At 40.7% G+C, this 57,341-nt stretch overlaps 1 protein-coding gene across 1 annotated transcript; it reads left to right on the top strand.

Annotated features, from left to right (window-relative positions):
• Positions 1-12,813: 12,813 nt before the first annotated feature.
• MCM6 (minichromosome maintenance complex component 6) lies at positions 12,814-55,435 on the top strand. Its single transcript, XM_036742501.1, has 17 exons — positions 12,814-13,071; positions 15,197-15,343; positions 18,842-18,952; positions 21,224-21,473; positions 24,597-24,762; positions 25,217-25,362; positions 29,581-29,731; positions 35,741-35,882; positions 36,999-37,140; positions 38,890-38,997; positions 39,709-39,864; positions 40,509-40,637; positions 43,389-43,550; positions 45,977-46,112; positions 46,745-46,900; positions 49,468-49,607; positions 54,922-55,435. Exons 1-17 carry the CDS (start codon positions 12,965-12,967, stop codon positions 55,036-55,038), a joined length of 2,466 nt encoding a protein of 821 aa, XP_036598396.1. The 5' UTR covers positions 12,814-12,964; the 3' UTR covers positions 55,039-55,435.
• The last annotated feature ends 1,906 nt before the right edge of the window (positions 55,436-57,341 follow it).

Raw genomic sequence — 57,341 nt, forward strand, 5'->3', positions numbered from 1 at the left:
ACTTTTTGGTGTAGATAAATGGAGGATATGGTTCCCCTGGTAGCCTCCTCAGGTCTTTGCCTGGGCACACAATGACAAAAAAAAAAAATCCTCTCTGTGATGCATCTGAAACTGTTCTATCGGTTCCCAGGTAGGCCATTCTTCTCCCAAGTTATCTTGGGATAGAAAATATTAGAAGGAGTTGGGAGAGGGAATTCATTGTGGCTCTGAAGAGTCTATTGTCAGCCCAGCTTGGCACTAAGGTGGGCCTTGACTGAAGCGTACTCCTCAATTTTAGGCCTATCTGCTAGCGCTGTAGTTCATCCCAAGCCAGATCTTCCAGTCCCTCCACAAACTGGTCTCCTAGAGCTGAGCCAGTTTCACCAAATGTCCTAGACCAGCATCCAGAAGGTGCTGGTGTACAGTATTCCACAGTGCTGCTCCCTCCCCTTTTGGAGCTGGTATAGCTATTAAGTAGCAGTTTCAGCAGGAAGTTGGTGGCTATTGAAAATCTCCCATTTTTGCAGTAAGAAACTCTCAGAAATTTCTTACCTGTCAGGTAGGGTGTGGCTGAGTGGATATCAAAAAAATCTTCAGAGGCATGCTCAGAGAACTTCCAAAGTTCCAGTTGAGTGATAACCTTGGGGAAATTCCTAATCTGGCAGAATTTCTCAGAAAGCTGTTTATCCCCCTCACTGGGCATCTAATTAAACTCCCAAGTTAGGCAATAACTTTACGGATAAAAGCCACCTTGACCAAGCCATTAGGTGGTTGTAGTTATAGCCATGGGTAGTTTCTCCAACAGGGCTGTTGTTAGTCGTAGAGAGTAGACATTCTAGCCACCGTTTCTGAAGTTTATCGACCTCTTCAAAATGAAAAAAATAAAAGACCAAAGAGAAGAAGGCTGTGCTTTCCAGCACTCTAATGCATGCTTCTAGGAGCACCCTAGGCTGTGGACTGGCAAAGACAGAAGTTGAGCAGGGCTCCCGGGACTAATTAAGTTTTCCTTACTAGAGTTCCAAGTTTTGGAGGAAGAGCAGTACTGATTGCAGAGATGTAGTCCACATTTATATAGTATTTGTGCAGCTGTCTGTAATCATTCATTATCCCCCTCAAAAAAAACAAACAAAAAAAAAACCAACCCAACCTATCTACACCCTAGGCTAAAAAAGATTGTCAAGAAGCCTTTTCTTCTGGCAGGTGATTATCACTTAACAGAGGGTGGAGGATCTGTTTGTTAGGTACTGAGTTATCACAGTATTGCCACAAAGAAAACAGACCAGTAATTAAGTGTTTATGGAGTGGAAGTAGAAAGTTAGTGAATAAAATATGGGCATTATGGCCTCTCAGAGTCTATTCTTGAGAATGGAATACTACGAAAGGAATGGGAGGTAGCCACCCAGAGCTGACGTTTATAAAGCATTTACTAAAGGTGCTATTATATACTTGGGATACAGAGAAAAAAAGTGAAGCAGTCCCTTCCCCAAAGCTCAGGGTAAGTCTTAAGCTGTGGTAAGTAGGGACATCAGGTCCTAGGGTGAAGCAGTGGCTCTCAGCCCCTGCTTGTGGAGCTGAATAGAGGAGGGCCCTGAATCCTACGGCTGGTCCCAATAGAGCAAAAATCCACAACAAATTTCAAGAGATAAGATCCAGCTCCCAGTCTTCAAGGGCTCAGTAATGACCAGTAGGCAAGAAGCTGAACTAGACATGGTGGGTTCAAGCTGTCAGGAGCCTCACAAGGAAGGGCATTTTCATTTGAAGCCCAACAGTCCACAGATGACACTTACCCTGTAACTTCATCCAAAGTTGTGTGCATCCCCTCAATTGTTCATTCTCATTCCCGTTTGGAACTTCTTTTGTGTTTACTTATCTGTAAACAAGCATCATGCCCTTCAATAAACTATGAGCCCCTTGAGGATAAGGACTTTTTTCCTTCACTAAAAACAAGAATTCTTTTTTTTTAATCTTTGCACCAAAAGCATATAACAGAATGATTTGCATAGAGTAGCAGCTTTATATATGTTTGCTGAATTGAGTTGCCATCGCCACCTTTGATAAATCCATGGGTAAATCCATGGATAAATCCAATTTGACAAATGCCACCTTTGCAATCCACAGGGAATCACACAAGGATTAGAAAAGATCTTTGATTTAAGCGAGCCAACTATTCACATAGAGACAGTGTGTGTCAGGCTGAAGAAAGCATTCTAGAAATGTGGTTCTACTTGGAAGAAACAGTATTTAAATTAAAAGAGCAAACATGGTCTCCAACCCCCTCATTTAAATCTGTCCTGGTTATATAACTTAGCCCACTCTGTCTCAACTCTCTAGATAACTAGTTCCTCTTATCTGGCATCCATTTTTACAGATAAAATAGGTGAAAATTTGAAAAAGAGACTTTATATAACCTAGTTAGATGTTTGCTAAAATAATTAAGACTGCTTTTATGAAAATTTCTTAATCCATAGAAAGTAGTCATTTGTTCATTCAACATATATTTGATTGCTTCCTCTGTGCTATGTGCTGAAGAGGGGAAAGGAGACATGGAGAAAAATAAAAATATAGTTCCTTCCCTCCAGAAATATATAAACAAGTAGGGGAACTAATTATATTAATTATGACACAATTAACACAGTAGCAATAACATAATGAACTATAACACATGATAAATTTAAAGTGCTGTAGGCATGGTATACGTGGTAAGTGCAGACAGAGTAGAAAGGAGAGAGACCACACCTCTCTGGGATAGTCAGTGCAGGAAGTAGGATTTGAGCTAGACCTCGAAGTGGGGGGTGGGGGTGGAGTACCTTAAAGACCACTATAAGAAGGGAATATTAATCCATAGACAATAGGAATCTGAAGGATTTTGAGCAAGGAACGATAAGGTCAGAAGCGCTCTTTAAGAAAATCACTTTGGCAACTGTGTGGGGGATGAATTAGAGGGCTGAGAAAAATCAAAGCTGGGAAACCAATTAAGGGGGCAATTGTAGTGGTCCAGGTGAGACAGGTGATGAGGTCCTGAACTGTATGAACAGAGAGAAGAGGAATTATGGAGGCAGAGCTGACGTGTTTTAGCAACTGTTGTTCATGTGGGTTAAGGGAGAGTGAAGAGTCTAAAGATAACATGGAGTTTGTGAGAATATGAAAGCCTGGAAAGATGATGGTGTCCCTGACAGTGGGTTTGGTGGAAAAGGTAAAGTAATGAAATCATCAGTGTGATATTCCAGCTCTTAGCACAATGCTTGGCATATAGGAGGTGCTTAATAAATGCTTGTTAACTTGATTTGATGCAGCCCATAACCCATCCATGCCTGCTCATCCTGTGCAGTGAACTGTATTTCCCCCAAGATGAAAAAGAGGAAGGGCTCTTATTCACTGGTTTCTGCCCCCTTTCCTCAACCCCTCCCCCCCATCCAAAGCCTACTCTACAAGGACACCTGCTGTAGCCATGAGACCATCTAGGCCACAAGGGGTGGGGAATCTGCACCTTTGAGGCTTTCTAGGTCCTTGGGTGCAGCCTTTTGACTGGGAAGTTCAGATTCAGTCAAAAGGCTGCACTTGAGGACCTAGAGGGCCATACTGTGGCCTTGAGACCAAAGGTTCCCCACCCCTGGTTCCAGGGGCTAAGGTGGGAGCAGAATTTTTTGATTTGCACTTTTGTAGCTGATTGAGATCCTTGAAGGGTTGATGGGCTAGTGACTAGCATGGTGGGTAGGAGGTGGGGATTAGGATTTGTATAGCCAACTGAGGGGCTGAAGTCTGAGAATACTGGGGAGGAGTAGAAGGTATATGGGAGACAAACTCAATGGCTGGCTATTGAATTGAGGGTGGGATGCATTTGTCTTCCTGTCCTATAATTGATCGATTATACACTTCTTGGAGAGGAAGGGGGTCAGTCCACTTTTCTTTCCCCTCCTCAAGCCCTTCCTTGGAGACTACTGTGCTAAACAATTTTCTTTTCTTTTTTTGTTTTGTTTTGACAGGGCAATTGGGGTTAAGTGACTTGCCCAAGGTCACACAGCTAGTAAATGTGTCAAGTGTCTGAGGCCATATTTGAACTCAGGTCCTCCTGACTCTAAGGCCTGTGCTCTACTCACTGCGCCACCTAGCTGCCCCCGTCAAAACAATTTTCTAAGGCTTTATAAATGACAGAACAGTGGCAAATTTGGGTGGCTAAGAGGAATTTCCTCACTTGACTTCCTATAGGGAAGAAACTAGAAGCCCAGCTGTTCGGCAGTGTCAGGTAGTTGGGGCAGGGGGTGCTTTGTGAAAGCACATAGGTAAGTCCGTGGTGGGGGTGGGAGGGGCTTCAATGCATGGTTTTCTTGAGCACTTTCTGGCTGGTCACAATTTGCATCCTGTTTGCTCCATCTGCCTCATCAAAACAATACTGTAGAGGTAGTTTTGCATGGTGGATAGAGTATTGGTCATGTCCAGAGACAGACGTGAGTTAAAATCCCACCTCTGGTTCTTAGATTTACTAGCTGAGTGACGCTGGGCAAGTCTCTTCACCTCTGTGCCTCCAATAACTCCTACGACTTACTTAGTAAGTGTGCTTTAGTGGAGGACTTTCTCCAAACTGATTAAATAAAAGCTCCTTGGAATTCTTACTTACAAATTGTTAACTTTTCGGTGGGGGGAGGGGTCTGAGCTTCTAAATTTTTGTTGACTGAGAAAAATAAAATTTATATTAAAAAATTCAGGGAAAAGCCTTGTAATATCAGAGACAGTCTTTGGATAAAAGAAATCTCCCAGATTCCCCCCAGGTCAGAAATTCTTAATCTTTCTTTATGTTATATGAATGTCTGTGGCGATCCTATGAAACCTATGAACCGCTCCTTAGAATAATGCTTCTTATTGCATAAAATAAAGTACAAAATTTTTTTAAAGAACCCCTGGCCTTGTGTGGTGGGAATTGCCCAAGCATGTAATGGTGAGAATTGGCCAGGAAGCCTTCTGTGTGGGAGACACTCACCAGTTTGCTTCATCATCCACTCAATACCTATTCTACTATGTAACAACATCTACTATGACACCATTATAAGCAACATTGAACAAACAAAGCTAAGTTTTATATAACAGGCCTAGAGGATCCTGATTATGGGGCTTGCCTTGGCAAGGCAACCTGCTTAATTGTCAGTAGCAACTGTGTCTGTAGAAGGTTCTTGTCACCAGTTTGCCAAGATAAAGACTCACTGGGAGTTGATGTGGGAAGAAAGGGCCCTCTGTGATGAGAGTATTCATAAGGAGTTGTCCTTGATCCCTTTAAAGAAATTGTCCAAATCTAGAAAAATAATAAATGTTGTCTTTAAAGGACACCTGTGAAGGTTTATGTCATTGAGCGGGGACTTCAGCTAGGTCTGCTGAGAGGGTGTTTTAACTAACTACGTGAACCTAACTCCATCTTGGTTTTAAGTAATTACAGAACTGCTGTAGTTTGCAGAGCAAGCCCAATGCATAACAACGTATACCTGAAAAACACTGTTTATCCTTTTCCAACAGATATTTCTTTTCTGCAGTTAATTTCTCTATACAAGATATCACCTATATCCTGTTTGTGCAGATGTCTCATTAGCTGAAGTTAACAGTCTCTATCACACGTCATTTCTAGCTTTTTAAAAGCAGGTCTTAACTATAATTTTTTTTTCTAAATTCACAGGTATTACTGAACTTTTGTTAGTGGAGCCAATCAGAATAGAGTAAGCATTTCCTATGATCTTATTGCTTTTGATTATTTTCAAAGCTTTATAGCAAAATTTAATGGAGCTATATTCAGAAATATTTGAATGTATCTTCATTGCTTTGCAAGTAAAACCATCTGTTGACTAGTAATTATGTCTGAGTTTTTCTTTCAGGTACCACAACATACAGGCGGACATAGCTGGACACTGAGAATGAGAGATTTGAGAGGAGAATTTTCTCCCACAAAGATGGTGAGGTTGATGCACTGAAGTTGGGAAGTCTCACACATCAATAATAATTCATAGACCCTGAAAGGACAGGAAAGTAGAGTGGCCTGAAAGGACATCATCTCCAATGAAAGGTCGCTGAAGAGCAGCAGCCTTCCAGAATCAGCAGTTATTGATTCAAAATAGCAAGGAGAGAAGGAAAGTGAAACCAGCATTGTTGGGAAAACATTTCTTGACACCTAAAAAAAGTTTATTGCAAACTTTAATCTCAACAGATTCAGACAAGATAGGAATAAGATCCTGTATGATTCCATGTAAGCTGAACTATTAAAATATTTTTTAAAGATGATAACATCTTAAAAATCCTATATAAATGTTGGAAGTGGAAACACATAAAGAGAAAATAAAAGTGGAAATTTAAAAGCCATAAAAAAATCTGAATCTAGAGTATACAAAAATATGATGATTATGTAAACATGCCAAATTAAAAAAAATTTTAAATTAACACCAGTGGGATTACTATTGTTATGATTTTTACTGTTTTTAATAGAGATGACAGAACTTTTGTGATCAAGTCTAATTTGCAATTAGATATGAAAAGAGCTGAGTTCCTCACTTGACTTTTCTTCAGGGTAATTTTTAAAAAGTTATTTAAGAAAAAAATGTTTTTCAATCGATGTTTCAATTGTTCTTTGTTCTGAGAGAGCTCAGTGTCACAATGACTCCTGAATCATAGAATTGGATCAATGCCCTGCTTGTAAAGCAGAATCTGGGTCTTTTTGTGCCAAACCACAACAAAGTATAAGCCTACACAGCATCTTGGACAAATCTGGGGGTCCTGTTAGGGTTATAAGCTTTCCTTCAATACTGCTTCTCTAGTATTAGCGTTCCTCCTGGCTACTAATGAAGAATAAATGTCTGGCAACGTAATATGTAAATAGAGAGCTGTATTGTTGGCTTGCTCCTCAAAGAGCACTTATTCAAGCACCTGGCTACCCAGAGGATGTATTAGACTCTATGAAGACAATTAAATAGAGCTTGAAGAGAATTAAATAGAGCTGATCCCTGATCTACAGAAGTTGACAGTTTACTTATAGCCGAATGATGTAATGGGAAGAGCCAGTAGACCCGAGTTTCAGTGCTAGGGCCTTCCACTTGATAACTGGGTGACTTAATTTCTTGGAGGTTATTTACATTTGTATTTATTAATTTTACATTTATGCTGTATATATTTAATAGGTAATTGTCTCCTCCATTAGAATATAGAGGCAACTAGGGTGTGCAGTAGATAAAGCTCTGGGCCTTGGAGTCAAGACCTGAGTCCAAATCCTGCTTCAGACACTTATTAGCTGTATGACCCTGGGCAAGTCACTTAACCTCTGCCTCAGTGTCCTGATCTCATCTGTCAAATGGGGATAATAATAGTACCTGCCTCCTAGGGTTGTTATATGGATAAAATGAGATAATACTTACAAAGTGCTTTGCAAACCTTAAAGGGCTATATAAATTATATTTGTTGTTATTCATATAATCTCATTTCAAATGGGCTTTGTCCTTCCAGCCCTAGCACATAGTAGGTGTTTAATAAATTGGTATTGATTGATTGTTGATCGATTAGAGGTGATAAGGGCCTGGATTGGGATGATGAGGGATGTGAATGTAGAAATTATAAAATTTGACCATGGATTGGACCTGTGGGATTGGTAAATGAATTGAGCTGCAAGAGGGAGGAAAAGGCTATAAGCAGGAATCTGACACAAGTTTTCTGATAAGAAATGTTTGCAGACTTAATGTAATGACCAGTCATGACTTTAAAAGATGTCTTGGCAGAGAGGTGATGGACCATAGGTGTGGAGTGAGACATACATTTCCAGACCTGGCCATTGTTTTGATGTGTTACAAGGGAGGGTTTCTATTTGAAGAGTTGGCCAGTTGTTGAGTGGAGACAGTGATTTTGGAGGGGGAAAGTACAAAGACGGATCAATGAAACACTACCAAATAGACAAAGGATACAAAGTTAAACTTAACATGGTCATAAGGGGCAAAGATGGAAACAAAGAACCTTAAGGATCAGGTCCCTCAGGAGCCAATCAAAGAATTCCACACCTTAGAAGGGATTTGGACTCGTCTTTCAGGAGCTAAATAGCATAGAAAAGGCCCTTACAATCAGCCGCTGCAGAAAAACTGCCGCAATACCTTTGACCCCAGACACTCATTCTGCATAAGATCTAACGGCAGTCTGGGAAATGTGACTGGATGGGCTTTATAAATTACATTGGATCAGAACCAGTTAGAATTGTCAGAATAGAGGAAGTTGCACCTCAACCAACTTCTACCTGGGAGGCGACAAAGAGTCAGTCAATAAACATTTATTAAGCACTTAGTACAAGCCAGACATTGTGTTCAGTGCATAGGATGGTCCCAGCCTTCAAGGAGATCACTAATGGAGAAAGGCAATACATAAAAAGAAGCTGTAGGGTGGGGGTGTGGGGCAAGTGGAGATTTGGGGGAAGGGGGAATGCAAAGTCCTGTAGAGTGTAAAAAGCGAAGAGATAAATGTCCTGGGTGTCCTTGTTAATGGTGGAAGATCTGGGAAGAGCTCACCACTGCACACCCTCTTCAATCAGAGGGAAGATGGGGTCCAGAGGCAGGAGTATGGGGGGGGGGTGAGTAACGAACCTTTGAGCTGAAGCCCAGAGGAAGCAGAAAGGCAGGCTTGCCTTCGGAACCCTCTCATGTTGTGGTACGTAACCATGTCTCTCCACAGAGCTGGGCCTCAGTTATAACGATGAGTCAAGTCCTGACCAAGTCTCTCTGCCCTTTCTGAAAGAGCTCTGTAATACTCCGCTTGAAAAGAGCACAGTAATGCCCAGCCAAACATGAGACTGAAAGTGGTAGATTATAGCTGCCCATCGGAGAGGCAGCAGAGGGAGTTGTAATGTTAATTGGGGGGTAGTGTATAAGATCTTCCCTGACCTTTAATAGGCCTCATGTGGAGCCCATTAAGGGCAGCTTGCTCATAGGAAGCCTTGCACACCTTTTGCTAATAAGCTAATTAGGCAATGAGTCAGGTGGTGATGCCTTCTGGCTCTGAGCCTATTAGCTGAAAGAGTATATATTGTGAGAGGTGAGCTTTTGCTTTGGGGACTTGATTTTGAGAAAGATGTTGTGATTCCCTGGTTGAGACTCTGAGTGGCCGTGTGTTCAGAGCTCTCCAACTTCTTAGAGGTAAAGGCTTTTGATCCAGAGGTGTGTGTAATTGCTTTGATCCTGGCCGTACAGCCCTGTCTGCTGGTCTTTATTTCTCTTCTTTGTATTTCCTGTCTGTATTTTATGTGATTAAAAGGACTGTTGCAGCAGCTAGGTGGCCCAGTGAGTAGATCACCGGCCCTGGAGTCAGGAGGACCTAAGTTCAAATCCAGCCTCAGACACTCGACACACTTACTAGCTGTGTGACCTTGGACAAGTCACTTAACCCCAATTGCCCTACCTTTCCCCATTAAAAAAAAAAAGATTGTTGACTCCTGAAACAGCTGTCTTTCCTTAGTAAAGCAGATAAAAGAACTTGCACTCACAGCCATCCTGGGTATGCCAGTGTGGTCGTCATTACAGGAGTAGAAAAGATTCATTCATCTAGCAAACCTAGGTAACCCGTCTGGCTCCACCCAGCAGAACATAACCCAGCCAGGAGAGATGCTATACTCTTAAAGGACCAAGCTGAGACAGCGTGTGCTGTGAGGAAGTAGCCAGGCCTAGCCATAGAGTGACCTGTCTATGTTATCCTGCACCAATGCCCCACCCCACACTGAACATCAAGTTCCAGAGCCATGAGTTGCCTGGACTTCATGTGTTGCCTTTACATGTGTCTCACTACCATTATACTCCAAGTTTGTTCCCACTTCTTTCCACCACCACTGCTGGATTCTGTGTATACTTATGGAAGAGTGTGTCCCGGGTGAAGGGGAAAAGCGTATCTTTTCTAAGATCTCATTGAGATACTAGCCGATTGTTAATGGAAAGCACACTGGTTGGGGGATGATGAACTGCAGGGTTAGTTACCCCCAGGGTTACTCCTAGAATTCAAGGCAGAATTCACTACCCTGGGGGCCTCAACCTGTCAGTGCAAGTTGTGAAGGTGATCTCAGAGGGGATGCTACCCCAGAAGACAGTAGAAGGATATTCAGAGAGACACAGGGCAGTCTTGTTACTATGATGTTAAATTTAATATTACACTTAAAAAAAACATGAGAGAAAGGTACAATAAGGCAAAGATACAACCAGGAAGGTCATTCAGACACGATGACCTTCGGGCCATGGGGAGGAAGAAATATGAGGGTCAGTGATATTCAGTTGGAGAGCCCAGCCTTGAACTTGATATAACCTGGTTTTGCCAAACTTTCTACTTCTCCCTCTAGTCAACACGTAGAATCCTACATACCAGGGTAAGCAAGAGCCATGGATTTTATAGGGAAGACATGGCTGCTTGCTCAAACATGTCTTCTTGGTTTACTATCTTTGAAGTCACAGGCATGGAGATGCTAGGCATGGACTCCCTATGCTATAGAGTCCCCAGTTATTCAAGGATGAGGCATGGACTCTTTCAGAAAAGAGAGGGAGGGAGCAGAGGTGGACTACTGCCAGTAAACCCTCTGTGTCTGAGATAAGTCACCAAAACCACAGAAGACTACCCCCACCCCAAGTTGAAAAAAAAAAGTCTGTAACAAATATAGCTAATCAAAACTTTGGCCATTTCCAAAAACATGTATCTCCTTCTGTATCTTGGGACTATTGCCTCTCTGTATTCAGGTGGATAGCATGCTTTACTACTGATATTCTGGAATCATGGTCGGTCATTTCATTGATCACAGTTCTTAGTCTTTCAAAAATTAATTTTCTATCCCTTCCCAGGTCCTCCGTTTAAGGAGGGCACCCAGGCAAACCATCTCTTCATTTCTCACCAAGCTGCAATCTGGACTCCTCCATGATACTCCCAGATCTCGCACTTTCTTTTCCCTTTCCCCTTTTCAGCTTCCTTTAATGTGTTGTTTTCCCACATTAGAAAGTAATCTCTTTGAGGGCAGGGTCTGTCTTTCTTTTTGCCTGTATTTATATGCCCGGCACTTAAATGCATGTTGACAGTCTGATCATAAATTGTTCTCCTGGTTCTACTCGCTTAACTCTGTATCAATTCATACAAATCTTCCTGGGTTTCTCTAAAACCACCTCTTTCATCACTTAAAGTACAATAATATTCCATTACATTTATATGTCATAATTTGTATGCACCTCATTAGTTTCCAGTTCTTTGCCAGTACAAAAAGAACTACTATACATATTTTTTGTACATATGGATCCTTTTTTCTTTGTTCTCTTTGGGACATAGGCCTAGTAGTGGTGTCCCTAAGTTAAAGGATCTCCACAGTTTGGCAACTTGAGGGCATAGTTGTAAATTGTTTTCCACAATGGCCACACCAACTCAACTCTACTAACAGTGCAATATTTGCCCACAACAGCATTTATTATTTACTATTGCTTTGCACTGTTTATTCAAGGTGTATACAATGTATGAAACGATCCCTAATTGCAAGAAGCCTAAGTTCTAACAGGAGAGATGGGTACAAAAATCACTATACACAAAATAAATACAAAAAAGTACAAAATAGTTAAGTAAAAGTTCGTTTGGTAGGGATACCAGTAAATAGGGTCTGGGCAGGATGGAATCAGCTTTAAAGGAGAGAGAGTTGCTGAGTGGCGGTGGTAGAGGAAGGGTATAAAAGGGGGGCGGGGGAGAGTAATGAGAAGACCAGCTCATCCGTGAAGCCTTATGTTTTAGGAGTTAAGAGAAAAAAGGCACTGCCAAGAGATGCAGCATCTTTAAGAGATGGCTAGGGTTTTTTAGCAAGTCCCACGAAAGGCAAGGAACATGAAAAGAGATTAGGATCACAGATTTAGAGCTGGAAGGGGATGTCACAGGCCATCTAGTTCAACCCTCTCATTTTACATGTGAGAAAGCTGAGGCCAAGAAAGGTGCTATGAATTACTCAAAGTCACAGGTAGTAAGTGAAAGGAAACAGGATTTGAATCCAAAGCCCCTGGCTCCAAATCCTGGGATTTTTTCTACATTGTTACAATGTGAGAGAGTAATTCAGAAGGGAACACAGGGCAATTTGGTTATTTGCTTGTTAAATTTAATATACACTTTAAAAAGAACTATATAACCAAAACTCAGTTTCCTATATGCTTGTGATGACAAGGCTGATAATTAAATGAGAAAACGTTGGAGAACCACGAAGTACCATAAAAAATCCTTTACTATGACAGACTTCATCTTATGCCTTTATCTGTAACATATTTTACACCCACCTACCCACCCATTGGATTATAGGGTCTTTGAGAGTAGGAAAATCTTTTAAAATTCATTTTCGTACATCCAGTGCCTAGTGCAGTGTTTTACAAACATATGTCGAATTTTGTTCAGTGGCAGAATAATTTGAGTCTGTTAAATATATTTTAGGGGAGTAGCTCCCGACAGTGTAAAGGGAAATGGCCGGAGTCTCCTAGAGCCTGTGTTCAAATCCAACCCAAGACTGCAATCTCCTGCAAGTTTCTTAACCTCCCCGGGGCCTCAGTTTCCTGATCTGTAAAACGAGGGGGGATGCCCTAGATAGCCTTTGAGGTTCCTTCCTGGTTTAGATTTATGCTCAGTCTGTAAACACATGCAAATATTCCACTCTCAAATTCCGCCACTTCAGCAAAGAATACAGGCTCACGCAGCTTCTTAACTCAGAGAAAGTTTTGAGCCCTGGAGGCGTAGCGTAGAAGCTTCCCAGCCCGCAAGTATTTGGCGCGAAAAGCCTCCCTCGATGGGCGGGGCTCCGAAAGAGGCAACTTCTCATTGGCTAGGTTTGGCGCGAAAACCCCGGACTGCGGGCCCGCGATTGGCTCCGACAATCTCGTCGGGAGAGCCGGCGGGGAAGACGTCTTTTCTCTAGCTGCTCGGAGAAGTTGAGCGTGGCTGATTTGGGGAGGCTAGAGCACCGGCGGCCCAGACTTCCCGGGGCCGGACGCTAGCGGCCATGGATCTAGTGGCGGCGGCGGAGACCGGGGCGGGGACCCAGCACGTGGAGGTCCGCGATGAGGTGGCCGAGAAGTGCCAGAAGTTGTTCCTGGATTTCCTGGAAGAGTGAGTGGGGGGGGGGGGCGAGCGGAGGGGGAGGGGAGGGAGGTCTGGGGGAGGGGGCTTCCACCACCCCGCGGCGGTCTTTCTTCCCCGCCCTTCCGGTCCGGGCTCTCCTCCACCCCGCGGCTCGTGCCCCGGGGGTCGTGATCCTCCCCCTCCCCGCCCACCTGCTCCCCCCATCCCGCCCCCTACCCTAGGAGTCAGGGTGGTCTCCCCCCGTTCCAGGTTCTAGGTGCTCTCCCACTCCACTCCCCGGGGTCAGCGTGCTTCCCCGCCCCCCAACTCCCCGGGGTCAGCGTACTGGCCCACTCGATGCATGCCCACTCTCTCCTCCCCTACTTTGCCCCGTTGCACTTCCTCTTGTACCCCTCATGTACTCTGAGACTGGTTGGGAAGAAAGCGCTTCGTCCCCGGGAGTTTTTGCATCCTTGCTGCCCCCCTTCTCCGCCCCCTCCTCGTGCCCCCCTAGGCTGCTGGCTCTTCCGGCTGCCCGCTCCCCGCGCACTTTTCCGCCTTCCCTAGTGTCGGGTCCGGGCCTGGGTCCGCAGACCTAGCTAAGAGCCGGATGTCGGCGGGGCCTGGCCGTGTGGGGAAGACCCGTTCTGGAAGAGGTTTCCGGGTTTTTTTGTTTTTGTTTTCTTGTGTGTTGCCTTCGATACCACAGTGTGGCAGCTAGGTGGTGCAGTGGTACCTGGAGTCAGGAAACCAGCGTGCAGGTCCTAGCGAGGTGACCCTAGGCTAGTCACTGCCCCCCTGAGAATCCTCCTCGTCGAGCGGGGCTAACAATGGTACCTGCCTCCCCTGGTTACTGTAAGGATTAATTGAGAGAATATCGGTGAAGCATTTTGCAAACGTTAAAGTGCCTGAGGATGATGGTCTTGAGGGCAGGATCTCAGTTTTCTGCCTTTCTTTGTACCCCGCTCTTGACAGTCCCTGGTGACGTAGACTGTAAACTGCAGGGCTGGGATTTAAACCCAGGCCTTTTAAATACGAGTCAGGCCCTCTTCCCACCAGACCGTTTCCACCAAACTGAACCCAGTGACCCACCTAAGTCAGCATTCAAGGATTTGGCTGGCTGTGGGGCTCCTGATGGTCTTGGGAGCTTCTCAGCTGGATGTGCTGTAGAGTTGAGCCTTTTGTACTTGAACATTTTGCCTTAGTGTGTTTTTTTTTCTGAAAGTTATAATATATTAGCAGATGTTAATTTTTTAAAAAAAATTTTTTTAAATTTAAAATAAGAAAAAAAAACAATTTTTGTTCCTGATGCTCTTTCACTTTAGGCCTAGAGTTTCTTCCATAGGAACAGTCTCTTATAAAGAGAAGGCCATCTGTGCAGGAAAGAGCCCTGGTCTTGAAGTTAGAAGACTTGGGCCTGAGTCCCAGTTCTGCCTTACTATCTGTATGGTGGGTCTGTGTAAAATGGAAATGATACATATAAACCTGGGAAAGCCATTTATTGTGAACTGTGAAGCACCCACAAATGTGGGTTGCTATTGAGTCAACAGAGCCCATATGTTAAGTACAAATGATAGCTCCCTCAATTATTCAGTCAAATATATTTTGTTTTGTGGAACAGAACAAAAATACATAAATTAAAAAAAATTCTTGTAATCTTTCTGCTTTGTCTTATAAAACTGGCAAAATTTTATTCACCTTTGTGTAGGCATCTTGTGAATCTCCCATTTCCCTTCCCTACTAAAAGTTGTCAAGGGTGCTTTTGTTAGTGAGTATGTTTATTTTTTTCCGTAGTTGTAGGACCAGCATTTGAAATATCCTTTATATTTGTGTAAATCAGCTTAAGCCTCTTTGGAAAATTTGGGCTTCTGGGTTTTTTTCCTGACTTTAAGAAGAAGTCTTCCATCTTTGTATGGTAATGTCTGGTATCCAGATTTTTTTTCTGTCTCTTAGCCTTTTATCATCTGGCTTCTGAGCTTCAGCTTCTTCATCTTTAAAATGAGAATAATGCTCACACTATTTAAATTCCAGGACTTGTGAAGAAGGCATTTTCTACGCTTTTGGACACTACACGCACACGCCACAAACATTGTGTGTGCGTATATCGATGTTATTATTGACAGTGCTTCATGCCCTCTTGTTTCATTTCATCTGGTCTTGCTGTTTCTTGCAGATTCCAGAGCAGTGATGGAGAAGTGAAATACTTGCAGCTGGCAGAAGAGCTGATTCGTCCTGAGAGAAACACATTGGTTGTGAGTTTCTTGGACCTGGAGGAATTTAATCAGCAGCTTTCCACCACTATTCAAGAGGAGTTCTACAGGTATAACGTCCTATTAAAAAACCCAAAGAGTTTGATTGAGGACAGAAGCCAGAAAACCAGATAGTCTGTTAGGCTCATAGACGTATAGAACACCAGAACCAGATGGGACCTTTGAAGTCAGTCCACACTCTTCATTTTACAGAGAGATCTTGGTCAGGTGTTCTGTTAGCAAGGCACTTGTCAATGGAGACAGACCTCTCATGAGCCACTGAAAAGTAAGGAGACTCTAAGAGTACTGCACTGAAACAAACCTCTCACATCCGTATCCCCATGGGTTTTCTCATTCTCGTGAATTACTCTACCAAAGCTCCTGTCTTGTTTACAGTCATTCACATTTATATTATATAAGAGCATTTCTTTCATTTTGGGTATTGAACACTAATGTAATATTTACTTTGTCCCCAGAGGACAAGAACTGTGTGTGGGATGGTATCTAGGTGTTCTAGGTGGTCCTCAGGGTATCTCATCTGTCTACAGAATAAATCGGTTTAAAATGAACATCCAAGGCAACCTCGAAAGAGAAAAGAAGTCACAAAAGGGAAGAGAATGGGGGCTGCTATTGGTAATGGGAAAGCGGCCTGAATGTGTAGGCAGCTAGGAGGCGAGATGGATAATGTTGGAGTTAAGAAGATCTTAGTTCAGATTCTGCCTCAAAGCCTTGCTAGCCGTGTAGCCCTGGGCAATTCATTTAACCTTTAAGCCTCAGTTTCTTTATCTGTAAAATGGGGATAATAACGGCATCTACCTGTGAGGAAGCCAGGAGGCTGAGATGAGGATGGAGAGCATTCATTCCATTACAAGCACAGACTAATAATGGATAACCTATATGTAGCATCTACTGTGTGCCAAACACTCTGCTGAGTGCCTTACGATTATTATCTGCTACCATTTGGAAAACTTGAAATTATAAAAATGCTAGCTAAGTGGTCTAACCTGGGGTCCATGAACTTTTTTCCTTAATATTTCATAGCTACATATGTTTTTAATAAAACTATATTTCATTATAATTGGTTTCATTTGTAATTCTGTGTATTTTATTTTATGCATTTAAAAACACGGAGAAGTGGTCCATAGGCTTCACTGGAGTGCCAGAGTGGTCCGGGTCCATGACACACAGTGGTTAAGAAGCCTTGCCTAGGACTGGGTTACTTTCCCAGCCAGACTCTTAGGCCCTTATCCCACACCCACCTGAGTTGCATTAATTGGGGCTGCCAGTTGCACTGTCAGGAAATCAGTGCAAAATGTACATTTTAAAGCAATATAAAAGGATTAAAGGCAAGTGTGCTATAGCTGATAGGATATTGAACTTAGAGTCAGGAAGGCCTGAGTTCAAATCCCATTTCCAACACTTAGCAGCAGTGACCATGTGCGAGTCATGTCATCTCATCTGTAAAATGGGAATCCTGTCTGTAGTGTGTATCTTATGGGGCTGTTGTGAGGTTCAGATGAGATGGAGGAGTTTCACATTTGGAAAGAATTTCGTCACGACACAACGTACCTGACAAGTGGTTATCCAGCTCCTGTTTAAAAGATGCTGTGAGGGAGAACTAAGAGCCTCCCGAGGCAGTCCATTCATTTGTAGAGAGCTCTAGTTTTTCTTGACATCCAGCCCAGATTTGCCTTTTTGCTGCTTCTACCCATTGCTTCTAGTTCCTCCAGGAACCAGAAGCCTGATTCTTTCACATGACAGCCCTTCAAATACCTGAGAACCTCTTTCAGATTCCTCTTCCTAGTCTTCTCTGAAGAGAAGAATATTTCTAGGCCGAACCTCTCCGAGCCCTTCAGCTGCTCCTCACATAGCATTGCCTTGAGGCCCTTTGCCATCCTCGTTGCTCTCTAGCTTACCAGTCTCCCTCCTAAACTGTGGTGCCCAGACCCAAACGCTACATATCAGGAGTAGTTTGACCAGGGAAGGGTATGATCATTGTCACCTCTTTATTCCTGGAAACCATTTCCCTCTTAACACTGCCCAAGAGCCGAAGTGGTTTTGTTTTGTTTTTTGGAGGGGTGAAGGCAGGCAATTGGGGTTAAGTGACTTGCCCAAGGTCACACAGCTAGTAAGTGTGTCAAGTGTCTGAGGCCGAATTTGAACTCCGGTCCTCCTTGACTGCAGGGCCGGTGGTGCTCTATTCATGTAGCTGCGCTATGTTTCGTTTTGTTTTTGGCTGCCACGTCATATTATTCATTCATTGAGCTTCCATTCCACTAGCATCCCCCCTTTTTGTACAAAGTGCTATCTGATTTTCCCCATCTTGTATTTGTGAAATTGATTTTTTATAAGACTCTAAATATATCCTTATTAAATTTTACCTACCAGTTTTATCCCAGCATTTTAGTTTATTAATAATCTTTTTTGACAGTGACAGTTACCCTGTGTTATCCATCCCTCCCTACTTTGTGTCATATGTAAATTTGATAATAACACTTTATCCCCAGTCATTGAGAAGGAAAAAAAAAAACAGTTCGCACTGGACTAAGCAGAGATCCCTGGGGCGTTCCACTGAAGACCTTCCAAGTTGACATTTGATCCAGTGGTGCCTACTCTGGGTCAGAATCCATCTAAATGTACTAGCGAGTGTCTAACTCAACTCTCTCCAGCTTTCTCACCAGAAAATTATGAGATAAATCTTTATATCATGACATATCTCTGATAAGGGTCTGATATCCCAAATATGTAGGCAACTAACACGTATAAGACTTTGGCCATTCTCCAATAGATCAATGGTCCAAGGACATAAACACGTCTTCAAGGAAGAATTGTAAACTTAATGACCATCTAAAAGAATGCTCCGAATTGCTAATAAGATAAACGAAAGTTAAAACAACTCAAACCCAGCAAGTGGACAAAGGTGACAAAAAGAAGGGGGAAATGAATAATGTGAAATACTTGATTGATGTCCTGCTAAAATACATTGTAGCTTGAGAATTCCTCTGACTTCCCCGCTTAGTGATCCTTTCCAAAAAACAAAGGATGTTAGTTTAGTATAGCCTGTTCTCAGTGAAGCTAACCTAGATCTTTGTGATAATGCCTGTAAAGTGTTTTTTGTACTTTCAGGTGCCATATAAATGGAATTGTTAATGGCTTTGTAGGAAGAATGATTATTATAGCAGAAGTATCATGAAAGCTAAGCCATGGCTGGAGGGTCTGGTCACTGGCGTTTGTCTAGACTAGTGGTTCTTAACCTGATGTCTATGAACTTGTCGCCTTTAATATTTTGATTGCTGTATTTTAATAGAATTGGCTTCCTTTGGGGTCCTATTTATTTTGTTCATTTAAAATCTTTGTTCTTAAAAGAGGTTCTTAGGCTTGACCAAGCTGCCCCAGGGGTTCCTCGTAGGAAAAGGATGAAGGATCCCTGATCTAGAGAGGTGCTTGGGTTAGTGGCTAAGTTGCCTGAGATTGTTCACAAGCTGAAAATTCTTAGTTGGTTCTTCTGACAAGCATGAAGAGAACTTGTAACACATGTATAAGTTACACACTGGTTTTCTGTGTTTCAGAGTTTATCCCTACTTGTGCCGGGCGTTGAAAAACTTCGTCAAGGATCGTAAAGAAATTCCTCTTGCCAAAGATTTTTATGTTGCATTCCAAGACCTCCCTACCAGACACAAGTAAGAAGCCAGGACATATTTTCCTTTGTTTTTTCTTTTTTTCCAGATCTCAACATGATTATTAATTATTATCATCATCATTATCATTATTGTTGTAGATTATTTTGGCTTTAAAAATTCCCACAGAAGCAAAGTCAATTACATTTTATTACAACTGAGACTATAAAATAAACTCAATTAACTCATTTTAGTTTTAACAGTCATTTCAGATGCAATAAATTCTTAACTCTAAAGGAAGCAGGCAGCTCTTCCTACATACCCATCAGAGTGGGGTCAGCTGTATGTGGCTGCCACATTACTAGCGTACGTAGTAGTCCAAATAATAATAAATGAAGAATGTATGCGTGTAATTATTGGGGGAAAAAGGTACTCTTGCAAATAGGAAAGTTGGGCAAATGCGAGCTAGAGCAATTTGCAAAGTATATATTACATTACATATATAAAAAGTTACTTAAATTGCTGACAAAAAGACATCTTCTATTTATGTTTTGTGTCATACTTTTAGTGTCTACAGACAGATCTTTTTTAAAATTAGATAATATTTACTAAATATTTAAGCAACGATTGTGCAGTATTTTTTTTTCCATATAGTAATACATCATTCTTTTGTAGTGATACTGTAGAAGAGTATATATGGCCTTATGTATAATACATAAAAATCCTGCAACAACTATTTTTGCTTAATGATGTTTGTGGATCATTCCTGAAGCTTATACAGGAAATCTCAGCTTTTTTGTTTTTTATAAAGCATTGCATGTATTTGAATGCCTCAAGGCTCTTTTCTGGATGCGGTTTCTGAACTCTCACCCTTCAAGTAGATAGTATACCAGGTAGAGTGCAGGCAGGATTTGCACTTTCCATAAAATTCTTCCTTCATTGTACAGTTTTTGCTAGATACATTTACTTAAAGTAGACAGTGGCTAATTTGCTTCCTTTTCCTTCTTTCCCTCCCTCCTTCCCTCTAACAGAATCACATCATCATAGAGAGGTGTCCAGTGATCTGTTGTCTTACTAAAGGAACTGGGCCATAAACAAATATATAAGCTAATGCCACTTATTCTGCTTAACTTTAAAGTGTAAAGTGCTTTTGTGAAAACAAAGAGAGATTATGGAGAAGGCCAAAATTCTTTAAAGTATTGTTATGTTTTTAAGTCACACAGATACAAAAATGTACTTACTGCTAGATTTTGGTTTATGCAAGTTGCTGCATTATATCTTTCTGCAAAGGTAATTCCAACCTGTCAGCCCTGATATGAAGATTATCTAGCCTTTATTCATACACTTTGGAATTCTGGAATAATTTTCTTCTGGATGTATGCACATCTCGTTATAAAACCAAAGAGAATGTTCTAAGACGATTTATGATTCCTTTGCTTTTTCTTTGGAATAAAAGAAATCCATCGAGCAGCAACTTACTAGTTATTAAATGGTGTGTGGGTTGCTCATTTAAGACAGTCCATCTTAGAGTGTTTTGAACAGTCACTGTCCTTGTTATGACGGTAGAATATGTAAATGCACATAATGGGATTAGTATTGGACACTAGCAGAAAGTTAGTGTCTGCACACGTGTATTGCATTTTGTCTGTTAAGTAAGTTGAGTTTTAAAATTGCTCTTCCTAGAGCTGTGGAGAAAAGAGCTTTTTTTTTTTAAAGGGAAAAATGTAAATTCAAAAGAAAGCAAATTTTCATTTTTCATATGGGAGGGAGGAAGCAAGCGCTAGGCAAGCCTATTGTCCTGGAATTTGAAAAAGACTTCGAAACTACTAAGTCAAGTGAGAGGAGGTGAAAAGAATGGGGACAGTCTCAGAATTCAGTAGCAGGATTTATCTGAGTTAACAGAGCTGATGATGGACAAGACTGAAATAGTTTCATTTTGCAAAGGAATTTGAGGGTTATGTTGAGTGGGTGGGAATGGAGATGTACCTATAAAATCAGTCAACCATCAGGCATTTATGATGAGCCTACTGTGTATCAGGAACTCTGCTAGGTGCTGAGGTGCCAGAAGAATGAACAAATGTGAAGAATGACACAGTCCCTTCTCTCAGCTGGATGGCGTTATTTCCAAACTTGAAAAGTTTCAAAATTAATTTATTCTGTATCAGAGATATGAAATATTCTAATTTACTTCCCTTTTGCATTGAAGTAAAGGATGATTCACAGTGTTTGTGACTTAGGGGATGAAGGCAGAGGGAGGAATGAACTAGAAAAAGTTGCATTAACGAGGAAGAACCTCTGTCTTTGTGAGCTGATAAAACGCTTCTCCTTTTACAGAATTCGGGAGCTGACTTCATCCAGAATTGGCTCGCTCACACGTATCAGTGGGCAGGTAGTCCGAACCCACCCGGTGCACCCAGAGCTCGTAAGCGGCACCTTCTTTTGCCTAGACTGTCAGACGATGGTCAAGGACGTGGAACAGCAGTTCAAATACACACAGCCCAACATTTGCCGAAATCCAGTGTGTGCCAACAGAAGAAGGTTCCTGCTGGATACGAACAAATCGAGATTTGTTGACTTTCAAAAGGTATTATTTTTGGTTAATTCCATTATATGTCAGTAACTCCTAGACACCTTAAAAAAATTTTTTTTGTCGGGGGGCAATGTTTGTTAAGTTCATTTTGCCTATCAAGTTACCATTTGCAAATTTGATAAACCCTGGGTTAGTGGTTTGTTTTTTTTTATATTTATTTAGGTGTAGACCTGTGATTTCATTGGTGTGGGAGAATTTCAGTATAGAAACTACCTCCATTAGTACACATCTGCTACTCCCTGGTGATTTATATGCTAAGAGAATTGTCCTGAGGCACCGAGTAAGGTCACACAGCTAGTATGTGTCACAGGGAGAACTTGATTCTAGGTCTTCTGACTCCAGGGCTAATCCTCTACTCACTACCCCAGACTGTTGGGGACTGTTGGGGTGTTCAGGGAGGGCTGGCACCTCAGGGCCGCTCACCTACCTTTAGTGTCCACCTGTGACCTAACTCTCACTTTTGGCCCCAAGCAGCTGTAGCACGTGTAGTCACTACACTCCAGTGAAACTGCCTTAGCAGATGGGTTGAACCAGGTTGAAGGTAGCTGACGGACAGGCTTTACCCCTGTTGGTGAGCTAGGAGGATGCCTGCCTGCCTGCCTCAAGACTTCTCCTGGTGGAATGGGCAGATGAGAACAATTTGTTCCAGTGGCCATGAAGGCCGTTGAAACAAGTGCTGTGGGAATCTTGGAGCTTGATAAGACCTTGAAGACGCCAAGGTCATCCACTGCATTCTAGGCCGTTGTTTTTGTCTTGCCACTGGATTTCAATGACTAGAAAAGAGCGTGAGGCTGGTGACTTTGTACAGCTCTGCCTCACTTAAATCCAGTTCACACACAAGTCAAGACATTATTCATGACGTTAAAAATGAATGACAGACAACAACCGCTGACCGTTTTTCTGTCTAATAATTTAAACCAGAATTATTTGGATTGTTATGGAGTTCTTTGTTAAACCACAGGGTTGTTTATTTTTTAATTTTTAAAACTATTTTAATATATTAAAGTATTGACCAAGATTCATTTAGAATGGCAGTCCATAATATCTTTTCTTTGTTGAAAAGAATAGCTGTTATGATAATTTTCTAAACTTGTATATCAGAGAATTCAAAAGATTTAAAACTTGGTGTAATTAATTAGTCCATAAGAATGTGAAATCTGATTTTTTTTTTTTTGGAAGCTAACAAGGTGATTGGGGTTAAGTGACTTGCCCAAGGTGTGTCAAATGTCTGAGGCAGGATTTGAACTCAGGTCCTCCTGACTCCAGGGCTGATGCTCTACTCACTGCACCACCTATTTGCCCCTGAAATCTGATTTCCTATGAGTGGTTAGACGTAAAAGCTCAGAAAAATACCGTGACAGGTATTAAACTTTTCTGTAAAGGAGTTATAGTCTGTTCCAGTTAACCCTGGCCAATACCCCAAATTTTGTATCTATCAGCAGTAAATATTTAGTTCTAGGTTAAATTCCCTTCGCTTCCAGTCTGCCAGTCAGTCAAGCAAGAAGCATTTTTAAGTTTCTATTTTACTGTAAATAATTTAATAATGAATAAGATTTACAGAATGCTTTTTTTTTCCATATCCTTGTGAAGCAGGTAACACAAATACTCTTATTCCTGTTTTGCCACTGAGAGATTAGTTTTAAGAGTAAATTAAGTAACTGACTTAGGTCACCGGTCTGGCATTTGTTGGATCCAGGCCTTGAAAACAGGCTTTCTGGCCCCTAACCCAGCGCCCCTCCATCAAGCTACACCAGTGTCTTTCACAGATGAACTTCAGCATCAGCTTAGTAGTGTTGGCACATAGACCCTTAAAGAAAAATTCCTACTAATAGAGGGGAATAATGGTTGAGTCAGTCCTAACCTAGCAGAAACAAATATTTATTTGTTTTAATTTAACTACATTATAGATTGATAGATTTTCTTTGGTTCTGCATTAAGACTGCTTGGTATTTCTCAAGTAGCACACAGTGTCTGGTAGTTGTGGAAGGTGGGCCAGAAGCATGCAAATTATTAGCAAAGAGGAAATCAACTTAAAATTAAACATTGATGATCCACAAAGTAGAAAATCTATGGAGGGATAATCAGGAGTTAGATATTCTTAGGAGGATTAAAATCAAATGTTCCTTTGGAGTACATTTCTCAGCAGACACTTAGTTTACTGGCAGTAATTGTTGGGAAGGCTTGAAACCCATAGGGTTGGACTCCTAAGTTTTGGTTTCTTGGTGTACTCCTATCTCCTGTTCTTAGTAATAGTACAAGTAGTTTTGATTTCTTGCCTTTTTTTTCCCATATTCTTTATCAGTCACCCCTTGATTCCATTCAGTCATGTGATCAGAACGTAATTCACTTTTTTCCATTATCGCACTAGTTCTTTATCATTATCAGTTTGGTAATAATCAGCTTGGATTCCTCAATGCCTAAACTTTTATCAGTAAAAGGGTCCCCAGTTTCCTTTTGATTTGTTAATGAGTTAATAACCAGGTGAAATACCTTTCCAGTTTCTAAATGCCTGTTTTTATCCTTGTGATGACAGAGTTTTCCATGTCTGCATAATTTTTCTCAGCTCAGTCTGATCACTTCTTGGAGCTGATTTCATCATATTTGAAAGAATACAAATGATTTTTTTTAAAATAAAAGATTCTTACCCAGAAGTGTTAGAAGAATCCCGTTTTATTGAAAGAGTGGGGTGAAATTTTCTTTATTTTGATTTGTTTTTGGAGACTGGGTCTCCTTGACTCACCTAGGCCAGAAGTGCATTGGCTACTCAAGGGCTAACTCCACTGCTGATTTACCTGGAAGGTTTGACCTGCTCCGTTTCCAACCTGAGCCCCTCCTTAGGCAGCCTGGTGGTTCTCCCCTCCTTCCTATCTTCTACCCATGGACTCCCCATATAGATTTAGGTTGGATGCACGATCAGCTTTAAACCTATTGTTGACCAAGGCCCCTGAACTCATGGGATCCCTCAGCCTCGGCCTCCCCTCAGTAGCAGGAATTGCAGTGTGTGGTGCACCATGGCTGGCCGAATGCCTGAGCTTAGGAAGAAAGTTTTCTACAAAGTGGAATTTAAAAGGTATCTCATTTCCTGTTCATACAAAATAATTTTTTGTCGTCTTGTAGGTTCGGATTCAGGAGACACAGGCTGAGCTTCCGAGGGGGAGTATCCCCCGTAGCTTGGAGGTCATCCTGAGAGCTGAAGCTGTGGAGTCAGCACAGGCCGGGGACAAATGTGACTTCACGGGCACTCTGATTGTTGTCCCAGACGTCGCTAAGCTTAGCACACCAGGTATGTGGTTCTCATTAAGGGGATGTTGGTTTCTTTGGATGTTTCTCACTCTTGTGTCTAAGTCAGTCAGTGATCACTTATTAAGTGCATACTGTGTTCTAGACACCATTCTAAGTGGTGGGATGGGATTATAGAGAAAGACAAAAGACAGTCCCTGCCCTCGAGGTGATCCAGTCTGATTGCTTGCATTTAGCTCTAGGTTTTCCAGCTTGTAGGTTGTGCAGTTACCTCTTTTCTGCTTATCTCTTGGCCCTTCATTAAAGGGTTGGTAGGAAAAGGGGATGATGCTTAGGGGACAGAGGTTGAAACTATCAACCAAAATGAGTTTTGGAGATCCATAGATGTCATTTGCCTGTGAAGCTCTCATTCCTTGATTAATTTAGTTAGGCCCTAGATTGTCGAGGGCTGGTCATAGTAGGAGCTATCTTAAAGGTCACTTACCTTTTTCTTCCAGGAGTTCGTGCAGAGACAGATTCCCGTGTCAGTGGTGTAGATGGATATGAGACAGAAGGTGTCAGGGGGCTCCGGGCTCTTGGTGTAAGAGATCTCTCCTATAAGCTGGTCTTCCTTGCCTGCTATGTTGCACCAACCAATCCAAGGGTGAGTTGTATTTTTTTTTTTATTCTTCAATTCGTGTAACACTGAATTGTTTCTTGGACAAGAGTCCGAGACCCTTGACCCTTTCTGTGTATGGAAGTATTATTTGCCTTGCTCATATTGAGGGGTTTTTGGTTTTCGATTGTTTTTGTCCTTCTTTGAATACCTAGTGCTTTATCACAGTCTCTGGCATAGAGTGGATACTTAATAAATGCTTAATTACCATGACTCAAACTCTAAGTGGGGTTTATCTAGGAGTTATTTCTTTATTGGTTATTATTTGATTATTACTTCTTGGTTGTCTGATATTGAAACTGTCTTCCCGTTTCCCATTCTATAACCTCAGGAGAATTTGGGTTTGCTATTTTAAAATTTTCTTTATTTCTGAAGTATAAATTTAATGTGATTTGGTCCCTTAGTTCTACTCTCCAGTTATCAAATTCAAATGTATCTCTTTGTGATACTTGACAAAATTATTTAAGCAGACCTTTTTCAGGAGAAGCTTATCAAGCGAGATGACACGGATGGAAATGACCTTAAGAAGGACACAAACTGAAATTATATTTTGTGTAAGAATGTCCTAGAATTGCACGCTTAGGGTAGGGCTAACGAGAATTTGCTTTGTTAGTCAGGAAAGACTTTATGGAAGAGGTGAGGTTAATTGTGTAGCTATACTTATTATTTTCCATTGGTGGAACAGGAAGGAGTTGGTAGTATGATGATTATCTCTCAAATGTCCAGGGTTAAACCTAGGTTGAACTCTGGGTTTTAGGTTTTCATTGTATGCTTGAGATAACATTGCCTCAAACATCATAATGCCTTCAGTTAGCAAGCATTTATTAAGTGTTTACTGTTAATGGGGAATACGAAGAAGGGCCAACACAGCCGCTGTCCTCCATGCACTCATGTATTTAAGAGGGGAATCAGCATGTAAGCCAGTAATTACATATAGCATAGGGAGTAGATGGGCGATTTCAGAAAAGCCTCCTGCAGAAGGTAGACCTTGAGTCCTCAGGGAAGCAGAGGTGAGGAGGGAGAGAGTGCCAGTCATGGGGGCAAGCTTGGTGACAAGAAGTGGAGATGTCATGGGTTTACCTGTCATCTCTATGCATGTGACACCCTGATCTGCAAGTCTATCCCCCATCTCTTTGCTTCAGGCTTAGGTCACCAGTTGCCTATTCAATTTTGTCAAACTTGATGCCCCCAAAACATCTTAAAACTCAGTATTTGTCAAAAACTCACATCAAACTTTTATATTTCTGTCCAAGGCAGATACCCCTTTCGTGTCTTAGGTTTGTGTTCTCAACATTGTCCTTGACTTTTCTCTTTCCCTCCCACCATATGTCCACTGTCCACTTCTACCTTCACAGCGTCGCTAATGCCCCACCTCTTCTTTGCACTAACACAGCCACTACCATAATTCAGGCCCTCGTCATTTCTGACCCAGATCATTAGTTACCTCCTAATTGGTCTCCATGCCCTTAATTTTCCCATCACTCCCAAAGTGATTTTTCCTTAGAAAGTTACTTAATCTCTCTAGACCTCATTTCTCAACTGTCAGAGGACAGTTACACTAGATGGCCTCTTGAGTTTCTTTCCAGTTCAGGACCTGGAGGGATTAAATACTTAAATGAAGATCTGACCATGGCACTTCCCTGTAATTACAATGGCACCCTATTGACTTTAGAATAAAACTTAAATTCACATATTTAGCTTTTAGAGCTCTAAGTAACCTGGTCCCAACTGACTTTTTCAGGCTCACTGAACATTACTCCTTCCAAAATCTGTGATCCAGCCAAACTGGTCTTTCTCTCCCTTAGGATGCTGTATCTCGGTTCTCTCCCATTTTCATAGCTTTGCATTGGATGCCCCCTATTCTTGGAATGTCCTCAGCTCTGCCTTCTAGCTTCCCTAATTTCTTCATAGAGTCTCCTCTTCCTTTAAGATGCACCTCAGACACCCTTTTTCGCTTGAAGGCTTTCCTGATCCCGTATTACCTGGTATTTAACTACTTTGTGTGGGTATATGTGTAATAACTTCATACTTTATATACATTACTGTACATTATATATATTTGTCTTTCTCTATTAGAATGTAAGCATATTGAGGATAGGAATTTCATTTTTATACACCTGACACCGTGCCTGGCACATAATAAGCACTTAATTAAATACTTATTAGTTGATTGAAGGATATAGCTTATGAAGAGGTTTAAATGCCAGACAGGAGACTTTGTATGTAATCTCAGAAGGGTAATATAGAGCCAATGGAGTTATTGAGAAAGAGAGGCACTAGAAATAATTTTTTTATACATGAGTCCTTTTCTTCTTTGCTCTCTTTGGCATATAGACCTAGTAACAGTATGACTGGGTCATAGGGTCACAATTTAATAGCTTTATGGTCAGAGTTCCAAATTTTTTTCCAGAATGACTGGACCAATTCACAATTCTGCCAAGAGTGCATTAATGTATCTGTTTTCCCTCTGGCCCCCTCCAGCTTTTGTCATCTTCTGTTTTTATAAACTTTGCCGGCCTAGTGAGTGTGATGTGGTACCTCTGAGTTATTTTGATGTGCATTTCTCAGATTTCCTTTAATTGTTCATCTTTGATTAGCATAAATCACATATTCCCCTTTATCTTCTTCCTCTCCTATTTCTTTGCAGCCTCCCATCCTGTAATTTAGTTGCATAAAAATATTGTCCTGTAGGCAGGGTTTTGGAAAGTTTGGTCCGTGGTGTTTCGGACCTGTTTCTTCCCCATCATTTCTCTTTGATTTCCTTTGTGTATTTTCAAAAAGAAATTGCTTTGTTGCTGTATTTGTTCACCTTTCTTGTTTCTCTAACATCTGGGGTGTTTGAGAAAGGAACACTTCCTTTTTTATTGAATGCCCATCATTTATCATTAATGTTTAGGCTTAAGTTTGCAGGACTTGTCACTTTGGGTTCTATCTTGTTCTCCTTTGCTCTTCAGAACATAATCTATTTCTTCTTGTGGTTTCTGGTGGATTCAGAATAATCTTTTGTTTTTCAAAATTCCTTTCTTTTATGTTTGAAAGTTTGTCTACTGGTCTCTTGCGGAAATTCTTGTTTGTCTTTTAAGTTTAAGCACTCTGCCTTGGAGTTTGCAGCACAGGACTTTTGTTCTACAGGTGACCTGTGGATTCTTTTTATCAGCACTTTGCTGTCTGTGATCAGAAGTTCTGGAGTTTTCTTGTTGTTTCTTGTATTATGAGATTCAGGTTTTTTGACTTGTGTTCTGGGAAATCTGTCATCCTTAAGTTGTCTTCATGCTTCTTATCTTGGAGATAAGTATGATTTGTTTGTATGAAGATCATTTTCTTTTAGCCATGTTGCTTTTTTTTTTTTTTTTTTTTGCTTCTCTTCTGGACAGTCTTTCATTTTGTGTATTTGCATTCCCAATTAGTTATCGGTTCTCTGGCTCTGTAGTGGCACAGAGAGCTGTAACAACAAACAAGCCACTATTGCATTTTTAGCAAATTTCTGCCATTTGGAGTTTGGCACTTTGAGGTTGGGAATTGGGGTATAAAGTTGAATTCTATGGCAAGCCCATGAGCCTGCTCCTGCAGTCCCTGGTGGGTGGTGGGGGAGGAAGTCCTGAGTGAGCTCATCATTGTTAGGAGTTAGAGATTAGCCTTCTCGGTTGCTCATTCATTGAGTCTTTACCTCGTTTGGGTTCTTGGTGTCGTAGACTGGAGAAAGCTGAAATTGCTTTGTCTCTTGCTCATAATTCCTATTTTGGAGAGATTTGAGAGGTTAGTGAGAATTGGAGAAAATAATCTATTCCTCCATCTTGTTGGAGTTAAGAGTTAACATGTGACCTGGACGTCCACGTTCATCTTTCCAATACAGTTTGTATTTTCTGTGCACTTTTATAAATGTGCATGTATGTGTGTATGTACCTATTGTATTCCCCAATAGAATGTAAGTTTCTTGGGGGCAGGGAATGTTGCACTCCTCTCTGTATCCCTGGTGCCTAGCACATAATAGATGCTTATTAAATGTATGTTAATTGGCTGTTGTTTTTTTTTTTAAACTGGAACTTCACAGCTTCCAGATTCCTGCTTTCACTTTCCAACTGAGGGTTTTTTGTTTTTTTCGCTAAGCAAGTGATGTTCCTTCTCCCCCTCTTCCTTATGTTCCTGTCACGTATCATATTGGGTTGTCATTACACTAACACTTGATTTTTTACATTTTTTTTAAAGTTTGGTGGAAAAGAGCTCCGAGATGAGGAACAAACAGCTGAGAGCATTAAGAACCAAATGTCTGTGAAGGAGTGGGAGAAAGTGTTTGAAATGAGTCAAGATAAAAACCTTTACCATAATCTCTGTACTAGCCTTTTCCCTACTATCCACGGTAAGAGTTAAATGACTTAGACTTAAAACTGAAATGTTTATTGCAATCCTGTTGTGCTTACTTTTAAAATGGAAAGTGATCATAGAGGCACCTATGTGACGCAGTATTCAGAGCACTGGGCCTCAAGTCAGAAAGACTTGAGTTCAGATCCCCTCACAGACACTTACTAGCTCTGTGACCCTGGACTGAGAAAGTCACTTACTCTCTTATCTGCCTTAGTTTCATCTGTATAATGGGGATGATGATAATAGCTCTTACCTCACAGGGTTGTTGTGAGAATCTAATGAGTTAATATTTGTAAAGCACTTTGAAGACCCTAAAGCACTATATAAATTCATAACTCACTTAACATTTTTTTTTCCTTAAAGAAATTTCTTATGGAGATTTCTCCTCTTGCCTTCTTGGTAAAACTCATTATGTTCCTCACACCTTTGACAGTTATAAATTAAAGTTACTACTGCCGTGTTTTCCTGTGTTTCTTATCCTCAATTGAAGTAGAGATTGGCAGATTACTATCACTCCAAAAATACGCCTTCATCTTCTAGCTTTCCTCGGGTTCTCTCCCACCCTGCTCCCTCTCCTCTTCTCTTCTGCAGCACCCTTGGATTGAGCCAAGAGCTTATTAGACTGTTGGGTGTTCCTTATGGGTGTGCTTTTAATCGTTTTAAATAGTCTCTTTCCAGATACCTAATCAGGGAAATTGAACATGGAGCATAGATTTGGAACTGAACAGGAAGGACTTTAGAGAACCTAGTCCGGTCCTCTTATAGATCAGGAACTGAGGCAAGGAGAGCTAAAGTGATTGCCCAGGGTTACCAAGGTTGAAAGTGACAGAACTGGAATTGTAACCCAGGTCCTCCTACCCAAAGCCAGTAAGGCATCCTTGTGGGCTTTTTTTTTTTTAAACGTAGCTTATTACTGAGTTTAGCTGGAGAAGGGAAAAAGTTCCATTATGGCAATTTATCAGAATATTTGAAAATATCAATGAAATATGACATTGAGTGGCATAGTTCAGTTTAAATAAAATTAATTTGAAAATTGAAATTTCTCTGATGGTTTTAGGTTTGGCTGGCTGTGAGTTATTGAAGAACTTTTTGTCTTAAATTATCTTTTTTTTTCTTAATCAAAAGCATTTGGTTACTCTCATGACAGCTAAGTTAATCCAGAGGAATATTTTTCTTTCATAGCAGTTTCAAAGGATTCAATTTTTGTTGCTTGTTTTCTTCCTGTAAAGATTTACTCAACACTTAGAAGAAAGCACATATAAATGTATTTGGAGTATTTGTGCCTAGTGAGGTGTCTAGTCCTTTTACTGAAGTCATCCTCCAGTTCTTTATCATAGAGTGTAGGTAACCCTGGATTCTTTTGTTTAGTTACATTTTATTTCTTTTTCAGTTAATAAGCTTTATTTTTTTTCTTCTCTCTCTCAGTCCTCTTCTTTCTCATTGCCAGGGGAAAAAATACCTTTGTAACAAATATGCAAAACAGGTTTTCACATTGGCCATGTCCAAAAATAGATGTCTCAAAATCTACATCCTGAGTCTGTCACTTCTTGGTCAGGCCTGTGGGTGTCATGCTTCATCATAGGGTCCTCTGCAGTTATGACTGGTTATGGTGGTCAGATGGGGTTTTGAGCATGTAGAAAGCATTTACCAAATGCTGCTTCCAGACTTGCTTATGAGGTAATGTATTCAAAGCCCTTTGTAAACCTTCAAGCACTACATCAGTATAAACTGTTGTTTTTTATATTTTTTTATGTCAGTAAACATTTTTTAAGTACCTATTATGTGCTAAGCACTGTGGTGAGTGCTGGGAATACCAAGAAAGGTAAAAGACAGTCTCTTCCCTCAAGAACCTCAAAATCCAATGAGGAGGATAATGTACAAAGAAGTTGGAAACAATCAAAAGTGAAGGTATTAGAATTAAGAGAGATTGGGAATAGCCTTCTGTAGAACAGGGCTGTCCTACCTTAGGTTTTTATTGAAACGATAGACAATATATTTTGATTTGCCATTTTGGTGAGAGCTCTGCGGTAGCTCGGCTTTGTTTACTAAAGCATTTATGTAAATTTCTATGCTTGTAGGCAGGCTGCATTGAGCACTCCAGGGGCTGCTGCATTTTGGTCAGCCCTCCTGTAGAAGATGGGATTTTAGCTGGGGCTTGAAGGAAGCCAGGAGGTATGGGTGAGAAGGGAGAGTGTTGTGTGCTTGAGGGATAGCCAGGGAAAAGGTACGGAGCTGGAAGATGGAGGAACAACAATGATGAGGCCAGCATCGCTGGATTGAAGAGCATATAGGAAGGGGTATAAATAAGGTTTAAGAAAGCTAGAAAGGTAGGAGATAGGCAGGCCATTAAGGGCTTTGAATGCCAGATAGAAAGTTTTTAAAATACTTGTTCCTGGCAGTCATAGGGAGCCACTGGAGTTTAAGTTGGGGGAGGGGGTGTTTCAACAATCCGGCTAGCAGCTTCTGTGGGGGTGTAAGATCCACCTACAACCCACACCCAGAAAGCTGCCAACACGTTGTGAAAGCACAGGTTCTTTTGATCTGCTTTAATAAGGAAAGCAAGGTTAAGGGGTTGGCAAGCTTACTTTTAATTCAGCACAGAAGTATCATTCACTTAGTTCAGGGGAAAAAGCCAGCACACTGAACTTCAGAGCAAAATAAAAACAAATTACAAACATCAACAGACAGACCCAATACAATTCATAGTTACCAACATCTAGGTTCAGCCTGGGAGCTCAGAACAAGGGCTGGCCCAGAGTCACCCGTGCCACCACTGCTGCGGCAAAGAGCTCCAAGGAACAGACAGCCAACCCCTGGTTTTTAAGTCTTTTTCAGCGTCAGGGGTGAGTCACGCATGCTCCTCACCCACGTGACCTAGAATCATCACAGAGAGGTGACTTAAACCCACATAGTCGAAGAGCCTCTGCTCTCCCAGACATGTAAACTAGGCCCTCCCTGGAGTTAGCCCCACCTTGGGTCCCACCTTAGTTGCCAATCCACACCCACTAAGGTTTTACACCTAATAGAGGTTTGGGCCTGGGGCTTAGCCCCTAGTAAGGCTCAATGAAATATGCTGAATTATTCAAAGGGAACAAAAGCCAAACTATTCAAGGGCACTTGGTTGAACTAAGTGCTAAGGAGCGCATTTTGGTTACCAGCACAGGGGGGTGTTACATGGTGAGACCAGGGCTAAAGAGGTTTAAATCTTAAATTATAGACAAGTCCAAGGAGTTCCCAAACTGATGAAATCATACATTCTTGATATGCTATTGATTGAAGAGGGTTCCTGGTCTCATCATGGTGAAGATGCTGACCGCCCATACTGAGCCCAATCCATCCATGCCTTCTTATCCACGTATTTCTGTGAATCATCAATAAAAGAGCTAATGAGACACTAGAGGGCTTTCTCTAGGTCTTCTAAGAGATATCAGTTCAACAGTATGGTTGTCTGTATGTTATCCCTTTTAAAAATTAGAATATTTCTTCAGTTATTGAGCATTTATTTGCTCTCCCTCCTACTGTCCCTCACCACCACCCCCCCCCCCAAAAGAAAAGAAAACCCTTCCAACAAATGTACGTAGTCAAGCAAAGCAAACTCCCATAATGGCCAAAAAGGATTGTCTCAGATGTATGTGAATCTTACCATTTTTCTGTGAAGAGGTTGGAATCATGTTTCATCGTGGCTCCTCTGGAATTGCAGTTGGTTATTGCATTAGTCAGTGTTTAAGTATCTCAAAGTTGTCTGTCTTTGCAATGTTATTATCTTGATTCTACTCATTTCTCAGGTTTCTCCAAAGCTGTCTCGTTCATCGTTTCTTATAGCATAATAGTCCATATGAACATTTGGACATTTTTTGTGTTTCAACATAGAGTTGGATCACCACCGGCTACAATTAAGGAGGCCAGAGTTAGGTTAGATGGAGCAGACAATTTTAGGTCACCGTGTCTATCCCCTTCCTTACACCAGGAGTTGAGCAGTATGGCCCTCTCCAAAGGCTGTTCAGATACCCCAGGGGGTGCTGACGGCCATTCCTGATTCAGTCTAGTGAACCACCTTGTATGCAGGGTTGTCACTACAGCTCCCGGCATATCCATCCACACCTGCTGTACTGTCACTTGTCTGTCGCCATAGGACTTCTGCGATGGGGCCTTCCAAGCTTGTATTGGTGTGATCAGCCTCAGTCGGACACGCTGTACATTGATCCTGACATAGTGATGTCATTTTGGGCTTCTTTGACTATGAAGGACAGCAACCAAACCAATGGTGCAATAGTATTCCGTCATGTTCATGTATCTGTTATTCCACTCCCCAGTTAATAAGCACCCCCTGAGTTTTCAGTTCTTTGCCACTACAAAAAGAGCTTTTATCAATATTTTTGTACATGTAGGATCTTTTCTTCTTTCTTTAATCTCTTTGGAGTTTAAGCCTAGTAGTAGTATTGCTGGGTCAGAGGGTTTAGTAACAATATTTAGTGACTTTTTAAGCATAATTCCAAATTGCTTTCTAGAATGGCTGGACCAGTTCACAGCTCTGCCAGCAGTGGGTTTATGTGCCTGTTTTCCACAGTCCCTCCACCATTTGTCATTTTCACTTTTCCTTGTCTTTGCCAATCTGATAGGTATGAGGTGAGGTTTGGCACTTGAGTTGTTTTAATTTGCATTTTTCTAATTAATGCTTTGGAGTGTTTTTATCTATAGATAGTTTGGATTTCTTCCCTTGAGAACTCTCTGTTTATACCTTCGACTTTATCAACTGAGGAATGCCTCTAGCTATAGTTAGGTTCATTCATGCATATTTACCCTATGTTCTACTGGTCCTCAGAATCTATAAGTGGGGAAAACTTTGTCGCAGGCTGGAGAAATTTAAAACTCCACTGACAGCACTTGTCTTTCTCTAAAGAGGAAGGTAGAGATGGAAACCTAAGGGCTGGATAGATCTGTGTAAACCTAGAAAGTGATGGGATGTTGAGAGACTAACAATCTAATCTGACTGGTATGAGGTGGAACTTCAGAGTCTCTTTAATTTGTATTTCTCTAATTATTAGTCATTTAGAGCATTTTTTTTTGGTATGGTTAACAGAGTGGATTTCTTCCCTTGATATCTGCTTGCTCATATTTTTTGATTATCAATTGGGAATGCCTTTTGGTCTCATAAATTTGAATCCATTCCTTATATGGCTTAGAAATGAGACCTTTATCAGAGAAACATTTTTCCCAGTTAACTGTTTTCTCTTCTAACTTTAATTGCTTTGGATCTGTTTGTACAAAAGCTTTTAAATTTCACGTGATCAAAATTGTCCATTTTATCTTTTATGACTCTCTCTATCCCTTGTTTGTTTGGTTCTGAGCTCTTCCCTTATCGATAGGTCAGAAGAGTAATTTCTTCCTTGATCCTCTAACTTGTTTATGATGTGACTTTTTATATCTTAAGACATATCTCTGTTTGGAGATTATCTTGGTATGTGGTGGGAGGTGTAGTCAAAACCTACTTTCTGCCAGACTGCTTTTCAGTTTTCGAAACAGTTTTTGTCTGTGGGGGGTCTTTGGATTTATTGACCACATGGCTGTTGTATTTGTGTGCTCTGTTGTGGGCCTGATCTGTTCCACTGATGAACTTCTTTATTTTTATCCAGTACCAAATCTAACCCTTCCCTCATACCAGTACTAAATTGAACCCCCTCACTCTCATCCCCTCTTCACTGGTCCTCTTCTCTAGTTATAGATACTGACTTTTATGCCACTTCTCAATGCAAGTGTCATAGGCTGTGGCTTATTTAAACTCTTGCCCTTTGGAGCATTGCATTTGTGATTCTTTGAAGACCATTATGTATCATGGTTCACAGCCCCCTCATAGCATCACTGGGAGAATGTTATGAAAAAATTAGCTTTAGTGGTGAGAAGTAGCTTTGGATCATTTTCAGCACTACACATTTTCCTAAATAAATTTGAAAAGTACAACCTCTTTTCTATCCCTTCACCCATAACTTCTCTCCTTCCCTTTCAGGTAACAATGAGGTGAAACGGGGTGTCCTTCTGATGCTCTTTGGAGGTGTTCCCAAGACAACAGGAGAAGGCACCTCCCTGAGAGGAGATATAAACGTTTGCATTGTTGGTGACCCCAGCACCGCCAAGAGCCAGTTTCTCAAGTAAGCATCCATAGCTACAGTGAGGCAGGGTTAGAAAGTGACCTTTTTGTTTAGAGGTTTCCTAGATTGCCTGGAAGGCATTCTCTATGTCTTACGATAAGGAAAAGGGTGGATGGGGGCAGAGTATATGTTAGATTGGTTTATAATAGGAATGTTATATACTCTTAAGGATAGAGACAGTCTGTATACGTAGTGAAGAGGACCCTAGGCTTAGAAATCTTGGATTCAGTCCCAGCACTGACGCTAATTACATGACTATGGAAAAATCTCATCACCTGTATGAAATCTTGTTTTAACTACTTGTAAAATAAGGGAAATGATCTTTATGATACATAGTTTGTTTTGTGTGTGTGTGTGTGTGTGTGTGTGTGTGTGTGTGTGTGTGAGAATTACTTAGCCAGTCTTAAAACTTTAAAATATGGAGATATCTTCAAGCTTATACATAACTTTTTCTTGCTGTAGAGTTTCATGGTTTGATGTTAACTACCTGAAAGGGTCACTGATTATAACATTGTAGTCACAGATAGAGATTAGGAAGGGACCGTGGAGGTCCACAGAGGTAGTTTTACAGGTGATAACAGCTGGACATACAGCATTTGAACCTAAAGCTAGTACTCTGTCAATTGTACCATAGTACCTCTCATCTGAATTGATTTTGAGATGTAAAAGTAGAGGTTCTAAGCTAAATGGAAATTTTTTTAATGTTTCCTAAGACCTATGTTACCTTTGACATATGCTAATGCTGTTGTATCTGGTCTCTCGATTAGATACATCCTCAGAATTGTTTTTCCTACTCTTTAAATGATTACACTGTCCTTGCATTAGTTTCAGCTCATTATTTGAGCAGACTAAGTTAAAAACCATTTAAAAGGCCAAGGAAAATGAAGCTTTCATAGTATTGTATCAGACTATGTATGACCTAAGTTTTCCCCCACCCAGTGGGCTGTATCCTTTCTGAAGAGGCTGTACTCAATGTCTTGCTCTCAGATATTTTAAAATGTCATTTAATGCTTAATTATCATAACTCCTAACCCCTCTTATTCCTGGAAAAGGTGCTGATAATAGACCTGGATTGCAGACTAATCTGATGTCTTTCTGTATGATGTCCTTGTATAGGCATGTGGAGGAGTTCAGTCCCCGAGCTGTGTATACCAGTGGTAAAGCCTCCAGTGCTGCTGGCTTAACAGCAGCGGTGGTGAGAGATGAAGAATCCCATGAGTTTGTCATTGAGGCTGGAGCTCTGATGTTGGCTGATAATGTAAGCAATGGTTTTGAATCCTTGAAGTTAAAAATTAAAGAATCAACCTGTCATGATAGGAATAAGAGAAGACAGTACCTACTTTTGGTTTGTGATTGTTTTGTTAGGCTAGGTTAAGTCTGAAAAGTTGGAATGAACAAAATATGTTTTCCTCAGAAAAGGCCCAAAGATGATTTTTAAATTGTCCTAATTATTTATTTTTATAAGAGAGAATTCAATATAAAAATTCCATTTCAAGAAAACCTATATAATAAATACTACACATTGTTTTCAAAGCTGTCCAGCTTTCCTTTGCTTCCTTGTAGGTTTTCTTCTGTTCTCTGCTGTTCATTAAGATTTTTTATTTTTAGTTTACAACACTCAGTTCTGCATGATTTTGACTTCCAGATTCCCCCACACGCACACACCAAAATTGTCTTAATTTAATAGTCTGACAAAATTATTATATAGTGCTGTCCATGACATTTACTGAGCTCTCCTTGTTGTATCCTGATAGGTTTGTAAAAAGCCAGTATTTTCTACCATCATTTTAAATTTGTTGCCCCTCTGTGTGAGTCAGCATACAGCATCCTCATGCAGGCATCTCTCAAACCACTCCCATAAACTCAGTCATGTTTTTAAATAACTACCAATCTATAAGAGGCCACATAGTGTGATAGATAATGGTCTGCTTGAATTGAGTTCATACTCTGCCTTGGACACAGACTGGCTGTGGTCATAAGCAAGTTACTTAATCTCTCAGTGTCCTACGACTCTATTAAGGCTATAAATTACAGATGGTTTGCCAGTCTGCATTGGTAGGAATTTTGCCACACTTAGATCATAAAGTCTGGCCCAAAAAAGGGGGGAACACTTGTTTACACAGGGGTGTCGTAAATTGAATAATGATTAGAAAAGGATGAGTGTATTGTGCCCATACATAGGTAGGGGTGTAGAGTATGTCTGTATCTCCTTTGTTCTCCATCATACTTATTTACACTTCTCTCTCCACAGTGGGCCCAGAATTTGGCAAAGGAGAGTAAAAAAAACCATTGTAGCATTCTTAAGCTGTGTATTAGAGTGTTTCAGTCAGTGATAGAGAAGGGTACATTAAGTAATTTATTTATTTTATTTTTTAAATAAATTAATTTATTATAAATAATTTAAATAAATTTAAATAAATAAGTAATTTATTTATAATATTATTAGGGCTGAAACAAATGTGGGGAGCAAATTCAAGATTTAAGATAAAAAATTTGTCTCTTTACAAAGTGGCTAGGTGTGTCTGTCTTTTATATACCATTCACATTTATGTGAAATTAGCCACTTATTTGGAAACTAGCTCAGCTGAAGTATCATCATTAATAAATAATAGCTAGCATTTATATATTACTTTGAGGTCTTATCTCATTCGATCCTCACAATAACCCTGGGAGATAGGCACTGTTATTTTCCTTATTTTACAGACTGGGAAACTGAGGCAGACAGATTAAGTAGCTTGCCCAGGATCACACAGCTGGGTCTGAGGCAGAATTTGAATTCAGGTCTTCCTGATTCCAGGTGCAATGCTTCTAGAGGGCAGAGTATTTAATTTTTTTTTTGTAGTGCCCATTGACTAAATACATAGTTGGCACATAAAATAAATGGTTGTTGACTAACAAAACGAACACTTTGTGGTGTTGGTGCAAACTTGTGATTTTGGTAGGCTGGGCCTGTTTCTTTGAAGCTTGTCGTAAGACTGCTCCCTTTTGAGTCTCCATTTGCTTTCAGGGTGTATGTTGTATCGATGAGTTTGATAAAATGGATATGAGGGACCAAGTTGCCATCCATGAAGCCATGGAACAACAGACAATCTCCATTACCAAGGCAGGAGTTAAGGTATGTCATAGCTGGCTTCGCCATTTAGAATGGGGCCAGAGAGAGGAAACGTGGGTCCTGAAATAAAGTGATACTTTTTATAAGAATCGAGAACACAGCCTTTCATCACTCAAGGTTACAGGTGTTCTTGAGGCATCAGGGAGGCATGTGCATTTGACACTAATAGATATTTTGGGGGTTTTTTTTTAGAGGGGGGAAGGCAGGGCAATTGAGGTTGAGTGTTGACACTAATATATGAAAGGTTGACACAATATTTGGGGTATTTGTAGATTGAAAATAATCTCCCTGCAAAGGTGCTCTGTCTTGCAAGAAAGCATGCACACTCCATTACACCAGTGATGGGGTCGTTGAGACCTTTTGTTCTTGAATGACTAGAGACTTTTCACATAGTAGATAACTCATTCTCTCTCTCTCTCTCTCTCTCACTCATGTTTCCTCTCTCTCTCTCACGTTTCCTCTCTCTCTCTCATTTCCTCTCTCCCTTCCCAGTGGCTCCAAGTGTGTTTTCAAACAGATTCTCAATGTCTTTATCCTTCTCTAGCTTTAAGCCTGGACCCGCATCCCAGGTGTATAATGTTTTAGCAATGGCAACCAGTGAACATGTTTAAAAGGGAGTGTTACATTTGTGTTGCTGTTTTATGTCGAAGAAGGGGAAAGTGATTAATTAGTTGGATTTCTCTATTCTGATTTTTTCCTTTTTTTTCTGGCCAGGCTACTTTGAACGCCAGAACATCCATTCTGGCTGCAGCAAACCCGGTCAGTGGACGCTATGACAGGTCGAAATCACTGAAGCAAAACATCAATCTCTCTGCTCCCATCATGTCTCGATTCGATCTCTTCTTCATTCTTGTGGATGAGTGTAATGAGGTAACTGGGAGCTGCTGTTCTCCCTCCTCCTTTTTTGTTTTCCATTTGAGCAATCGAGTGAAACAAGACGGGACATTAAAGCTGCTGAACAGCTGGCACATGTGTGTGTGCAGTGACCTTGCATTTCAGGGGGCGGGCGGGAAATGTGTTGGGCGGCTGAAGTAAAAATTGCTTGAGTTTAACCTTGCTTAAGTGGAATTGGGGGAGTGTGAGGATTGCACCGGACTCTCTGAGCTGTTATCCAAAGCTAGGAAAACATCTCAGATGCCACCCACCCTTTTATTTATTTATTTTTGCTAAGTTCGATGGGCCAGGTTTGGGAGAGGGCAGGGTGAGTCTCCAAAGTGTGTGGGCAGAAATTTAATAAAAATTGGATGCGTTTTTCTTCTGTCTCTGCCCCGTGTTTTAAAAGCATTTTACTTACATTTAGAATCAGCACTTACCCTTTTCCATTCTGTTTCTGAAAGTCCACATTCTGTTGTTGTTGAACCAAATATTGCCCTGAAAAGGTGGAGGCTTTTTTTTTTTTTAAGAGAAGAGCTAAGTGAAGGTCTTTCATCACTCGCTGTCTGTGGCAGCTTGGGCTGGGAATTATGTGCATACGGCGGGTGGCTAATCAAAAAAGCATGTTTGGTTTGTCTTAGGTCACAGATTATGCCATTGCCAGGAGGATTGTAGATCTCCATTCAAGAGTAGAGGAATCCATTGATCGAGTGTACTCCCTTGATGACATTAGAAGGTATCTGCTCTTTGCAAGGCAGTTTAAGCCCAAGGTAACTTGACCTTTTTGAACGTCCTATTATACGTACAATGGGGTGCTTCAGGCAGGCGCGTTACACAAAATGGCGCAAGGATGAATTCTGCTAGCTTTAAAAGTTTGCAGTTGTAATCTGAAGACATAATTGAATTTAGGAAAAGAGCAGGGTCAGATGTAAGTAATAGGTACAAATGTCCAGGCTCCATTTGCCAATTAAAGGGTTATATCTAGGTCCTCCAGCTACGTACCATTTGGACTTTCCACTGCCATCATAAGAATAAGTTACTTAGGAAATAAGAAAGTTAAACCTAATTCATATTCCTGTCTTCTAAGTCAGGGCTGTCCAAAATGCAGCCCATAGTTCGATTTATGAGGCCCGCCTACAAGCATAGAAATTTACATAAATGCTTTAATAAATGAAGCCGAGCTACCTCAGAGCTCTCAATGAAATGGCAAATCAAGATATATTGTCTATTGTTTCAACAAAATCCTAAGGTTGGACAGCCCTGTTCTAAGTGGTGATAATAGCTGAGAGGTATCAGTGTAGTAAATAGAAAGCCAACCTAGATCTGGAAGACCTGAGTTTAAGTCTCATCTCTTGAACTTGCATATGTAGCCATGGGTAATTCATTTTAATTTTTCAGTGCCCCAGACAACTCTCTGAAATGGCAGTTCCCTATACCAGTAAAACTTGGTATGGGGGCACAGATCTGGATCCATGTCACTACATAGTTTACAGAGTGCTTTATGTTATTTCATTTGAGCCTCATGACAACCTTATGATGTAGGAAGTGGATTTTATTCCCTTACTATAGATGTAGAAACTGAGTCTCTGACTTGCTTAAGTTGACATAGCCAGTGAATAGTAAACCCAAGACTGATACTGGTATTTTCTGAGTGAAACCCACTGTTCTTTCCCTAGTACTGCAAAGCCTCTAATATAGGCCACACTCAATCTTTTTGAAAGGAAAAATCATAAATAGTTGTACACTAGAAAGCAACATTGTTTATAGGCTACATTCAGGTTTTATACAAGCCAGATTTGTCAGGGAGAAAATTCTGCCTCTGTTTGGCTGTTGTCTAGGCTCTGGCTTTAAAAAAAAAACGAGTGGGGGAGTCGATTTTGAAACTGGAAATAATCAGAAATCCTCAGAATGTAGTGTTTTCATGAATATAACTTCTTGGATCAATCAGTGAATCAGAAAACTCCTTTAGTTTTTAACTTTTATTGTTGAAAATTCTTTTAAAATATATTGTTCCATTTGCTTTAGATGAATATAAATGAACATAATTAAATCATTCTGATGCATGACAATGATTGTGCAGTCCATCTTTCTGAACTTCAATTACATTTTTATAGTATATTGTCAGTGTAGTTGGTGTGGGAGGTTGGCCTGAATCTGCACTGCTCCCAGGGCAGCCCTTGGAAGGATATGGTTTGTTTGTTCGAATTTTGGAGGGGAGGGAGATGGGTTTTTTCATTAGCAAATTCAGAAAATGAGCTTATTTTCTTAAAAGTGAGGGACCTCCTCCCCTTCAAAACAATCAATGCTGTTAGTTAGTTTGTGGTTAATTGAGAATTTACTGCTATTTTGAGATTAGATTCTAATTGTCCGTGCTTGTGATTGTCCGTGGCATCCGAGTTGATGTTAAATGCCTAGGCAGAATGAGACCAAGGTGGGTCGCATGGAAACAAATGTTATTTGTGAAAGTTTTCACAGAATGTATACTCTGTGACCTTGACACGCCTCATTCAACATTGCTGAGGTAATTGATCTGAAAAATTGAGATAAATCTTAACCACCTTTTATCCTTTTTTTTTCTTTGTATAATTCAGGAAGTAAAGTTTTCTAAAATGATTAGCATTTATATTTGCAGTTACCACTTAATCCTTCCAAAGATACCCAAGTTAATGAACTACTTCTCAAGGATTCTTTGAGTATTAATGCATTTAATGAGCTTTGACATGCAGATATGAAAGATATTCCATACCACTGTCTCAGCATGTCAGGCATCTTGTAGAAAAAATCCTTCACTTAAATGTGAACCCACCCATACATGTTAAACCGGATGAAAACATTTTGTTTTCTTTTTTTATTAATTATCAATTAATTAATTTTTAGTTTTCAACATTTGCTTCCATGAAATTGAGTTCTAAATTTTCTCCCCCTTCCCAAGACGGCAGGCAATCTGATATAGGCTCTAAATATACATTTATATTAAACATATTTTCACATTAGTCATGTTGTAAAGAAGAATTAGAATCAAAGGGAGAAACCCCAAGAAAGAAGAAACAAATAAAAGAGAGCAAATAGTGTGTTTCGCTCTGCATTCAGACTCTGTAGTTCTTTTTCTGGATTCCGTCTTAGGTCTTTTGGAATTGTCTTGGATCCTTGCATTACTGAGTAGAGTTAAATCTATCAAAGTTAGTCATCGCATAATGTTGCCGTCACTGTGTACAATGAAACATTTCATTTTCAAACGAGCACTTTGAAATCACAGGCCTTCTTAGGCACACTTGCTTTGTGAGGAATTTTAAGATAGCAGTTCAGTAATACTGTCATGGAAGTGTTTATTGGCCAAGTGATTGTGACATCTCCGACTTCTTATGGCACATTATTAAATGAGCAAGATGGTGGGATCTCCTAAAACTTCCTTTTAAAAAAACATCTCTCACGTATCAGACCATAGTCTTCCCTGTAAACAGGAACAAAGACGCTTCTACAAGTGACAATGCTTCTCTAAACTCATTGGTGTTTTGGAATAGATTTCTAAAGAGTCAGAAGACTTCATTGTGGAACAGTACAAGCGTCTCCGCCAGAGAGATGGCTCCGGTGTTACCAAGTCTTCCTGGAGAATTACAGTGCGGCAGCTGGAGAGCATGATCCGGCTCTCTGAGGCCATGGCCCGCATGCACTGCTGCGATGAGGTCAGTCTCCGTTTAACACGGTGTCCTTGGGTGAGGTTGGACGAGGGGGGAGCTCGGGAGGGAGGGAAGGAGGACGAGAGATAGCTTTATTGGTAGAAAGATAATGGTCCTTTATCTTTGTGTGGAAAGTACCGATATGAGTAGAAATATTGATGTGACAGCTATTTCCTAACTTATTAACTGCCTTACATTTCTTTAGTGCTCCGCTGTAAAGAGTTTGTTACCAAGCATTTATGGGGATATACTGTGTCAGCGGGCTGTGTAGTGGGGGAGATAAAGTGGACAGGTCATAAGTAAGATATAACGATGCTCACAGCACTCTCTAAGTTGCAAAATGGGTCCTGACCAGCACTGAGTGGGAGTTTCCACACCCGGGAGTTATCTGTGCCCGTGAAATCATGGATCCATTCCCTACCCCAGTCAGTCAGTAAACATTTATTAAGCACCTGCAGTGTGCCAGGCACTGCCAAGAGCTGGGGACACAAAAACAGACGGTCCCTGCTTATCAAGGAGCTGTCTTTAATGATGGAAAATGCCATCCACATCCAGAGAAAGAAATATGGCATCTGAATGCGGATCAAAGCATACCGTTTGTTCTCTTTTTTTGTTTTGTTTTGTTTTTTCTTTGTTGTGTTTCCTCCCATTCATTCTAATTCTTCTATACAACATGAGTAATGTGAAAATATGTTTAATAAGAATGTATATATAGAGCCTATATCAGATTGCCTGCCATCTTGGGGAGGGGGAAGGAGAGAGGGGAGGAAGGCGGAGAATATTTAAAACTTATAGAAGTGCATGTTGAAAACCAAAAATAAATTAACCAAAAGAAGAAAATACTACCTTATACCCCCAAAAAGGAGCTCTGTCTGATGGGGGAGGGGGAGAACAGTGTGCAAAATCCAGTACAAACAGGCTCTACACAAGAAATTGGAGATAATCAGCAGAGGAAGGTACTAGAATTAAGGGGGAGTGGGATAGACTTCCTGTAGAAGGTAGGATGTTAGTTGGAATTTGAAGGAAGTGAAGGGGGCGAGAATTCCAGGCCTTGGGGGAATGCTGGTGAAGAGCGTCTTGTTTGGGGAATAGCAAAGAGGCTGGTGTCGCTGTATCTCAGTGTAAGGGGCGGGAGGAAGGGGTCGGCATAAGGTATAAGGAGATGGAAAGGTTGTAAGAGGGGCAGGTTATGAAGGGCTTTAATACCAGAGGCAGAATTTCATATATGATCCTGGAGGTAATAGGGAGCCACCACTTTATTGTGTAGAGGGTGGTGGCATGGTCAGACCTGATCTTTTTAGAAAGATCATGTTGATTTGAGTAGAGGATGAGCTGGAGTGGGAACATAATTGAGGCAGGGAATCCAGCTAGCAGGCTATCATGATAGTCCCGTTCTGAGGCGATCTGGTCCTGCACAAGAGTGGCAGCGTTGTCAGAGGAGAGAAGGTTCGTATACGAGATGTTGCAAAAATAAGTCAACACATCTTAGCAGCAGATCGGATTGTGGGTGAGGTGGGGGTGAGAAATAGTGAGGGACAAGATTAACATCTAGGTTAAGTGCCGAAGAGATTGGGAGGATGGTAGCGGCCTTGGCAGTGATAGGGAAGAATGCAAGGGAGAGGGCTCAAAGTGGGGGAAGGGGGGAATGAATACGGATGGGCACATGCTGAGTTTAAGATATCTACGGGATATCCAGGTTGAAGGATCCAATAAGCCGTTGGAGATGAAATACTAGAGGTCAGCAGAGAGGTTAGAGTTAGATAAGTAGATTTGAGAATCATCAGTATAGAGGCAATGATTGAATCCGCGGGAGCTGATGAGATCTCCAAGTGAAGTAATATAGTGGGAGGAAAAAAGAGGGCCCATTCATAAGGCAAGGTAATGAGTTCCAGACTTGAGCTTACTCCCGTGATCCTCCTCATTTCTTTGGACACTCTCTGGTATCCTAGCAACTTTGCACTCCATCCTCAGCATATGGAAACATGGTACCACATTCAACTGTATCAGGAGAGCAAAGGGATGGTGCTCAGTTTGTAATTAGTAAGTTTCTTAGTGCCAAATTCCTTAAACTTAGGATTGGTGGAGAACAGCTATTCTGTTCTCTCCAAGGGAATGACGTGAAAATTTGCCTGGTTAATTTTTTAGAGCAATATAATCTAAATAAAATGCTATAAACCTTTCAGGTGCCATACATATATCACCAATGCTGTCATCATTATCAACCAGTTAATACAGGAGGAGGAGGAGGATTAGAAAATGAACTTCCTTCCATTTGTTTAGGGTTTTTTTCCTTTTTAATATACTTATTGCAGGGAAGGGGAGGGCTTAGGTATTTATTTAATCCTTGTTAAATGTAACTAGTACGCTTAGATAGACTCTGCTTGATAAGTCAGCTTAAATGAACATCGACTCTATTCTGTCCATCTTTTCAGGTACAACCTAAACACGTGAAGGAAGCATTCAGGCTATTGAATAAATCTATCATTAGAGTAGAGACGCCCGATATCAATTTGGATCAAGAGGAGGAGCCCTTAATGGAGGTAGAAGAAGGCCCAGATAGCATCAATGGTGAGTCTTGGAATATCTGAGATTATTTGGGTTAAGAGACCATAAAAGATTCCTGCAAGTTTTTTAGAAAAACTTTTGGGGGGTCTGCTAGGTGGAGCAGTGAGTAAAGCATCAGCCCCGGAGTAAAGAGGACCTGAGTTCAAATATGGCCTCAGACATTTGACACACTTTTAGCTGTGTGACCTTGGGCTAGTCACTTAACCCCAACTGCCCTGCCTTCCCCCATCTAAAGACAAACAAAAAAAGAAAAACTTGTTGGGCAAAAGGTCATTTACGTAGAGAAACCTGGGCTAAGGGGGGAATAATGTACCAGAATTTTGTGCTGATAATGTTCACGTGTAAACTGGGTATTTGTACTGCCTGATTCACAGGCTTGTTTTTATTTAGGGAAGTGCTTTACAAATCTCAAACTTTCAATAGAAATATATGCTATTAATGTTACTATTAATAATATATGAAACTTGGGGAAATGTCCAGTACTTTTAAAGATTTTGTGGGTCACTCCTGGCAGTACTTAAAACTTAAATTTCAGTCCTTCTTCCAGCATTCTCTCCCCACACTAATAAACTCAGAAAGTTGAGTAGTTGCATATGACCACCAAAATATTTATTAGATTTGACTTTTTAAATTAGGTCATGCTGATGTCCCAGTTACTGTGAATGGAATCAATGGCCACAGTGAAGATGTGAACCAGGACACGGCTCCCAAAGCTTCCTTGAGGCTCGGCTTCTCAGAATACTGCCGCATTTCCAACCTCATTGTGCTACACCTCAGGAAAATGGAGGAAGGTGAGAATCTAGGCTTAATACCTGTGCATTCAGCTATCTACACAAATTGTGTTGAAATGAGTTGCTTCTGATTACTTCATCTGTCATCTTAAAACTTCAGCCCTTGTAAAGAATGAATTTGTGGGAATAACCAACTTGCCCAAGAAACTCTGTTCGATAGGGGGCTGGACAGGATCCTCACAGCTTCATTGTCAAAGTGCAAACTTTTGTTGTTTTGTTGTTACTGAGTTGGTATTTTTAAAAAGACTTCGAAATGACATTTGGGAGCTGAAGAAAAAACAATTATTTTCTTTCTAAGCACTTAAAACTCAAAGTGTATGGAATCATTGCTTCTAACAGTTGCTGCATACGGTGTATAAGAACTCACATTTTATAGGCCAAGAAATTAAGACTAGGGAAATAGATGGAACCATCCCAAGGCCATTCTGAGCTAGAAATAAAATGAATTTCTCATCTTAATCATCTTAAGGTATTTGGGCACCAGAGTGTTTAATTCAGTACTGGATCATAGTCCCCCCCGCACACTGCTATTTTAGTGGTGTCTTGATTTGTAAGAGGCTCCAGAGACTATCTAGTCTAAACTGTACCTGGACAAGTTTTCTTGTTCTTTGTTTTTCTAGGAGGTTAAGAAGGAAGTTGGGGTACAAGATCAGAGGTTTTAAAAAAAAAGTACTCATTAAAAATGAGTGGAGGTTTTTTGATTCTTGGGATAACCTTTGAGACTGGTTTCTGGCATGCATCACAAGTGCTCATGCTCTGCCAACGAGGGATTTGCTTTGTGGTCGAGGATGATGAGATACTCTGACCCCGATCAGCTGACTACTTAGGATTGGAAAGGGGAGGAAGGGGACAGACCAGCTGTCATTGGAGCAAGCATCAAGCTCTGTCCCTGTCCGTTCTCATTTAGGAAGGAAATGAATTCCCAAGAAGGAAGCTCATCAGTTCTTAATATAACTTGTTTTATAACATTTGCAAAATGATTTATGCTTCCTGTTCATATGACAGGATCGACTTCTGCTACTCACCTCCTCCTTTGGCAAATGAGGAAACTGAGGTATGAAGAGGTTTTAAAAACAGGAAATGAGAGCCAAGATTAGATCTAACCACCAAGTCACAATGACTGTATTCCCCAAATAAATTCCACTGGATAGTCTTCCTTCCCCTCCACCTCCATTATGAAAAAGATACTGGTGAGGGGGCAGGTCAACTAGTCAAGGAAGATATCAGATTTCCAACTATGTAGTGGGTGGTTCCTGCCCATTGTGGAATGCAGCTAGTTCATATTTAAGACAAGTGATCTCAGCTCACTGAAATATCAGTTTAAAGTTTGTGTCCCACGTTATCCTAGAGTTCAAAGACTAATGATTTGACTCATCTTTTTTTCAGGAGGTATATCTATAACTGGTTTTCAAAAGTGGTCCATGGACTTTGAGGGGTCCCTGAGGCATTTTCAAGGGGTATACAATATCAAAACTATTTTAATAATAATAATAAGATATTATTTGCCTATTAATCCTTTTTCCTAGGACATACATGTATGAGGCCAGATTTTCTTCATATACTTAAGCCAATACATGTCACAAAAGATTGAATGCAGAAGCAGATAATAAGAATCCAGCTGTCTTATAAGCCAGACATTAACTATATTTGCAAAAATATGTATGCTACTCTTCTCACTAAATTTTTGTTTTGGAAAATATAGTTAAATATGTTTAAATGGATTGTTTATTTTTAGTGAATCAATAAATATTTTAAGTTTTATCAATTTTAATTTCTAACGTAATAAAGGTCAGTAGTTATAACCCAATAAAGAGAAGCTCTTTGGGATCTTCAGTAATTTTTAAGAGTGTAAAGGAGTACTGATATCAAAAAGTTTGAGACCCATTGATCCATAAAACCATTCTTTCTAACTTACTTAATTGCCCTTCGACACCTAGGTGTTATTACCTGGGGCTTGGTGCTTAAGCTTCATGGAGTTCAGTGAGCACGTGTTAAAATAATTTATGTTTGGATCTGCGCAGTAGCAGCTTGAGGCCCAGCTGTTCAGCCTGGCCGGAAGTTACAGTTCTAGCCTGGAGTTAATGTGTACTTGGTCATTGTGGATCAAGGGTTCTCCAATTCTTAAAATCTTGCTGTAATGGACTCTTTTTAAACGTTTGTTCTGAGTGGTTCTGCCTGCCCATTTGATCCTTGACATCCTGTTCATGTCTTCAGCTAAATTTGCTAGGCACTCACTCCTCAGACTGCAGGGTGTAGGAACATGACAGTAAAACTTGTGTATGTTAAAATCTAATAACTTTATGCAGCTCATTAAATGTAATCCTTGTTTTATTAGATTTTTCTCCTTTTAGCCTAAAGTAAGTTCTCTAATACAAGTAATATGACAGGTCATTCCAGACTCCTTCTGGAGCAATATAAACTTTATTATAGCAACTGTGCCTTCTGACAGGTTGGCAATAATCTAAACTGCACAGTGTATCTTCTTGTGTACATAAACCCAAGGAATCGGTGTTGCATTTTGGTAGAAGAATAATTTTACCCTTTAAAAAATTTATTTCTCGTTGCAGAAGAGGATGAGTCAGCACTAAAGAAGAGCGAACTTGTTAATTGGTACTTGAAAGAAATAGAATCGGAAATAGACTCTGAAGAGGAACTTATAAATAAGAAGAGAATCATAGAGAAAGTCATTCATCGACTCATACGTTACGTATGTAAAGAATTTCATGTGCCCGTATCTTAATGGGGGAAGATTTTAGCTTATTTTTTGTATGCTTAGAACTTCATTGGTAAATGTTTGTCACTTTCTTATTTAACATTGGAGTTTCAACAAAGTGTCAGGTTCTGATGGATTCCAAAGTAAGTTTGGGCTTAGAGAACCTGTTAGGTAAACCAAAGACTTTTATTTCCTCTGATGGAAGGAACACAGGTTTGCTTAAAGATTATGTTCATAGAAGGTGAATAATAATATTCTAGAATCTTTGGTCAAATTTCTCATGATGTTTATTGGTTGGGTTTATTTAGTTTATATTCACATAATTAGTATCATCAGGCCGCTTCATAGTTTTTTGTCTTGTTTTTCATTTCTTGTTATCTATTGGGAATGATTGCTGCCAGAAAGGAAGACTGGAGGGGCAGGGTTGTATCAGGGCGACAGTAAACTGAAAATCAGAATTGAATAATAACAAATTGTGGTGTATTAATTTGTCTTAAAGTAGGGTATGTGGGTGTGTGTTGAATTGTCTTTTCATTAGTGAAGAATGAGTTTACACTTCATAGTCAATAAACATTTAAGTGCCTACTGTGTGCCAGGTACAAATACCGTATTTCACTGCATAATCCATCACAGATTTTATGCCATTGGGGGGGGGCACAAAAAAATAGGGGTGTAACCATTGTGTGAAGCTTAAAAAATTCTTGTCGATAATTACTTTAAAAAAATCATTTATTACTAAACTGTCTTTGATGCAAAATTAGTTTGCACGGAATTCTTGTGGATATATGTTAAAATTGAGTAGGTGCAGGTTTTACTATATCATGTGACTTACTTATGACAGCTTCACCTTCTGCCCTCTCTCCGCTTGAGGCATGTCATTGAGTTGAGTGACAATACCATTAGTACCGCAGCTCTAAACAAATCATGCAAATCGGCTTTTGGAAATATCCTGACAGTGCGAGGGCACTGAGAATTCTAGGCTCTTGGCTCGCAGTGCATAAGAGATAGGTGTGTATCCATATGCCACCGGTGAATACATCGCTGGTCTGTTTATCTTTTAAGTGGCGTGACAAACAGGATTATACCATGTGATGATTTTACAATGAAAGGTTATAAACCAATTTTTGGACGGGAAAAAAAAAACCCACCAAAAACCAGGGTGGGATGATTATGCGGTGAAATACAGTACAAATACAAAAAGAGAAAGGCAATCCCTGCCCTCAGGGAGCTTGTGAACTAGTGGGGGAAGGTAAAAACACAAAAGGAAGCTGCAGGGGGACATGGGGAGAGCCTTGGAGGGGAAGGTACCCAACACAGGGGCATGTTGATGTCAGTCAGAAGTTTGGGTGAGAAATGAGCTTTCTCCATAAATGGAGATTTGGAGTTCAGGGCCTCGTCCTCCAGGTGGAGGGGGGTGATGAGGTGGAGGATCAAGGCTGCTGAAATCTTACAAGATGCTAAGGTTATCAGGTCATGAGCTTCCTGGAACACAGTGGAGAAGTGCCATAGTGAGACTGATGAGAACGAGGAGCCATTCCTATGCTGTTACCTGTGGTCCTTTTTGACCCTTGTGACATCTCGATTAATTTTGGGGATGCAACTTCTTGATCTCATTTGGCACTGCCACAGAGCAGCCAAGTGGCTTAGTGGATAGAATGTTGGACCTGGAGTCAGGAAGATCTGAGTTCAGATCCTGACTCAGATGCTTAATAGCCGTGTGACCCCAGTCAGGTCATTTAACTTCTGTCTGCCTCAGTTTCTTCATCTGCAAAATAGAGATAACAACAGCACCTTCCTACCAGAGTTGTGATGTTCAAATGAAATAATACATATAAAGTACTTTGCAAACCTTAAAGTGCCATATAAATTTTATGCTATGTAACTTTTATATTTATGTATAATTTATGTATAAGTATATTATACATATTATTATAATATATTTATATACAATTTAATGCTTATAAATTTTGTTTAATATAAACATAAATTTATAAATAAATATAAAAATATTAACATTACATATTTATTTGTAAATTATTATTTTATGTATTTTATGTAATTTATGTAATTATGTATTTTAGCATATGTGCTGACTAGCCATAGGAGACCCCAGCCAGTGCTAGCAGTATATGAGCCTGATCTTACTAAATGACTTCAAAGTATAGTGGGATAGATTTTTTTGTCCCCAGATTTCGTGGTGATTTTAATGTTGATTTGTGGGGTGTTTTTTTAATTCTCTGAAAGCTATTGCAGTCTTTCCTAATATCCACTTCTCTTTAGACCTGGCTAAGAAATCCTTCTTGTTAGTGGAAATTTTAAACTGACTTTGGAAAGTGTACTACAGGCACTGCTATCAAAAGAAAACATGGGCATGAAGCCATTTGCCATTAAATAATCCAGATGGCAAGTTTTTACCTTTTTTTTTTTTGGCACAGAATGAAAATGATTCCAAGTAAAATATGATAAAAACGATACTAAAAACTAGATTAGGCATGTGTGATGTAGAAGAATTTACCTAGTCACTCATTAAAAAGTCATCGAGTAATATTGAAATAAATCTGATAGAATTTTGAATGTCAGGAGTCTGCCATTTTGAGAAATCTAAAAATTAGGGTGTTATGGGCCATCTGCTTTGAAATAAATCATGTGTTTAAAAGTTATCACCATATGGCTGTGGTGTGTTTATGGCTTACTGCTGTGCCAGTGCTATTCATTAAGTGCCTGTTTATTAAGCCTGTGCCTGGTATGATAAAAGCACGTTCAGTAGACACTGTCCCTGTTTTTTTAAGTGACCCATGAGTCGACCAGCATTTATTACTGTCCTACTAGGTGCCAGGCACTGTGCTAAGTACTGGAGATAGATAAGAAGGCAAAAAAACAGCCCCTGCCTTCTTAAAAGCTCCCAGTCTAATGGGAACAAACCGCTGTGTACAAACAGTATGTGTATAACAACTTTGTACAGGATAAATTGAGGCTGGTTTTGGGGGGAAGGCACTAAGAGGGCTGGGAAAGGCGTCTCGTAGCACATGGGACTTTAGCTGAGACCTGGACAAAAGTAGCTAAGCTAGGAGGGGGAGACGAGAAGGAAGAGCATTCCCGGCATGGGGAGCAGCCAGTCAGGACATGGAGCGTCTCATGTGAGGAACAGCAAGAAGGACAGTATCATAGTCTGTAGGGGGGGATGAAGTGTAAGAAAATTGGGAAGGTAATAGTAGACCGGCTTATGAAAGAAAGTTTTAAAAAGCCAAACACAAGATTTTATATCTGATGCTGGAGGCAGTAGGGAGCCACTGGAGTCTGTTGGATTGGAGGGAAGGAAAGAACACGTGGTCAGATCTGTGCTTTGGGAACATGGATTTGGCTGCTGAGTAGAGGATAGGTCAGAGTGAGGAGAGAACCAAGGAAGGGTGAACAACCAGCAGACTATGTAGGAGTCTGGTTGTGCGGTGGCACCAGTGCTGGCGATGTCAGAGAAGGGAACACTGTACTAGAGATGTGATGAAGGGAGAAATGGTGGGCCTTGGAAACAGATTGGATATAGCAGGGGAGTGATAGAGAAGAGTCCAGGGCGACACTTGGGTGCCTGGATAACTGGGGCAATCGTGGTGTCCTGAACAATAACGGAAGTTAGGCAGAGGGGAGTATTTGTGGGGAAAGATACTGAGTTCAGTTTTGGACATCTTGAGTTGAAGATGTCCATAGGACATCCATCTGGAGGCCATTAGATTTAGTTGTGACCAGAAGAGCATTGGTAACTTTGGAGAGCAGTTTTGGTTGAATGATGAGCCTGCCTATCGGAGCCAGACTTATCAAGGACGTTAACCACAGAAGGGATTAGGGAGGATGACTAGCAGGGGTGGATGCATAAATTGGGGAGGCGGGGGTTGAAGATGAGGGAGAAATGGACGTGTATGTTGGCAGTAGGAAAGCAGCTAATAGAGAATGATGGAAGATTAGTGAGATGGTGGGAAGGCAGGGGGAGCGGTGCGGGGAGAGGGGTGGAAGACTGCAGCTTGGACAATCAGTGGGGGGAGTGTGTGTATAAAAGGCTTGCATTGCCACTGCAGGGGCCTATTTGAGGTTATGTAACTTAAAGTCAAGACTTTCACTATTTTCTCCACTTTTGTTCAGCAGCTCTTTTGTAGGAGTGAAAGCAGTGGATGGTAGGAGTAATCCAGGGCTGGGGCTCGCTAGGACAAGATCAGTAACAGGAAAAGGGGCAAGAGGCTCGAGAGAAGAGGGCATTGTAGAGTTGAGCTGGTTCGCCAAGGGTTTGAGATGGGGAAGAGAGGAGAGTGTCGTCGGTGCAGAGGGGACAACTTGGGAGCTGGGTGAAGCAGTGTGTGGAGGTCCCAGGAGGACAAAGAACAGGATGCAGAGTTGCCAGGAAGAGGGAGTAATGAAATGATAAACTGTAGGGTTTGATATGAAACACTTGGTGGATGGTAGTGAGATGAAGGGCATCCCACTCTTTGTGCATAGCCGTTGTGGAATGGGAAATGAGTAAGTCAAGGAACTGGGGTTTTTAGCTGAGATTTGAAGGAAGCCAGGAGGCTGAGGGAGAGCATTCTGCAAATAGGATTATGCTACTAGCATAACAATAATAGCTAACATTTCTATACTTACTGTGTGCCAGGCACTGTACTAAGTAAGCCCTTTAAAAATATCTCATTTGATCTTCACAGCAACTCTGGAAATTAGGTGCTGTTATTATCTGTATTTTGCAGACGTAGAAACTGAGACAAACAGGTTATGTGACTTGTCCAGGGTCACATAGGTAGAAAAGGTCTGAGGCTAGACATAAACTCAGGTAGGTCTTAGTGACTTCAGGCCTGGTGCTCTATCCACTCACCACCTAGATGCAACTACTAGTGTATAAATTGTTAGGTGGTCCTAGGTTTGGATATTTTTTTTTTACTTATTTTTTTCTTTTCAGAAAGGGAGGGGTAGAGGAAGTGATTAATGTAAAAAATAAGGAGCATCATTAAGAAATCTTAAATTTAAAAAAAAAGGCTTAAGTGGGGAGACAGCTACAGACAAACAGGCCGTGCCTGGTATCTTGGTGTGAAAGCGGGGCGACGCCTCAAAAAGGATTTTACACATAAAGCATTTCCTGCCATGAAGGGGCCAATGTCTTTTTGAAAATGGATTGAGCAAGAGTTGGTAGTGTTGAAATGCATTGATTTTTTTTTTGAGGTGAATAAGAGAAATTGGCAGCTACTGATAAGGCGGCAGGTGCGAGGCTCTGGAAAGGGGGATACCTTACACAACACTTGCATGTTCTGAGACTTGTTTGTGTGTTTTTCAGGATCACGTTCTCATTGAACTCACTCAGGCTGGATTGAGAGGCTCTTCGGAAGGAAGTGAGAGTTTTGAGGCAGATCCCTACCTGGTCGTTAACCCCAACTACTTGCTTGAAGATTAAAGGAGATTATAAGTGACTCTTCAATGATGGAAAACTGGTGAAAATTATAAATGAACCACAGGGCTAGTGTTTGACCGGTGGCAAATTCATGAATGCAAAAGGAGGAAGAAGAGGCTAAAAATTTTAAAGACAGGAAATCTATATTTCTGTATGTTTCTGTCTCACAGTCCTTGAATACACTCACGCAAGGCTTGTCCAGTTCAGGCTGGAACCTAGCAACCGTGCGGTCTCTGTAATCACAGGAAGGACCTTAAAACTATATCTGCTTTTGTTCATGGGGTAGAACATTGTATCTGTTTCATGGATTCTGCTCCTTTGTTTAAAAAAAAGCAACCTTTTCTGTTTGACACTGCTTTTAATTTTCAAAGGAAAAATAAAATAATTTGTTCTAAAGCTCATTTGTGTAGGATTTATTTGCACCCACTTTTGATAGTGTGATTGTCAATCATTTTTCTCATATTGGTGGTGGAGAGGGAAGAAATGATGGGAAGGCTATAAATGGTCTAGGTCCTGTTCAACTCTTCATCATGGTATGGCAGTGACCTTGAGTCTTAGAAAGCTGTCTTTGTAGCTCGAACTCTACTGGAAGGGCTCCAAGTACGGACCCAGTGTTCATCAGAGATGCTGTTAGGTTCAAAAACCTCATCACCAGAGTTGGCTACAAATTTTTTGGTTTGGGGTTTGTTTGTTTCTCCTAAAGTATAGAAGGGTCCTCAGCCCAGGGTTTTATACACAACGCGAGCGCTTAAATGCTTTTTCATTCATCCAGTCCAATCTATATCACAAATCCTTCATGTACTAGTGGAGAAATCAACACAATATTATTTGATCTGGAGACACACTCCATGGGAAGAAGAGTTGATTTTAAGTCTTGCTTTATTTGTCCTCTTGTTTGAAAACAGGAGAACGGACCAAAATACGCTTCAAGGTCACTTCTAGCCCAAGAATTCTACACTTTCGACAGCTTATTAAATTAAGGCACTTAGTATTTAAGAATTTTTTTCATCTTTTTGTTGTACTCTTATGGTTTGGAGATAATTGTTACTGATTAGGCTTCAGCTATTCTGTTTTAAGAACAGGGAAATGACATATTTTTCTAAGCCACAAAATGCCCTAAGATTGGAACAGATTTCAGAAGATTTTGTTGCCAACCAGTATAAGCATGTCAATCAGAGAGATGGTCTAGGTGTTGCCAAGTCTCTTGGAAATATTGGGTTGTTAAGAATTTGAGCACATAGATGTCTAACTTGGATAGACTTAACTCTTCTTAGCAATACAACTATCTAAGACAACTCCAAAATACTCATGATGGAAAATACTGTCCACATCCAGATAAAGAACTACAGAGTCTGAATGCAGATCAAAGCATAATATTTGTTATCTTTTGTTTCTTCTTTCTCGTGGTTTCTCCCATTATTTAAAATTTTTTAAATTTTTTAATAATTTGTTTATTTATTTAATATTTTTAGTTTTCAGCATTTGATTTTCACAGGAGTTCGAATTATGAATTTTCTCCCCATTTCTACCCTCCCCCCCACTCCAAGATGGCATATATTCTGATTGCCCCATTCCCCAGTCAGGCCTTCCTTCTGTCACCCCACTCCCCTCCATCCTCTTTTCCATTACTTTCTTGTAGAGCAAGATAGATTTCTATGCCCCATCTTATTTCCTAGTTGCAGCAAAAACGTTTTTTTGAATATCTGCTTTTAAAACTTTGAGTACAAAATTCTCTCCCCTCTTCCTCCCCACCCACCCTCCCTAAGAAGTCAAGCAATTCAACATAGGCCACATGCGTATCATCATGTATAACCCTTCCACAATACTCATGCTGTGAAAGACTTAACTATATATTGCTCTCTCCTATCCTATCCCCCTTTATTCAGTTTTCTCCCTTGACCCCATCCCTTTTTGAAAGTGTTTGCTTTTGATTACCTCCTCCCCCTATCTGCCCTCCCTTCTATCATCCCCCCTTTCTTATCTCCTTCCTCCTTTCCTGTGGGGTAAGATACCCAATTGAGTGTGTATGGTATTCCCTCCTCAGGTCAAATCCAATGAGAGTAAGATTCACTCATTCCCCTTCACCTGCCCCCTCTTCCCTTCCTACAGAACCACTTTTTCTTGCCACTTTTATGTAAGATAATTTACCCCATTCTGTCTCTCCCTTTCTTCCTCTCTCAATATATTTCTCTCTCATCCCTTAATTTGATTTTTTTTTTTAGATATCATCCCTTCATATTCAACTCACCCTGTGCCTTCTCTCTCTCTCTCTCTCTCTCTCTCTCTCTCTCTCTCTCTCTCTCTCT

The sequence above is a fragment of the Trichosurus vulpecula genome, chromosome 2 (genome assembly GCF_011100635.1).
Source record: "Trichosurus vulpecula isolate mTriVul1 chromosome 2, mTriVul1.pri, whole genome shotgun sequence".
Taxonomy (NCBI): Eukaryota; Metazoa; Chordata; class Mammalia; order Diprotodontia; family Phalangeridae; genus Trichosurus; species Trichosurus vulpecula.

Excerpts from the sequence above, each read along its gene's own strand:
- MCM6 (XM_036742501.1), top strand. The coding sequence starts at position 12,965 with ATGGATCTAGTGGCGGCGGCGGAGACCGGGGCGGGGACCCAGCACGTG. Across the intron at positions 39,865-40,508 it reads TTGTGGATGAGTGTAATGAG|GTCACAGATTATGCCATTGC; the intron begins GTAACTGGGAGC and ends GGTTTGTCTTAG. Across the intron at positions 40,638-43,388 it reads CAAGGCAGTTTAAGCCCAAG|ATTTCTAAAGAGTCAGAAGA; the intron begins GTAACTTGACCT and ends GTTTTGGAATAG.